This window comes from Panicum hallii, chromosome 5 (genome assembly GCF_002211085.1).
Source record: "Panicum hallii strain FIL2 chromosome 5, PHallii_v3.1, whole genome shotgun sequence".
Lineage (NCBI taxonomy): Eukaryota > Viridiplantae > Streptophyta > Magnoliopsida > Poales > Poaceae > Panicum > Panicum hallii.
This window is the reverse complement of record NC_038046.1, coordinates 8,434,580-8,503,790: the sequence shown is the minus strand read 5'-3', so window position 1 is coordinate 8,503,790 and position 69,211 is coordinate 8,434,580. Positions and strand designations below refer to the sequence as shown.

At 46.3% G+C, this 69,211-nt stretch overlaps 8 protein-coding genes and 1 long non-coding RNA gene across 10 annotated transcripts; 8 read left to right on the top strand and 1 right to left on the bottom strand.

Annotated features, from left to right (window-relative positions):
• The first annotated feature begins 9,843 nt into the window (after positions 1-9,843).
• On the top strand, positions 9,844-13,886 carry LOC112893904 (general transcription factor IIF subunit 2-like). Its single transcript, XM_025961430.1, has 6 exons — positions 9,844-10,278; positions 11,392-11,500; positions 12,472-12,603; positions 12,696-12,775; positions 12,972-13,121; positions 13,248-13,886. The coding sequence occupies exons 1-6, from the start codon at positions 10,066-10,068 to the stop codon at positions 13,365-13,367; spliced, it is 804 nt and encodes a 267-aa protein (XP_025817215.1). The 5' UTR covers positions 9,844-10,065; the 3' UTR covers positions 13,368-13,886.
• Positions 13,887-25,768: 11,882 nt separating this feature from the next.
• Positions 25,769-29,481, top strand: LOC112893903 (transcription initiation factor IIF subunit beta-like). The gene is made up of 6 exons (XM_025961429.1): positions 25,769-26,127; positions 27,241-27,349; positions 28,321-28,451; positions 28,540-28,623; positions 28,820-28,969; positions 29,096-29,481. Exons 1-6 carry the CDS (start codon positions 25,921-25,923, stop codon positions 29,213-29,215), a joined length of 801 nt encoding a protein of 266 aa, XP_025817214.1. The 5' UTR covers positions 25,769-25,920; the 3' UTR covers positions 29,216-29,481.
• A 54-nt stretch (positions 29,482-29,535) lies between these two features.
• LOC112893902 (histone-lysine N-methyltransferase SUVR3) lies at positions 29,536-31,880 on the top strand. The gene is made up of 2 exons (XM_025961428.1): positions 29,536-30,315; positions 31,348-31,880. The coding sequence occupies exons 1-2, from the start codon at positions 29,682-29,684 to the stop codon at positions 31,734-31,736; spliced, it is 1,023 nt and encodes a 340-aa protein (XP_025817213.1). The 5' UTR covers positions 29,536-29,681; the 3' UTR covers positions 31,737-31,880.
• Positions 31,881-32,601: 721 nt separating this feature from the next.
• LOC112892362 (LOB domain-containing protein 20-like) lies at positions 32,602-33,420 on the top strand. Its single transcript, XM_025959544.1, has 2 exons — positions 32,602-33,018; positions 33,139-33,420. The coding sequence occupies exons 1-2, from the start codon at positions 32,602-32,604 to the stop codon at positions 33,418-33,420; spliced, it is 699 nt and encodes a 232-aa protein (XP_025815329.1).
• Positions 33,421-37,803: 4,383 nt separating this feature from the next.
• On the top strand, positions 37,804-43,794 carry LOC112894092 (double-stranded RNA-binding protein 1-like). 2 transcript variants are annotated; one of them, XM_025961691.1, is made up of 6 exons: positions 37,804-38,390; positions 39,191-39,438; positions 40,570-40,789; positions 41,499-41,708; positions 42,836-43,411; positions 43,517-43,794. In XM_025961691.1, the coding sequence occupies exons 1-6, from the start codon at positions 38,123-38,125 to the stop codon at positions 43,534-43,536; spliced, it is 1,542 nt and encodes a 513-aa protein (XP_025817476.1). In that variant the 5' UTR covers positions 37,804-38,122; the 3' UTR covers positions 43,537-43,794. The 2 variants fall into 2 exon arrangements, with proteins under 2 accessions (XP_025817476.1, XP_025817475.1); XM_025961690.1 differs by having other exon boundaries at positions 37,806-38,390; positions 42,716-43,411.
• Positions 43,795-46,930: 3,136 nt separating this feature from the next.
• On the top strand, positions 46,931-48,512 carry LOC112895724. The gene is made up of 3 exons (XR_003229247.1): positions 46,931-47,055; positions 47,140-47,240; positions 47,711-48,512. It is a non-coding gene; the product is annotated as an uncharacterized LOC112895724 (long non-coding RNA).
• Positions 48,513-48,825: 313 nt separating this feature from the next.
• Positions 48,826-54,057, top strand: LOC112894843 (beta-glucosidase BoGH3B-like). Its single transcript, XM_025962671.1, has 11 exons — positions 48,826-49,193; positions 50,050-50,351; positions 50,536-50,740; positions 50,992-51,082; positions 51,202-51,347; positions 51,593-51,836; positions 51,915-52,019; positions 52,169-52,351; positions 52,501-52,702; positions 53,203-53,686; positions 53,835-54,057. The coding sequence occupies exons 2-11, from the start codon at positions 50,135-50,137 to the stop codon at positions 53,965-53,967; spliced, it is 2,010 nt and encodes a 669-aa protein (XP_025818456.1). The 5' UTR covers positions 48,826-49,193; positions 50,050-50,134; the 3' UTR covers positions 53,968-54,057.
• A 6,644-nt stretch (positions 54,058-60,701) lies between these two features.
• LOC112892361 (general transcription factor IIF subunit 2-like) lies at positions 60,702-64,096 on the bottom strand. Its single transcript, XM_025959543.1, is given in 7 exon segments — positions 60,702-60,821; positions 60,943-61,089; positions 61,416-61,487; positions 61,560-61,690; positions 63,124-63,147; positions 63,150-63,231; positions 63,965-64,096. Coding segments are annotated over 7 exon segments (708 nt in total).
• Positions 64,097-64,821: 725 nt separating this feature from the next.
• On the top strand, positions 64,822-66,619 carry LOC112892360 (protein FAR1-RELATED SEQUENCE 5-like). The gene is made up of 2 exons (XM_025959542.1): positions 64,822-64,866; positions 64,943-66,619. The coding sequence occupies exons 1-2, from the start codon at positions 64,822-64,824 to the stop codon at positions 66,617-66,619; spliced, it is 1,722 nt and encodes a 573-aa protein (XP_025815327.1).
• Positions 66,620-69,211: the final 2,592 nt, after the last annotated feature.

Sequence of the window (69,211 nt, the reverse complement as noted above, 5' to 3'; positions counted from 1 at the left end):
CAAGAACCGAACTGTACTTGGTATGGAATTGCTGCGTGCATACGCCACGCACATATATAAAAGGGTCATGGGTCATCTGGCTGCCCGAACACGGCGCAGAGAAACGGCCCCTTTGGTCGCCCGTGCAGTATCGCCGGGCACCACAGCAGCAACGGCGCCCCGCGGTTGCCGGTAATCTCACGCATCCGCACCTGCACGCGTTCGCGCCGCCGGCGCTGGCCCTCCATGCGCTCGTACAGCTCGTCGGGCGGGCCCAGCCCCTCGCCGGTGGCGACGACGGGGACCGAGCCCACGGTCCCCGGCGGCACGCAGACGTCGGGCAGCTCGCCGTGCGCGAGCGGCACGCCCTCGTAGGCCACGTCCACGCGGTCCCCTCTGCCGCAGACGACCTGCCAGACGGCTTTGTTGTTGACGCGGAGGATGATGTTGAAGGTGGGCGACGCCACCGCGTCGGCGCTCCGCTCGAGCCCCTCGACGCCGGGCGCTTTCACCCAGTACTCGCTTGGCGGGAAGTCCGCCTGGCTGCCCCAGATACAGAAGAAGGGCACGAGTGCCAAGCAGAGCAGGATGGCTAATGCTTTCGCAATGCACGGGTGCTTCTCCATGAAATCCCGCTGATCATCGTCTTCCAGGAGGCCGGCGGCGGCCATGGCTCGCTGTCGGCGAAAACGAGATATGCGAGGGCCGACCGAGAAACCAAGTCAACAACCGGATCGGGCCTTGCTTTGATCGATACAACCTCACCTCGTTATCTATTGCGCAAGCTCCACATGTTCTCTTGATGTACGTGTCCTATGGAGGGCCGCGCCGCCCGCATCGTGTCGCCGGCGTTCAACGACACCTGCGTCGACAGCGCGCGCGTGGCCGTGACGTACTCGGGCGTGGCGCTCGGCTGGGCACGCGCGGAGCCGCGGGACTGCGCGGAGGGGCGCTGGGGCGAAGACGTCGAGGTGGTGGCGCGGGGAGGCGGGGTGGGGCTGTCGCAGCGCCTCCGCGACCGCATGGCATCTGACTGGCGCTCGGGCGCGGTGGAGCTCGATGTTAGCGTGACGATGTACCGGGAAGGCAGTTACATTGGCATGGATAATATAATTAAGCAAATAAGCGATGCATTTTCTATACATGTTTGTCATTGTTATGCAAGCTGAAATAATAAAAGTTCACTGCGCACGATTGGAAGCCTCAGACTATGCAAATTGGAAAGGAAATCTGAGTGGTCCATCCCCAGATCAGTGACCAAGTACCGATCAACCTTATTTTCGAATCATACTCTGGTTGCTTAGGCGTTATATCCCCTTGTACTGAATTTGTTTTGGGTTGTTTGGTCGATCTAGGGGAGATAAAATGAATTCAAATAACATGTCAACGTAATTAATTTAATCCCTCCTCCTATTGCTGATACCGGATCAAATTAAGTGGGATTCACCCCCTGATTATCTTTTTTCCTTTGAAGTTGACAACGGCGCCTGCAGTCTGTACAGGCGAGTGCAGTCTGCATTTTCCAGAACGCCGCCAAGCTGAGCGGTGTTTGGATTGCTTCAGATCGAGCGACGAGGCGTGTGCAGCAGGAACACTGCCCTGACTCTGTCTTCTCCAAGGTCTACCTACAGACTCGTGAGAGATGAGCTGTTGATGTATTTGCCAGATTACGAGAGGCTGCCACCCAAACCAGAGAATCGGGCAAACTATATTTACATTTGCGAAGCAGCGACTTACATTACATCAAATTTCATGCCGGGATCCAATTCCAGTAGGAGTTAAAGTTGTGACTCAAGTTCTTCAATTCTAAACAAAACTCCAAGAACCAAACAACGTATTAACAAACAGAGGGAAAAATCTAACAACTTTTACTCACAACCATCTCCAGGTGAGGAACGAGTATTTAGCCTGTCGCATGCATGGAGAGTTGGCCTACTACAGCACAAGTAAGTAGATTTCAGATATCTGTGCAAGTCTATAGGAGCTTCCAGAACATCTCGATGATCTGTGTCACGTCAAAACGCCGTCAGAGTTTTTTTCCTGTTATCTACCGCTCATCTATTCACTTCATAGAAGATATAGAACTCCAGGTTTTGTTTCTCATATATGTACACCCCAGGCTCAAATTGCAAGATTGAAGAGTCCATACCATTTGAACCACACTACTTCAGTTTGAGCAACTGATTATGCATCCAGCTGTTAGAAGTTCAGGGTTCATCAGACGTTCACCTGCTTAAAACAAGGCAGCACAACTAGTTAAAAACTCAGATTTGGAGTTTGGGCAAATATAGTCAGTCAGTCAGTCCAAAATTCATTAATGGCTGTTATTCAGGTTAAAATGGTCAGCCAATGTTCAGAGATGAAAGAGTCAATTCTATAGTAGCACTTGAACATTATGTGCATCCCTATAATATACATACAAAACTACTTTCAAGCAAAATGTATTGCTTCAAGCTGCAGATTGGCCAACCAAAATGTGAAATTTCATCAGTAGCATTCTCAGCTAGCTGGCAGAAAGGTTTGACAGAATAATTCCTAACCCAAGACGGGTCAATGTGATAAAAACTTTTAGAGGGGCATTTGATCGGCACACACCACTTTGTAATATGAGACTCCACTGAGGACCTAAACTTCGTTCATGCCTACTATTACGACAAAAGGAATGGCAAACCACCACACAAAATAAGTTTCAAGATGTTTGAACGGGGCTTTGTTTAATGAAATGGGCTGGGACTTTAAGCACTTTCTTTCGATGAAAAAAATATCTAAGAAGTATAATTATTTAACATTTTCTATGGAATTCATTAAGCACTTCGATGCTATACTAAAAAGGAACTTAATTAGAAAACTGAAGGATGATATATATCTTACTAGAAGCATTCCTGTAGTCTACTCCTCAAGTAGTTTGCTGCTTCTCGAGTTGCATGACAGAGCATGACAATGACGTCTAAACCTCTGAACACTGCAGCAACGAGTGTAGCAATCTAAAAAAGGAAAAAAAAATGCAACAAAGTCATCCAATGTCTAGAGCACGCTTTCCTTTGTCCCAATAACAAATTTGGTGCTTACCTTTAATGCTAGTTGCTTTAGCAAATGTTCCCAAAACGTCTCATCCAGTGGAATGAGACATAAAACAGCAGGAATAGCAGCTAAGAGTGCAAGTATGAGTGTCTTCATCTCGAACTCAACCAATGGTCCCTGTATTAGTATTAGAAACCATGACAAGTATGCAAATAAAATATGTTAGTACCATAAAAATGATATATACATCATAGTTGCAGCTATTAGAACAATCAGCCCTAATGCTTATGTTCTATAATTTATCCAAAATTTCAGCTACAGTTCTATTTTCTTGATTATTAAAAGAAAGACCAACTTTAACTTTGGTTTCAACATGGTCCTATATGTTGAGCATGTTGCACACTGACGACAAATCAAGCATGTGAACAACGTACAGTTATGTAGCAAGTCATAGTGAATATGCGCATTACAATAAAGGAAATATACTCAACATTAACTGAACTTATCAAACCTGAGTAGTGAAGCGCAGTGCATGCATGCATATAGTGACTGGAATGAGAATGAGCTCCAACATAACAGTAGTAACCTTAAAATAGATGAAGTCTGTAAGCAATATTGAGAGATAACCGATGCATATATATCCAACAATGAATCTGGTAATCAGAACATCCTGCAAATTATTTGTGTATTCAAATGGTGCAGTTAGTTCATAATCGTGCTGACCATACCGAACGAAGAGATAGCTTAGCTACACATTAATTCAGGCTATTTATACCTGAGTTATAGGATAGTGTTTCACCAAGCTCAATAGTAGAATTATGCTGAGAATCAGGGTAATGGATGGACCAAGAAGCTTGGCAAGTTGGCTTGGAGAACGATAATCGATGTGGAGAGAATCTGACTCCTTCACTGTAATCATGATTGACGTGACGCTGTGAAAAAGCGAAGCTAAAAGCCACCACTGGCATCGCCTAGCCAGACCAATGTCAGCAATGTGGTGTAGTCTCAACACTCTACAGCTGCAAGGACACATTTTTTTTTTGCAACTACAAATGTAAGTACTAATGTACATGCAATTATTAGTGCAAATTCATGAAAACTAAAATCAGGATGTACAACGTTGGACTTACATAGTCAGTACATGTGTAAACAAGTATTCTAGCTGTTACCTCTTTGTGTTACTTTAGCCATTTTGCTAGTATTTCGGGGAAAACGAAAACTAGCAAGTATGTACTTGAAACCAATGAAATATCTGTAGACCCGTAACAGATTGCACTCTAGACCATCAAGACAACAACATTCTTAATCTTGAGTCCATGACACTTGTATTATAGAATCCACCACATATTCCACGACAACAATAACCAAGCCACAGACCAGATATTGTGGTAGTTCCAATTATTCCTTTCCACAAATAAAAAAGATGGTGAAGCATTAGAAACTAAATCTTGATAAGCAAGAAGGACATTTGAATAGTGACATGGAGAAATTCTAACTGTGTCCCAAGCAAACATCATGATTGCTCATGTCACCATTGATATATATATCATGAAACTGATTGACCATATGGGGTAACATAAGTGAAATTTGAGGGACACATCTAGACATCTCCTAAATGTTATAGATACTTACAACGGTGCCCATGCAACAAGGATCGATGCAAGCGAACCTGAAATTAAGATTCAGGAAATATTTAAGGCCAATGGTTATTCTATTAAGTAATAAGTAGCTCTAATGAAAAATCTGTTTTCATTCCATACCGATGATATCAAATACCAGCCCCAGCATGCGCTTCAGTAAGAAACATAAACATCAAGTCAGGTCGAATGCCATAGAAAAGGTAAATAAAGAAACTCAAACACGCAACAGGTTATATGACATGAAATCGAATTAAAGGTATGTTAAGACTAATTAAGCATCAGTTATTTGATCTCGTATTTGCTACGCAGTATCAAAGCATCACTCATCTTCGTATAATCTACCATGGTACCGAAATACCTACAGGATTCATATTTAACCATTTTTGTGTAGATTTTTCAGGGCAGTTGCTATATGGAAAATTGCACGTTCATAACCAAAAATATCTCTAACTTTACCAACAGTGCAAAAGGCAAGACAGTAGTACTCATCAATACCAACTATACAGTTCAGTTTGACTTTTGGACTAAACTTCAATCAAGCTCACAGAGAAAAAAAATGGTTCGAAGTAATTTGGATTGCGCTTCTCAGTGGGAGACTGATCAACAAGTGGAGGCAATCAGTTTGCAAGAAACATATAAGGTGCCTAGACTGGAGTATAATAATATAAACCAACAGAAGTCAAATCAGGCCAGAAGAACAAACACTACTAAGGTAGCACTACAAAACAGTCTGCTTCCGGTAAGAGATTAACCATTCTATAACGTAATTGTCAGACATAGTGAGACTGTGAGACAGTCCCCTCAAACCACGAAGATTCAAAGAACAAGAGTAATTGACCAGCTATTATTGGGAACCGACTAAGCAATGATCAGCTAGAAAAACAGCTGAGTTCATCTAAATAACTACTATATTGACCCTTTGAACAATTCTCACCTAAGTTTAAAGTTTGCAATTAACTAGAAGCTGTTAAAGTTCTTCACCAAAGGCCAGACAGTAATTCAATGGCCAATTGGGACTTCCATCCACAAATAATTGGTGAAATCTGCGTATGAACGTAAATTTGTTCTATGTACATTAGGAGGGGGAAATCTGTGTACCTAGTAGCCAACTCCTATATCCTATAATTGGTGAACTGAACATAGGGTTTCATCTATTGCTATAGCCAATCCACACGACTACACGAACGAACATACAGCGTGAGAGGGGGGATGGTGGGAGGTGAGGCAAGCGAACAAACTATGGCACTTGAGTTATCAGAAAAACATTTGTAAACATGGTGCATTTTCGAATATGGTTTCGATTTGCAGGAATCCCCCTCGATGCCCCTAAGCACACGAACACGAATCGCGACTCTCACACACGAACGCAAACCGAAACTCTCCCAAGCACCGAAGCACGCAAACAAGCAGACGGGAACCAACTTGTCCAAACACATAAACACGAACGAGAATCAACTAACGCGAATCAATCCGTGGGGAGAAAGGGAGAGAGGTGGGGAGAGGAGGACATACTGGAGAGGCCATTCCGATCCCCCCCGGAGATGCGAGCAGCGGGGGAAGCTTCGGATCGTTCGGCCGCCACTCCCTTCTGGCGCCGAGATAAACCGCTCAACCACGGCTACGCCAGAACGCACTGGGCGTCGGGTATTTGTAGGTAGATTGAACTCCATATCGGCGGCAAGTTTGGCCTTGGGGGATGGGTGAACGGAACACGGGGAGAACCGGAGAAGTGCTTGCGCCTCGAGTATGGGGGGTTGGCGGCGGCGCTCTCGAGTCTCACATCACAGGGGAAGTACTTGCGATAGAAATTTCAAAAAAGTCCTCCTAGAACGTACAGGAAGTTGCAAAACTCCCTCTCCCCGGTCTCGCCCCTCTCTGTACATTTCTATTAGTAAAAATAACTGTACGTTGCCATAGGAACTTCCTTCACAAGGCAAGTCACGCCTGTCCGCATCTTTTTCTTCTTCTCATGTTACTGAGCTTCTATCTTAGCTCATTTTGTATTTACAAGAGAAACATAAAATAACAGGAGACTTCAATCCTAACCTAAGCTCCGTCCACTTTCAATTCTACATCTGATTAATAACAAATATAATGAACCAAAGTTAATAACAGATCAGGAAAATAGTTCGCTCTTTAAAAATAGGTAGAGATGAAACGAGAGGCGCATCCTAAAATTTTACATGACAGTATCCTCATTCATATATAATTCTTCCAAATATAAATTAGCCTTATGTCTGATCATTTATCAGGTCGGATAAAAGAACTGATGTTTTTTTCTTACAATTGGACCTGACCTGACCCCTCACCGAGCCAAAAGGTTTGGCTCGAGACCGAACTGGACACGTGGTCGGGCCGAGCAAAACACCATTTTTTTGTATAATTCTCTCGTTAGGTTGGATTTTTCAGATTTCATATTAAAAAAATCAACTCGTTTTCGTCACAAATTTGTAATGGGTCATAAATTTTGGCCGAGCCCAACCACATATTGGTCAGATTAGATCCGGTCGGATTTTCTTTTTTTCGGATGGGTCGGATCGGAAATCCCATGATGAGGTATGGTTTGGCCTCAAACATATCTTAACACTTTACGTTCATGTTAACTAATGCATTCATCAGCATATAAACACAGTGCACGTACCTTTCCAAAGACAAGTTATCGCAACGTACTATTGCCATAGTAACCGGATTTAAAACAATGCTGCAAACTTCTTGTTAAGAAACATAGAATGTTACGTGCTGAGCCTAAGCTGACAAACCAGCAACGTTATCATCAATCAACAAATGACTAGACAATATAAAAACCGAACAATAATAGAATTCCTTCGACGTCACATATATTATGAATTTTAAGTACTCGGTAGCGGCACAAACTGAGGCGGTTGCCCGAGGATTGGGCAAACGAATGGCCCCGGGGGTCGCCCATGCAGCACCGCCGTGCACCACAGCAGCAACGGCCAATCGCCGCTGCCGGTTAGCCCATGCATCCGCACGCGCACCACCAGCGACACACGCTCGCCGCGCCGCCGGCGCTGCCGCTCCATGCGCTCGTACAGCTCGCCGGGCAGGCCCAGCCCTTCGCTGGTGGCGACGAAGGGGACCGAGCCCACGACACCCGGCGGCACGCAGAAGTCCGGCAGCTCGCCGTGCGCGAGCGGGACGCCCTCGTACGACACGTCCACGCGGTCCCCCTTGCCGCAGATCTTCCGGTACCAGTTGCCCTCGTTGTTGACGCGGAGGGTGATGTTGAAGGTGGGCGCCGCCGCAGCGTCGACGCTCCGGTCCAGGCCCTCGACGCCGGGCACCTTCACCCAGAACTCGGGGTCCACGAAGCCGAAGATGATGTTCCAAATGACCAGGAGCACCAGCGTTGGCAACAAGGCCACGCTCGTTGTGAACACAACGCACTTTGCACACGGACTCCTCTCCAGCAGATCCCGGCGGTCGTCATCGTCTTCTGGTAGGAGGCCGGCGGCCATGGAGATTATACACCGTGCCGCCGGGAACGATGGGAGGGCCGGGAAGGGAAGAAGAAACAAATCGGCAACTAACCGGACCTGGCTTTCGATACACGCCGCCTTGGTTATACAGCAGTCCATGTTGTCTTGGATATATATATACATAGTACAAGATTGAATCCAAATCGTTCTACATACGTAGGATACCGGGACTCCGGCGAAGCTGAGACGCCACGACGCCAACAACACCAACACGGAGTCGTACGAGATCTTGCTGTTTTTTTTTGTGTAACAGAACGTATGTAGGTATATATATATACCTTCCCCTAGCTAACCCTTGTTCGTTAATTCCGTGCTGAACAAACAATGGGTCTGGGCATCGACCTCGAAACGGCGGCGGCGGCGGCGGCGGCTGAGCCCTTCCATGACACGAAAGCCGCCGACCCGCATCGTCACGCGGCATCAGGCGGCCGCCGCGGCTGCTGCTCGCGGGCCTCCTGCTCGTCCCCATCTGCCGACGACGACCCCTCCTTCTTACTCGTATCCGTATGGGCAGGTGGAGGCACGCTGTTCGCGTTGCTCGCGATCGCTGCCATGTTAATGTGGCTGTACCCCACGCCCTCCTACTCCGTCCACCTCACAGGCTACGAGGGCATCGACCCCGGCCGCGCCGCCCGCATTGTCTCACCGGCGTTCAACGTCACGCTCCGGATGAACGGCACGGCCTGCGCCGACACCGCGCTCGTGGCCGTGACGTACTCTGACGTGGCGCTCGGCTGGGCACGCGCGGAGCCGCGGGACTGCGCGGAGGGGCGATGGGCCAAGGACCTAGAGGTGGTGGCGCGGGGAGGCGAGGTGGGGCTGTCGCGCCGCCTCCGCGACCACATGGCGTCTGACTGGCGCTCCGGCGAGGTGGAGCTCGGTGTTACCGTGATGATGTACCGCCTAGCAGGCTGGCGGGGCACTGTCGGAGAAATTATTCCTCGGACGTTCGACGGCAAGGTTAAGATGACGAGGGAGGTCACACGAACGACTTAGCTTAGCTAGAGGTCTGTTAGTGCTAGTTGTGGTCCTTTGCTCAGCATAGAGTCTTTTTGGCAACATCTGGTGTAATCTCTCAATTCTTGTTTAAATTGAGTCTAAAGTACATGATGTCATATGCATATTATAGTTTAGCTTTTGCTATTTTTTCATGAATAATATGTTTTCATATTATTGAAAGAATTCCGAATAACCTAGTACTACTGCTGAAATATATATATATATATTATTTATCCTCACAAAAAAGATGTATTAGTCAAAACCGTTCATTAGGAAGAATATGTCCCCGGAAGAGAAGTAGAAGGGATATATAGAGTATGTTTCCTCAAAGGTCACATATAACTTTCGGACCAAGTGAGTTAATACAAATCTGGAACTAAATTTGTGCGTTGCCGTTCGACGCGGCTTGATATATGTTATGCCATTATCTGTTTTCTTAAAAAAATTTAGTCTGTATGTGTACTAATTATATATAGGCATAAGTCTTATTATGATTCTATCACCTTAATGTATTGTCTATGATTAATAAGTTTTTTCCTTATCAGAAACAGAAAACAATACTAACTAATCTCTTTATACACTGCCGAAACCTTGGGCCTTTTTGGATACGCCAGCCCACTTGCAAGCTTCTGCTTATATGGGCTCGTTTCCCACGTACAAAACATACCACAGGTCGGTCCACGAGAGATGCGTAGCCACGTCCAGCCCAAACCAGTGGCTACCCAGCTCTTATTTATGATCTCGGCGTGTGTTCTTCCGATTTCTCTAGCGCTCGCCGCCTCCTGAACTCCTCTGTCCTCTCCCTCCTCCGTGGACTCACCCCAACCGACCGGCGAGCCGTGGTGCCCGCCCTCGTCGCAGGAACCGCCCCACCCGAGAAAGTTACGCTCTGTGACACTCGCCGGAGCACCACCGACCCGGCAGCGATGGCCGAGGAGGTGAAGCACCTGGAGACGCGCGCGGCCGAGCGCCCCGTGTGGCTCATGAAATGCCCCACCGTCGTCTCCCGCGCCTGGCAGGAGGCCGCCGCCGCCGCCGCCACCACCTCCAACCCAGAGGCCGGAGGCCCTAACCCTAACCCGGTGGTCGCCAAGGTCGTCCTCTCCCTCGACCCCCTCCGCGACGAGCAGCCTACCAAGGCAAGCCTCCTCCCCTCTCTGCTCTTTACATCCTCTAGTCTCGGTGTGAATATCTGTTCCGGCCTGATTTGTATGGTAATGTAGGCCAAACTGTTGTTGGGATGGGGATGGGATTGGTGAATTTAGTCCGCCAAGTTATCTCGATGTCATGGGGAGGTTCAGCGGATTGATTTTGATGGTGCTTTTGAGAACCGTGATGATTTAAGTTATCGGACCTTTATATGATATCTGAATGGCACATGTACTTAAAGAACTTGTATTTCATTATGTGAATATGGTAATCTGACCTTTGAAGCGACGCAAAACATCCCTACGAGGGCATAGTTCATTTTCTGTATATTCGGCATATTTTCACTCCCATAACAAGTGATTTATTGATGCAATCATGCTAAACCAGATCACGATTTGATCGTGCTTTCAAAATACAATCATTTTGAAACCTAGCTATAGTCATAAGGCATAACCTGAAAGGTGTCAATTATAGGTGTCTGTTTACCTTTTCTTTTGGCTACTGTTATGTGTTACATCATAACCCTCTGAACAACCTGATTCCTGAACCCTTGGTATGGAACATGCAGTTGCCGATTCTGAATTTACTTCAGCGAATGATAAGGGCAGCTCTTTTCATAGTTTCGTGAAGGAAACCCTGTGTATTTTACTGCCATTAGAAAGTCACCTGATTTTAACCTTCAGCACCATAAAAATTGTACAGGGGTTTAGCATAACATATCTCTGCAATTAATTTGTGAATAAACAGCAGGGATAGATGGGTTTGCGTGCTCAATATTGCTGTAGAACTTGACTGCCAATTTCTATGCCTGCATTCTTGTTGGAATTCAACAGCGGGGATAGATGAATTTGTGTTCTCAATATTTGTATAGAAGCTGAATTTATAAGCCTACACTCAGTGGCACGGGAGAAGGAAAAGGATGGGCTTTGTGCAGTTCATGTATTTATTTTAAAGAGATGGAATAAATTCCTCTCATGCTCTTCATGAGTATGTCCAGCTATCCAGCTATTCAATCAGATCGTATAAGAGCATTCTTCTTCAATGGTACTGCTACTCTCTTGTTATGTACCTATGTTTCTTACACTGTGTTAATGGCATAACAGTTCAAGATGGAGATGGCTCAAACAAACAATGGCAATACACCAAAGAGTTACTCTCTGAATATGTACAATGACTTTGTGCCAATGTGCATCTTTTCTGAGTCTAACCAAGGTTGGAACCATATCATCTCTCAATTTCTTCATGATGTTTGCATGTATTTTTTTCATCTCAATCTGCATTAACTTTCCTATAAATAAATCTTAAACTCACTTGTTGCTGTGGCTGGCGTGCACTACTCATTTTAAGTACAAGCTTTTTAAATGTAATGTTATATGCTCCCTTCTGTAAAAAAGGTCCCCAATAGAGTACATACCCACTCACATGTTTTACGTTTATGATCATACAGGTTAACATGTGTTAAATGATTTATCAATGTCTAAAGCTGTCCGGCAACATCTAATAAGGTTAAATAATTAGTAACTGCTTGCTAGCCAACTCTATCAAACCTTCTTCAGCGCCTCTTAATGAGGTGGTTTGTCATGCTTGTAAATGTTTTTTTTTACCAATCATGTAGTTCATGAATTATAATATCAAAATTCCATGCATCCTACTCATGTTGAAAAATAAATATCTGCTTGGTTTGGAGTTCATAGGCCTCATCTTCTTTGGCAACTGCTAATCTATACAGTCCGATTTGTACCTTATCATGCTACTTATTGAATCGTGGAGGACATATGCTGTGTGCATATCGCACTAATATACTTGTTCCGTGTTTCCCTGTAGCCCAGTCCAATCCTCTAGTTTTCCTTCATGTGCTGAACTATTTTCTTCTAAAAGCTTATATAGCCTAAACTTATTCTTTAAGCACCAATTTGATAGTTTGATTCCACTGTTAACTCACTTTCTGCTTTTGAACTCTCAATATATTTCACTTAACAAGAAAATTCACATAACCTTTTCAATTTCACTATGTGATGACATATCACGTAGGTGGTAAAGGTAGCATATTAAGCTTTGGTTAGTGCATGACCGTGCAGTAGTCCGTAAAACTTTATGTTACTTGTGTTTTCTGAGGCTTGCACCGAGTCCATGATTTTTACTCTGAATAATATTTCCTATATGAAACAATTGTGACATCACAGGGAAATATGCATGTGAAGGGAAAGTTGAGAACAAGTTTGACATGAAACTACACAGTGAAAATCTTGCGGATTATGGAAAGTTATGCCGTGAGAGAACTACCAAGTGTATGGCTAAACCAAGAAAGAGTGGAGATGACTGGTCAGATGATGATTTCCCCCACAGCCCACACACTTGTGCATGTCTCAATAAAATTGCCCTTTTTGCCTTCACTTCTTGTAGGTACTTGCGGATGACCATGGAAGTCGCATGAGACCCATGCCTGGCATGGTTGGCCTGATGCCTACTTCTGCTACAAATGCAAAGGTTAGGCAACTCCCCAACTATCCAATGCCTATTGCCTAGGTTACTAGTTTTAATACTGGTTGCTGTTTTCTGAAGTCACAATTTCTATCCTGCACCTCACATTTTTCTTAAAATTTTCACTTGATGGTTTCATGGGTCATGATCGTGCAAATACTAATAAAGAATCTCATTACTTGTAATGTCTTTTGTCTATCAGGAGAAGAAGAAGCCAGTACCACCACGATCTTTTGAAACAAAAAGAACACGAAGGGGTCGTACAGAAATGGAGAATATCCTATTCAAGCTTTTCGAGAGGCAGCCAAATTGGTCGCTAAAGCAGCTTATGCAAGAGACAGACCAACCTGAGGTACATTTCTCCCTTATTTCCCTCTAATTCTATTCAGAAAGCATGGGTTCCCTACTACAATTACTTCATTTTTTATGTCATGAGGCATCACTTACAAATTGTCTGCACTTGGTTTGGTCTATGCAGCAATTCCTGAAGGACATACTGAACGACCTCTGTGTCTACAATAAAAGAGGACCGAATCAAGGGACGCACGAGCTCAAGCCTGAATACAAGAAGTCGACAGAGGACAACAATGCTACTTGAAGAAGTTCTTCCTCTGATTCGCCAAACACGAGCTCCCCAGTCCCGACCGATGGGAACTCCAGTTGCTACTCATATGCAGGGTTAACCTTACCGGTAAGTGAAAAAACCAAGGTAGTTGATAAACGTGTTTATCGGATTTCTCGGAGATTTATCAGTTTATCCTTTTCTTTCCGATTAAATTGTGAAAAAAATCCCTCAAACTATACATAAATAATCTAGATTATCTCCAAACAATCTAACATGAAAAACTAAGACATCATAATACGTAGGAATAAGAAGACATATGGGCTAGGAGGAAGGGGTTTGCCGAGCTAGTATTCTTTGGGCATGAATTCAAAATGGCCGAAATTTTGGATGTGTGTAAGTCATAATCATATGTATAGTAGAAGGTCACTCCTATTTTGAAATTTATATTTGTGTATCTAAGAAGTCATGTGCAAGAGAGCACTTAATTGATGATTGAAATAGTCTTGCAATGTATTGTTTTATTTTTTTATTGATAAGTATTTGTGTTGGAAATGGTGCCCAAGTACTCCTACTTTGTTTCTCAACCAACTTAATGAAGTACATTTTACTACTTCACCTTTTTTTTTGCAATTACATAGTATAACTCAGACACTCACAACGCATGCACACTCACTTTGTTTGTTTAGTCTCAATTTGCTCCCTTAAACTTTTGTAGTTAGTGCAATCTACTCCCTGAGTCTTTTTTTTCCTCATGTACAAGACTACAAGTCGAGTTTTAAGTTTAAAATTTTGCAAGAAAATATGGTATCCTGTGTTAGAAAAATGTTTTATGAAAGTAAACCCTTCGAGGTTAGTTTAATTGTTTTTTGCATGGCGCGTGCGCTTTCCTGTCCCGAAGTCCGTGGAGTGAAGATTTCTGTCTGTTTGGATTCTAATGACTTGTACAATCTGCCGCTGTGACTGCTGAATTTGTTGAAGTATAGGACTCTTCACTCTTATCTGGTTTCGTACTCTAGTCCGCATGAAAGACATACATCAACCCGTATCCAGATTCCAACCTAACTCCGTTAACACTTAACATGGAGTGCTATAACGAAGCGCGGTTGTATCCACGTCTAGTTGTTACTCTTTAGCTTGTTTTGTTCGGCCTACGTACGTACGGTCCACAAGTCATCTCCCCGGCCGATATCCATGGGCGCCGGCCTCCTAGACGATGAGCGCGGCTCCGTGGAGAGGCGCAACAGGAATAGTGGCATCGTGTCCGCATTGTTTCTCATCGCGGTACAATGCTTACCGTTCGTACTGACCGTTCACGACTTCGTCTCTACGACCTCTCGCCGCCCGAGTTCTGGGTGAAGCTGCCCGCCGTCGAGGGGCTCGACAGGAGTGCCGACGCGGTGACCGCGCCCACCTTCCGCATCACCCTCCGAGTCAAATCCGACCTTGGCGGCAACCACGGCTTCTGGCCGCTCTGCGGCCGGGGGGGGGGGGAGGTGGACGTGGCCTACGCGGGCGTGCCGGTCGCGCACGGCGACCTCCTGGAGTTCTACGTGACGGCGGGGAACCGTCGGCTCGGTCCCCGTCGTCGCCACGAGCGAAGGGCTGGGCCTGCCCGACGAGCTGTACGAGCGCATGGAGAGCGGCGGCGACGCGAGCGCGTGAAGCTGGAGGTGCGTGTGCGGATCGACGGCTTAACCGGCAGCATCAGCGGGTGGCGGGTGGTGCTGTGGTGCACGGCGATACTGCATGGACAACCGAAAGGGCAGTTCATATGCCCAATGGTCAAGTAGAGCCGCATGTATTTGTTTTTTTTTTTTGAGATGGCGGCTATATATTGTCTTATTCGTAACGACACGGTGAGTCCTGAAGAAATACAAGTATGTGACTTACGCAATGGCCAAATAGGTTAATTACTGTCATGATTTACTTTTCTTGAATCCAATTTTACTTGAGTATATCCTAATCACCACTAAAAAGGGTCAGCCGCCTCTAACAAAACACCTGCCGTGAAATTATTGAATTCCAACCAGAGACCTCTCCCCCCTCGTCTAGTCTTCTTACCATCTCAGTTACAAGTAACCACTTCTTTACTAGAGGATCTGGGATGATATTCTTTTGACTCCACCTCTTTGTACCTTTGCTGTTGCGATTTAACACTGCTAATGACCCCATCAACTATAAAGTCCGATTTCATATGAAAAAGTTTCAAAGACAACCGACATATGAAAAAGTTTGTCTTCATGAGTATTGAGTATGATGCTGTGGCAGTGTAATCAGTACAAAAATGGTAATCAACTTATAAATAAAAATCTTGAAGCATTTCAGTTTTAGCCCCTTTTGAAAGATCGAACAAGTACAACTATATCCACAAAAGAAGGAAACAACGTAATGCGCCTATTGCGTGTAACAAGGCAGGAGAGATTTGCAAACTAAAGAGAGGCAGAGAGCACACGAAGAAACGCATTGTATTGTAGAAGATACATTATTATCACTGTCAAGATTCAAGAACCGAACTGTACTTGGTATGGAATTGCTGCGTGCATACGCCACGCACATATATAAAAGGGTCATGGGTCATCTGGCTGCCCGAACACGGCGCAGAGAAACGGCCCCTTTGGTCGCCCGTGCAGTATCGCCGGGCACCACAGCAGCAACGGCGCCCCGCGGTTGCCGGTAATCTCACGCATCCGCACCTGCACGCGTTCGCGCCGCCGGCGCTGGCCCTCCATGCGCTCGTACAGCTCGTCGGGCGGGCCCAGCCCCTCGCCGGTGGCGACGACGGGGACCGAGCCCACGGTCCCCGGCGGCACGCAGACGTCGGGCAGCTCGCCGTGCGCGAGCGGCACGCCCTCGTAGGCCACGTCCACGCGGTCCCCTCTGCCGCAGACGACCTGCCAGACGGCTTTGTTGTTGACGCGGAGGATGATGTTGAAGGTGGGCGACGCCACCGCGTCGGCGCTCCGCTCGAGCCCCTCGACGCCGGGCGCTTTCACCCAGTACTCGCTTGGCGGGAAGTCCGCCTGGCTGCCCCAGATACAGAAGAAGGGCACGAGTGCCAAGCAGAGCAGGATGGCTAATGCTTTCGCAATGCACGGGTGCTTCTCCATGAAATCCCGCTGATCATCGTCTTCCAGGAGGCCGGCGGCGGCCATGGCTCGCTGTCGGCGAAAACGAGATATGCGAGGGCCGACCGAGAAACCAAGTCAACAACCGGATCGGGCCTTGCTTTGATCGATACAACCTCACCTCGTTATCTATTGCGCAAGCTCCACATGTTCTCTTGATGTACGTGTCCTATGGAGGGCCGCGCCGCCCGCATCGTGTCGCCGGCGTTCAACGACACCTGCGTCGACAGCGCGCGCGTGGCCGTGACGTACTCGGGCGTGGCGCTCGGCTGGGCACGCGCGGAGCCGCGGGACTGCGCGGAGGGGCGCTGGGGCGAAGACGTCGAGGTGGTGGCGCGGGGAGGCGGGGTGGGGCTGTCGCAGCGCCTCCGCGACCGCATGGCATCTGACTGGCGCTCGGGCGCGGTGGAGCTCGATGTTAGCGTGACGATGTACCGGGAAGGCAGTTACATTGGCATGGATAATATAATTAAGCAAATAAGCGATGCATTTTCTATACATGTTTGTCATTGTTATGCAAGCTGAAATAATAAAAGTTCACTGCGCACGATTGGAAGCCTCAGACTATGCAAATTGGAAAGGAAATCTGAGTGGTCCATCCCCAGATCAGTGACCAAGTACCGATCAACCTTATTTTCGAATCATACTCTGGTTGCTTAGGCGTTATATCCCCTTGTACTGAATTTGTTTTGGGTTGTTTGGTCGATCTAGGGGAGATAAAATGAATTCAAATAACATGTCAACGTAATTAATTTAATCCCTCCTCCTATTGCTGATACCGGATCAAATTAAGTGGGATTCACCCCCTGATTATCTTTTTTCCTTTGAAGTTGACAACGGCGCCTGCAGTCTGTACAGGCGAGTGCAGTCTGCATTTTCCAGAACGCCGCCAAGCTGAGCGGTGTTTGGATTGCTTCAGATCGAGCGACGAGGCGTGTGCAGCAGGAACACTGCCCTGACTCTGTCTTCTCCAAGGTCTACCTACAGACTCGTGAGAGATGAGCTGTTGATGTATTTGCCAGATTACGAGAGGCTGCCACCCAAACCAGAGAATCGGGCAAACTATATTTACATTTGCGAAGCAGCGACTTACATTACATCAAATTTCATGCCGGGATCCAATTCCAGTAGGAGTTAAAGTTGTGACTCAAGTTCTTCAATTCTAAACAAAACTCCAAGAACCAAACAACGTATTAACAAACAGAGGGAAAAATCTAACAACTTTTACTCACAACCATCTCCAGGTGAGGAACGAGTATTTAGCCTGTCGCATGCATGGAGAGTTGGCCTACTACAGCACAAGTAAGTAGATTTCAGATATCTGTGCAAGTCTATAGGAGCTTCCAGAACATCTCGATGATCTGTGTCACGTCAAAACGCCGTCAGAGTTTTTTTCCTGTTATCTACCGCTCATCTATTCACTTCATAGAAGATATAGAACTCCAGGTTTTGTTTCTCATATATGTACACCCCAGGCTCAAATTGCAAGATTGAAGAGTCCATACCATTTGAACCACACTACTTCAGTTTGAGCAACTGATTATGCATCCAGCTGTTAGAAGTTCAGGGTTCATCAGACGTTCACCTGCTTAAAACAAGGCAGCACAACTAGTTAAAAACTCAGATTTGGAGTTTGGGCAAATATAGTCAGTCAGTCAGTCCAAAATTCATTAATGGCTGTTATTCAGGTTAAAATGGTCAGCCAATGTTCAGAGATGAAAGAGTCAATTCTATAGTAGCACTTGAACATTATGTGCATCCCTATAATATACATACAAAACTACTTTCAAGCAAAATGTATTGCTTCAAGCTGCAGATTGGCCCACCAAAATGTGAAATTTCATCAGTAGCATTCTCAGCTAGCTGGCAGAAAGGTTTGACAGAATAATTCCTAACCCAAGACGGGTCAATGTGATAAAAACTTTTAGAGGGGCATTTGATCGGCACACACCACTTTGTAATATGAGACTCCACTGAGGACCTAAACTTCGTTCATGCCTACTATTACGACAAAAGGAATGGCAACCCACCACACAAAATAAGTTTCAAGATGTTTGAACGGGGCTTTGTTTAATGAAATGGGCTGGGACTTTAAGCACTTTCTTTCGATGAAAAAAAATATCTAAGAAGTATAATTATTTAACATTTTCTATGGAATTCATTAAGCACTTCGATGCTATACTAAAAAGGAACTTAATTAGAAAACTGAAGGATGATATATATCTTACTAGAAGCATTCATGTAGTCTACTCCTCAAGTAGTTTGCTGCTTCTCGAGTTGCATGACAGAGCATGACAATGACGTCTAAACCTCTGAACACTGCAGCAACGAGTGTAGCAATCTAAAAAAGGAAAAAAAATGCAACAAAGTCATCCAATGTCTAGAGCACGCTTTCCTTTGTCCCAATAACAAATTTGGTGCTTACCGTTAATGCTAGATGCTTTAGCAAATGTTCCCAAAACGTCTCATCCAGTGGAATGAGACATAAAACAGCAGAAATAGCAGCTAAGAGTGCAAGTACGAGTGTCTTCATCTCGAACTCAACCAATGGTCCCTGTATTAGTATTAGAAACCATGACAGGTATGCAAATAAAATATGTTAGTACCATAAAAATGATATATACATCATAGTTGCAGCTATTAGAACAATCAGCCCTAATGCTTATGTTCTATAATTTATCCAAAATTTCAGCTACAGTTCTATTTTCTTGATTATTAAAAGAAAGACCAACTTTAATTTTGGTTTCAACATGGTCCTATATGTTGAGCATGTTGCACACTGACGACAAATCAAGCATGTGAACAACGTACAGTTATGTAGCAAGTCATAGTGAATATGCGCATTACAATAAAGGAAATATACTCAACATTAACTGAACTTATCAAACCTGAGTAGTGAAGCGCAGTGCATGCGTGCATATAGTGACTGGAATGAGAATGAGCTCCAACATAACAGTAGTAACCTTCAAATAGATGAAGTCTGTAAGCAATATTGAGAGATAACCGATGCATATATATCCAACAATGAATCTGGTAATCAGAACATCCTGCAAATTATTTGTGTATTCAAATGGTGCAATTAGTTCATAATCGTGCTGACCATACCGAACGAAGAGATAGCTTAGCTACACATTAATTCAGGCTATTTATACCTGAGTTATAGGATAGTGTTTCACCAAGCTCAATAGTAGAATTATGCTGAGAATCAGGGTAATGGATGGACCAAGAATCTTGGCAAGTTGGCTTGGAGAACGATAATCGATGTGGAGAGAATCTGACTCCTTCACTGTAATCATGATTGACGTGACGCTGTGAAAAAGCGAAGCTAAAAGCCACCACTGGCATCGCCTAGCCAGACCAATGTCAGCAATGTGGTGTAGTCTCAACACTCTACAGCTGCAAGGACACATTTTTTTTTTTGCAACTACAAATGTAAGTACTAATGTACATGCAATTATTAGTGCAAATTCATGAAAACTAAAATCAGGATGTACAACGTTGGACTTACATAGTCAGTACATGTGTAAACAAGTATTCTAGCTGTTACCTCTTTGTGTTACTTTAGCCATTTTGCTAGTATTTCGGGGAAAACGAAAACTAGCAAGTATGTACTTGAAACCAATGAAATATCTGTAGACCCGTAACAGATTGCACTCTAGACCATCAAGACAACAACATTCTTAATCTTGAGTCCATGACACTTGTATTATAGAATCCACCACATATTCCACGACAACAATAACCAAGCCACAGACCAGATATTGTGGTAGTTCCAATTATTCCTTTCCACAAATAAAAAAGATGGTGAAGCATTAGAAACTAAATCTTGATAAGCAAGAAGGACATTTGAATAGTGACATGGAGAAATTCCAACTGTGTCCCAAGCAAACATCATGATTGCTCATGTCACCATTGATATATATATCATGAAACTGATTGACCATATGGGGTAACATAAGTGAAATTTGAGGGACACATCTAGACATCTCCTAAATGTTATAGATACTTACAACGGTGCCCATGCAACAAGGATCGATGCAAGCGAACCTGAAATTAAGATTCAGGAAATATTTAAGGCCAATGATTATTCTATTAAGTAATAAGTAGCTCTAATGAAAAATCTGTTTTCATTCCATACCGATGATATCAAATACCAGCCTCAGCATGCGCTTCAGTAAGAAACATAAACATCAAGTCAGGTCGAATGCCATAGAAAAGGTAAATAAAGAAACTCAAACACGCAACAGGTTATATGACATGAAATCGAATTAAAGGTATGTTAAGACTAATTAAGCATCAGTTATTTGATCTCGTATTTGCTACGCAGTATCAAAGCATCACTCATCTTCGTATAATCTACCATGGTACCGAAATACCTACAGGATTCATATTTAACCATTTTTGTGTAGATTTTTCAGGGCAGTTGCTATATGGAAAATTGCACGTTCATAACCAAAAATATCTCTAACTTTACCAACAGTGCAAAAGGCAAGACAGTAGTACTCATCAATACCAACTATACAGTTCAGTTTGACTTTTGGACTAAACTTCAATCAAGCTCACAGAGAAAAAAAATGGTTCGAAGTAATTTGGATTGCGCTTCTCAGTGGGAGACTGATCAACAAGTGGAGGCAATCAGTTTGCAAGAAACATATAAGGTGCCTAGACTGGAGTATAATAGTATAAACCAACAGAAGTCAAATTAGGCCAGAAGAACAAACACTACTAAGGTAGCACTACAAAACAGTCTGCTTCCGGTAAGAGATTAACCATTCTATAACGTAATTGTCAGACATAGTGAGACTGTGAGACAGTCCCCTCAAACCACGAAGATTCAAAGAACAAGAGTAATTGACCAGCTATTATTGGCAACCGACTAAGCAATGATCAGCTAGAAAAACAGCTGAGTTCATCTAAATAACTACTATATTGACCCTTTGAACAATTCTCACCTAAGTTTAAAGTTTGCAATTAACTAGAAGCTGTTAAAGTTCTTCACCAAAGGCCAGAGAGTAATTCAATGGCTAATTGGGACTTCCATCCATAAATAATTGGTGAAATCTGCGTATGAACGTAAATTTGTTCTGTGTACATTAGGAGGGGGAAATCTGTGTACCTAGTAGCCAACTCCTATATCCTATAATTGGTGAACTGAACATAGGGTTTCATCTATTGCTATAGCCAATCCACACGACTACACGAACGAACATACAGCGTGAGAGGGGGGATGGTGGGAGGTGAGGCAAGCGAACAAACTATGGCACTTGAGTTATCAGAAAAACATTTGTAAACATGGTGCATTTTCGAATATGGTTTCGATTTGCAGGAATCCCCCTCGGTGCCCCTAAGCACACGAACACGAATCGCGACTCTCACACACGAACGCAAACCGAAACTCTCCCAAGCACCGAAGCACGCAAACAAGCAGACGGGAACCAACTTGTCCAAACACATAAACACGAACGAGAATCAACTAACGCGAATCAATCCGTGGGGAGAAAGGGAGAGAGGTGGGGAGAGGAGGACATACTGGAGAGGCCATTCCGATCCCCCCCGGAGATGCGAGCAGCGGGGGAAGCTTCGGATCGTTCGGCCGCCACTCCCTTCTGGCGCCGAGATAAACCGCTCAACCACGGCTACGCCAGAACGCACTGGGCGTCGGGTATTTGTAGGTAGATTGAACTCCATATCGGCGGCAAGTTTGGCCTTGGGGGATGGGTGAACGGAACACGGGGAGAACCGGAGAAGTGCTTGCGCCTCGAGTATGGGGGGTTGGCGGCGGCGCTCTCGAGTCTCACATCACAGGGGAAGTACTTGCGATAGAAATTTCAAAAAAGTCCTCTAGAACGTACAGGAAGTTGCAAAACTCCCTCTCCCCGGTCTCGCCCCTCTCTGTACATTTCTATTAGTAAAAATAACTGTACGTTGCCATAGGAACTTCCTTCACAAGGCAAGTCACGCCTGTCCGCATCTTTTTCTTCTTCTCATGTTACTGAGCTTCTATCTTAGCTCATTTTGTATTTACAAGAGAAACATAAAATAACAGGAGACTTCAATCCTAACCTAAGCTCCGTCCACTTTCAATTCTACATCTGATTAATAACAAATATAATGAACCAAAGTTAATAACAGATCAGGAAAATAGTTCGCTCTTTAAAAATAGGTAGAGATGAAACGAGAGGCGCATCCTAAAATTTTACATGACAGTATCCTCATTCATATATAATTCTTCCAAATATAAATTAGCCTTATGTCTGATTATTTATCAGGTCGGATAAAAGAACTGATGTTTTTTTCTTACAATTGGACCTGACCTGACCCCTCACCGAGCCAAAAGGTTTGGCTCGAGACCGAACTGGACACGTGGTCGGGCCGAGCAAAACACCATTTTTTTGTATAATTCTCTCGTTAGGTTGGATTTTTCAGATTTCATATTAAAAAAATCAACTCGTTTTCGTCACAAATTTGTAATGGGTCATAAATTTTGGCCGAGCCCAACCACATATTGGTCAGATTAGATCCGGTCGGATTTTCTTTTTTTCGGATGGGTCGGATCGGAAATCCCATGATGAGGTATGGTTTGGCCTCAAACATATCTTAACACTTTACGTTCATGTTAACTAATGCATTCATCAGCATATAAACACAGTGCACGTACCTTTCCAAAGACAAGTTATCGCAACGTACTATTGCCATAGTAACCGGATTTAAAACAATGCTGCAAACTTCTTGTTAAGAAACATAGAATGTTACGTGCTGAGCCTAAGCTGACAAACCAGCAACGTTATCATCAATCAACAAATGACTAGACAATATAAAAACCGAACAATAATAGAATTCCTTCGACGTCACATATATTATGAATTTTAAATACTCGGTAGCGGCACAAACTGAGGCGGTTGCCCGAGGATTGGGCAAACGAATGGCCCCGGGGGTCGCCCATGCAGCACCGCCGTGCACCACAGCAGCAACGGCCAATCGCCGCTGCCGGTTAGCCCATGCATCCGCACGCGCACCACCAGCGACACACGCTCGCCGCGCCGCCGGCGCTGCCGCTCCATGCGCTCGTACAGCTCGCCGGGCAGGCCCAGCCCTTCGCTGGTGGCGACGAAGGGGACCGAGCCCACGACACCCGGCGGCACGCAGAAGTCCGGCAGCTCGCCGTGCGCGAGCGGGACGCCCTCGTACGACACGTCCACGCGGTCCCCCTTGCCGCAGATCTTCCGGTACCAGTTGCCCTCGTTGTTGACGCGGAGGGTGATGTTGAAGGTGGGCGCCGCCGCCGCGTCGACGCTCCGGTCCAGGCCCTCGACGCCGGGCACCTTCACCCAGAACTCGGGGTCCACGAAGCCGAAGAGGATGTTCCAAATGAACAGGAGCACCAGCGTTGACAACAAGGCCACGCCCGTTGTGAACCCGACGCACTCTGCACACGTGCACGGACTCCTCTCCAGCAGATCCCGGCGGTCGTCATCGTCTTCTGGTAGGAGGCCGGCGGCCATGGGGATTATACACCGTACCGCCGGGAACGATGGGAGGGCCGGGAAGGGAAGAAGAAACAAATCGGCAACTAACTGGACCTGGCTTTCGATACACGCCGCCTTGGTTATACAGCAGTCCATGTTGTCTTGGATATATATATATACATAGTACAAGATTGAATCCAAATCGTTCTACATACGTAGGATACCGGGACTCCGGCGAAGCTGAGACGCCACGACGCCAACAACACCAACACGGAGTCGTACGAGATCTTGCTGTTTTTTTTTTGTGTAACAGAACGTATGTAGGTATATATACCTTCCCCTAGCTAACCCTTGTTCGTTAATTCCGTGCTGAACAAACAATGGGTCTGGGCATCGACCTCGAAACGGCGGCGGCGGCGGCGGCGGCTGAGCCCTTCCATGACACGAAAGCCGCCGACCCGCATCGTCACGCGGCATCAGGCGGCCGCCGCGGCTGCTGCTCGCGGGCCTCCTGCTCGTCCCCATCTGCCGACGACGACCCCTCCTCCTTACTCGTATTCGTATGGGCAGTTGGAGGCACGCTGTTCGCGTTGCTCGCGATCGCTGCCATGTTAATGTGGCTGTACCCCACGCCCTCCTACTCCGTCCACCTCACAGGCTACGAGGGCATCGACCCCGGCCGCGCCGCCCGCATTGTCTCACCGGCGTTCAACGTCACGCTCCGGATGAACGGCACGGCCTGCGCCGACACCGCGCTCGTGGCCGTGACGTACTCTGACGTGGCGCTCGGCTGGGCACGCGCGGAGCCGCGGGACTGCGCGGAGGGGCGATGGGCCAAGGACCTAGAGGTGGTGGCGCGGGGAGGCGAGGTGGGGCTGTCGCGCCGCCTCCGCGACCACATGGCGTCTGACTGGCGCTCCGGCGAGGTGGAGCTCGGTGTTACCGTGATGATGTACCGCCTAGCAGGCTGGCGGGACACTGTCGGAGAAAATATTCCTCGGACGTTCGACGGCAAGGTTAAGATGACGAGGGAGGTCACACGAACGACTTAGCTTAGCTAGAGGTCTGTTAGTGCTAGTTGTGGTCCTTTGCTCAGCATAGTGTCTTTTTGGCAACATCTGGTGTAATCTCTCAATTCTTGTTTCAATTGAGTCTAAAGTACATGATGTCATATGCATATTATAGTTTAGCTTTTGCTATTTTTTCATGAATAATATGTTTTCATGTTATTGAAAGTATTCCGAATAACTTAGTACTACTGCTGAAATATATATATATATATATATATATATATATATATTATCCTCACAAAAAAGATGTATTAGTCAAAACCGTTCATTAGGAAGCATATGTCCCCGGAAGAGAAGTAGAAGGAATATATAGAGTATGTTTCCTCAAAGGTCACATATAACTTTCGGACCAAGTGAGTTAATACAAATCTGGAACTAAATTTGTGCGTTGCCGTTCGACGCGGCTTGATATATGTTATGCCATTATCTGTTTTCTTAAAAAAATTTAGTCTGTATGTGTACTAATTATATATAGGCATAAGTCTTATTATGATTCTATCACCTTAATGTATTGTCTATGATTAATAAGTTTTTTCCTTATCAGAAACAGAAAACAATACTAACTAATCTCTTTATACACTGCCGAAACCTTGGGCCTTTTTGGATACGCCAGCCCACTTGCAAGCTTCTGCTTATATGGGCTCGTTTCCCAGGTACAAAACATACCACAGGTCGGTCCACGAGAGATGCGTAGCCACGTCCAGCCCAAACCAGTGGCTACCCAGATCTTATTTATGATCCCGGCGTGTGTTCTTCCGATTTCTCTAGCGCTCGCCGCCTCCTGAACTCCTCTGTCCTCTCCCTCCTCCGTGGACTCACCCCAACCGACCGGCGAGCCGTGGTGCCCGCCCTCGTCGCAGGAACCGCCCCACCCGAGAAAGTTACGCTCTGTGACACTCGCCGGAGCACCACCGACCCGGCAGCGATGGCCGAGGAGGTGAAGCACCTGGAGACGCGCGCGGCCGAGCGCCCCGTGTGGCTCATGAAATGCCCCACCGTCGTCTCCCGCGCCTGGCAGGAGGCCGCCGCCGCCGCCGCCTCCAACCCAGAGGCCGGAGGCCCTAACCCTAACCCGGTGGTCGCCAAGGTCGTCCTCTCCCTCGACCCCCTCCGCGACGAGCAGCCTACCAAGGCAAGCCTCCTCCCCTCTCTGCTCTTTACATCCTCTAGTCTCGGTGTGAATATCTGTTCCGGCCTGATTTGTATGGTAATGTAGGCCAAACTGTTGTTGGGATGGGGATGGGATTGGTGAATTTAGTCCGCCAAGTTATCTCGATGTCATGGGGAGGTTCAGCGGATTGATTTTGATGGTGCTTTTGAGAACCGTGATGATTTAAGTTATCGGACCTTTATATGATATCTGAATGGCACATGTACTTAAAGAACTTGTATTTCATTATGTGAATATGGTAATCTGACCTTTGAAGCGACGCAAAACATCCCTACGAGGGCATAGTTCATTTTCTGTATATTCGGCATATTTTCACTCCCATAATAAGTGATTTATTGATGCAATCATGCTAAACCAGATCACGATTTGATCGTGCTTTCAAAATACAATCATTTTGAAACCTAGCTATAGTCATAAGGCATAACCTGAAAGGTGTCAATTATAGGTGTCTGTTTACCTTTTCTTTTGGCTACTGTTATGTGTTACATCATAACCCTCTGAACAACCTGATTCCTGAACCCTTGGTATGGAACATGCAGTTGCCAATTCTGAATTTACTTCAGCGAATGATAAGGGCAGCTCTTTTCATAGTTTCGTGAAGGAAACCCTGTGTATTTTACTGCCATTAGAAAGTCACCTGATTTTAACCTTCAGCACCATAAAAATTGCACAGGGGTTTAGCATAACATATCTCTGCAATTAATTTGTGAATAAACAGCAGGGATAGATGGGTTTGCGTGCTCAATATTGCTGTAGAACTTGACTGCCAATTTCTATGCCTGCATTCTTGTTGGAATTCAACAGCGGGGATAGATGAATTTGTGTTCTCAATATTTGTATAGAAGCTGAATTTATAAGCCTACACTCAGTGGCACGGGAGAAGGAAAAGGATGGGCTTTGTGCAGTTAATTTATTTATTTTAAAGAGATGGAATAAATTCCTCTCATGCTCTTCATGAGTATGTCCAGCTATCCAGCTATTCAATCAGATCGTATAAGAGCATTCCTTTTCAATGGTACTGCTACTCTCTTGTTATGTACCTATGTTTCTTACACTGTGTTAATGGCATAACAGTTCAAGATGGAGATGTCTCAAACCAACAATGGCAATACACCAAAGAGTTACTCTCTGAATATGTACAATGACTTTGTGCCAATGTGCATCTTTTCTGAGTCTAACCAAGGTTGGAACCATATCATCTCTCACTTTCTTCATGATGTTTGCATGTATTTTTTTCATCTCTATCTGCATTAACTTTCCTATAAATAAATCTTAAACTCACTTGTTGCTGTGGCTGGCGTACACTACTCATTTTAAGTACAAGCTTTTTAAATGTAATGTTATATGCTCCCTTCTGTAAAAAAGGTCCCAATAGAGTACATACCCACTCACATGTTTTATGTTTATGATCATACAGGTTAACATGTGTTAAATGATATATCAATGTCTAAAGCTGTCCGGCATCATCTAATAAGGTTAAATAATTAGTAACTGCTTGCTAGCCAACTCTATCAAACCTTCTTCAGCGCCTCTTAATGAGGTGGTTTGTCATGCTTGTAAATGTTTTTTTTTTGCCAATCATGTAGTTCATGAATTATAATATCAAAATTCCATGCATCCTACTCGTGTTGAAAAATAAATATCTGCTTGGTTTGGAGTTCATAGGCCTCATCTTCTTTGGCAACTGCTAATCTATACAGTCCGATTTGTACCTTATCATGCTACTTATTGAATCGTGGAGGACATATGCTGTGTGCATATCGCACTAATATACTTGTTCCGTGTTTCCCTGTAGCCCAGTCCAATCCTCTAGTTTTCCTTCATGTGCTGAACTATTTTCTTCTAAAAGCTTATATAGCCTAAACTTATTCTTCAAGCACCAATTTGATAGTTTGATTCCACTGTTAACTCACTTTCTGCTTTTGAACTCTCAATATATTTCACTTAACAAGAAAATTCACATAACCTTTTCAATTTCACTATGTGATGACATACCACGTAGGTGGTAAAGGTAGCATATTAAGCTTTGGTTAGTGCATGACCGTGCAGTAGTCCGTAAAACTTTATGTTACTTGTGTTTTCTGAGGCTTGCACCGAGTCTATGATTTTTACTCTGAATAATATTTCCTATATGAAACAATTGTGACATCACAGGGAAATATGCATGTGAAGGGAAAGTTGAGAACAAGTTTGACATGAAACCACACAGTGAAAATCTTGCGGATTATGGAAAGTTATGCCGTGAGAGAACTACCAAGTGTATGGCTAAACCAAGAAGAGTGGAGGTGACTGGTCAGATGATGATTTCCCCCACAGCCCACACACTTGTGCATGTCTCAATAAAATTGCCCTTTTTGCCTTCACTTCTTGTAGGTACTTGCGGATGACCATGGAAGTCGCATGAGACCCATGCCTGGCATGGTTGGTTTGATGCCTTCTTCTGCTACAAATGCAAAGGTTAGGCAACTCCCCAACTATCCAATGCCTATTGCCTAGGTTACTAGTTTTAATACTGGTTGCTGTTTTCTGAAGTCATAATTTCTATCCTGCACCTCACATTTTTCTTAAAATTTTCACTTGATGGTTTCATGGGTCATGATCGTGCAAATACTAATAAAGAATCTCATTACTTGTAATGTCTTTTGTCTATCAGGAGAAGAAGAAGCCAGTACCACCACGATCTTTTGAAACAAAAAGAACACGAAGGGGTCGTACCGAAATGGAGAATATCCTATTCAAGCTTTTCGAGAGGCAGCCAAATTGGTCGCTAAAGCAGCTTATGCAAGAGACGGACCAACCTGAGGTACATTTCTCCCTTATTTCCCTCTAATTCTATTCAGAAAGCATGGGTTCCCTACTACAATTACTTCATTTTTTATGTCATGAGGCATCACTTACAAATTGTCTGCACTTGGTTTGGTCTATGCAGCAATTCCTGAAGGAGATACTGAACGACCTCTGTGTCTACAATAAAAGAGGACCGAATCAAGGGACGCACGAGCTCAAGCCTGAATACAAGAAGTCGACAGAGGACAACAATGCTACTTGAAGAAGTTCTTCCTCTGATTCGCCAAACACGAGTTCCCGAGTCTCGACCGATGGGGACTCCAGTTGCAACGTACAAGCAGTAGCTGGTGCTTGGTTGGGCTGCCCCTTGCAAGTTGCAACGTACTTTCTGGTCTCCCTAGAAATAAGGATCCAAATTTTGTAAATAGACCTAGCCTTTCTTTTTCGAGAGAATAGACCTAGCCTCTCTGTGGCGAATTGGCGGAGCCAGATAATCTGGGGATCAATGGAACAATGTTGACTGGTCAACTGGACGAGATCCTGTATGCCTGCGAGACGTTGTGTCTCTGACACGTGGGGCTCAAACCTACCCGTGTCCCCGTCTGTGGGTCTCGCATTCGTTCGAGATGCACGGCGAGAGGGTGGTTCATGAATGACACGGGTACAGCCGTACAGGCTAGTCGTTCCTTTCTGACCCGTCCGAGTCTCCGTCTCTCCGAGAGTCCGAGATGAGGAACCAGGCAACACCGGCCGCCGTCACCGAGTCGGCGGAGCTGGTCCTGCCGTTGCTGCCGCCGCGTGACCTCGCCGCCGCGGCATCCGCTTGCCGCGCCCTCCGCGCGGCGGCGTCCGCCGTCACCACGCGCCGCGCCGCCGACGCGGCGCGCGGCCTGGAGCCGCTCCCCATCCCGTTCCACAACCGCGTCGATTCGAAGCCCTACGCCTACTTCCTCTACACGCCCTTCTCCCTCGCCCGGCTGTCTCCCAGCGCCTCCTCCTCCCCCGGCGCCCAGCCGTGGGGTGGCGCCTGGGCCCGGCCGCCAGTCCCGACTTGGCCCCGCCCCGGCCTTGACGGCCTCCCATCGGCCGTGTGCGGGTGCGCGTGCGAGGCGGGGGAGTGCGGCGGCCCCGGGTGCGCGTGCGCCGATGCGGAGGCCGACGGGGCCGGCTTGGGCTCGGAGGGCGGGATGGGGAGCCTCGGGGAGTGTGGTGATGGGTGCGCGTGCGGGCCTTCGTGCGGGAACCGGCGGACGCAGCGCGGCGTCGCGGTGCAGCTGCGCGTCGTGCGCCACCTGCAGAAGGGGTGGGGGCTGCACGCAGCGGAGGCCCTCGGTCGCGGGCAGTTCGTCTGCGAGTACGCCGGTAAGCAGAACCCCGCTCCCCTTCTCTGCTCTCCTTTTTGCATCCTAGACTCCTAGTCTGAAATTGACGATACCTCACACCATAATAAGGAGAAACGTCTTACTGCTAGGACATGCAGATAGGGCTTAGTAATTGACATGCAGATAGGACTGATGCACAAAATCTGAGAAGGATGAAGAAGAGTATTACTGTTACTTGTCCGTCGGGTGATCGTGTCTTATCTCAACATGTCATAGACACATTCCTATTACCTGCCCACATTTGCTTTCAGTTGGTTGTGTATTTGTTGCCTTGCATTGGTTGTGTTTGTGTCAATGCTGGAAAGAAACAGATTTATTTGAGTACATTCTTAAGAGGCCAAGCCCACCGTACCTGTGTATCCATGTCGAAAACATTTGCAGTTAGGTAGATTGGTAGCCTTTGATAAAGGACTAAATGAATCATGCCTTTTGGGTGTAAGATGCTTTTGAAATAAGTTGACTAGGTAATATCTTAAGGAGTTCATATATGAATAAAATTTGGCACTAGAGCAGGTGCACCAACTCTACAAAAACTATACTTCAGGGATGCCTTTTTTTTGTACTACATTAAAACTTTCCTTATTGGAGAAGATTTAGTTAAGAGATTTAGCTCAGCAGGATCACCGGACTTTTTGTGTCTTTTCATCATCTTTAAGCTTATCGAGTTTCAGGTAAGTCCTGCACAGCTGCTGGCTTGTAGGATCGACGAGTTGGTTTTGTTTTGGTCAGGGCTTAGATGTGTTTATGTTTGGCTCGTATAATAGTAGCATGGTTAGTTGGTGACTAGATTGGCTTATTTTCAGAATAGCATGCTTCAGATGCTTGTGTGCTAATTAGTTGGAAATATAGTATAGACTTTATTGTGGGAATTACTTGAGTGCTGATAAAACACAATACACTTGGTTTCCTTTATTTTCCTCGATTTCAGTTCGCATTGATATATAACTGTTGATATTGACAACTAAAGTCTCTGGAGCTTACTTTCATGGTCATCTTTGTATTTGAGCTGTAGGTGAGTTCTTGACAACTGAAGAAGTATGGAGGCGGCAGAGGATATATGATGAACTTGCCTCTGCCGGTAAGCTTGCTCCTGCACTCATTGTCATTCGGGAGCACCTGCCTTCTGGAAAAGCATGCTTAAGAGTCAACATTGATGCAACCAAAGTGGGAAATGTGGCTCGCTTTATCAACCATTCATGTGATGGAGGCAACCTGCATCCTGTCCTGGTGAGGAGCTCCGGTTCATTGCTCCCAAGGCTCTGCTTCTTTGCTGCCAGAGATATTGTGGAAGGAGAGGAGCTCACCTTCAGTTACGGGGATGCTAGGGTTAGGCCGAAGGGTTTGCCCTGCTTTTGCGGAAGCTTGGGTTGTTGTGGTGTACTTCCTTCAGAAGAAACTTGAGAGCTGATGCCATCATCTGTAGTGCCATTCAAACGAGTTCGATTGTGTTACTGACTTTGAAAGAACATTAGCTTCAGGAGAAGTTTCATTGCACATTCTTTTGCTAATACCTTAAAATGTGCAACAAAGGATTAACGAGTCAAATTTTGGTGAAGAATATGTTCGCAATGTGATTCGTTTTTGGCAGTTGGACACGCGTTTCCTGCTTACAGTTGCTTTGCAGACCCTTTGACGGTTAACGTTCTTCTGCAGGAGGCTAGGCACGAGAGCCAACCTTACTTCTCTCCGTCTGATGCCTTCAGCCAAAACAGACTCCGATTTCCCTTTCCGTTTCTGCTTTTCCAAGAACTTTTTGTTTCTTCTCTGGAACCTCTGGGGGTTTCTGCTAACATGGACAAGAAAGATCTCTTGATTTCTGCATGGCCTGAAACATGAGGTGTGAGTGTGTGACTTGTGAGTTGTGACTGGGTAGGCCTGCAATGCCGTCGTTTCGGGAGGAGCAAGAATTTGGACTTCAGAGAGGCGCCTGAGTAATTCATATGCAGGTTTCGATATTTTGATGAAGAATCCGAGAAGACACGAGTTGCGCTCGCGCCACGTCGGAGGGAGCTCAAAGTTCCAGACGTCTTTGAACTCTGAACGGGCGGGCGGCTCAAAGCTCCCGCCCCGTGAAATCCGCAGGCGCCGACCCGCGCGAGCAGCGTGCACACCCCCGGGCGACTCGGAGCTCATAAATCTTGCGTGCCCGCCCAACGAGCAGCATCTAGCGCTCCGTCATTGCGCGCCCCAGCTGCCGCGATCCGCCAGTGCTCGGCGGCCCGCGCCTTCCTCCCGAGCTCCTTGCCCCGCGCGCGGGTGCACATGCATGTCGCGAGCGATGCAGCCGCCCGGCAAGCGCGCGGGCGCTGCTGCCGCGCCCGCCGCGGCGGCAGGGCCGGCCCACGCGCAGGCTCAGGCCGCGGAGGAGGCGCCGCCCGGGAGCCCCGGGGCGCCGTGCGGCGCGTGCAAGTTCCTGCGGCGGCGGTGCGTGCCGGGGTGCGTTTTCGCGCCGCACTTCGGGGGCGGCGGCGTGAGGGAGCACAGGGCCGGCGCCGGCGCCGGCGCGGCGCAGTTCGCGGCCGTGCACAAGGTGTTCGGCGCCAGCAACGTGGCGAAGATGCTATCGCGGGTGCCCGTGGCGCTGCGCCGGGACGCGGCCAGCACCGTCTGCTACGAGGCGCAGGCGCGCATCGCCGACCCCGTCTACGGCTGCGTCGGCACCATCCTCGCCCTCCAGCACCAGGTTAATACTAGCACCACGCCATCCCGATGCATCCACGCACAGCGCCGGCCACCAAGATTATCTGTATACTAGAGTGAAAAAAGATGTTTCTTCTTCTAACCAATCTCTGCACAACAACAGGTAGCTCTCGTCCAAGCCGAGCTTTCCATCGCGCAAACCGAGCTCCTCAACCGGAGGCTGGCCCTGGCAACGGTGAATCCTGCCTACTCCGCCGCGTCGCCGACGAGCCAAATGGTGAACTGCGGCTCCCTTTCGCAGGCCGTGGATTTCATAGACGTTGAGCCCGCGGTGAGGGGCTTGCCGCCTCCTCTCCTGCCATCGCAGCAGCCGCAGCGGGGAGAACAGGACGGCGGCGGGAGTCCAACCATGGACGTTTTCTCGCATAACGTCTTGGGGAAATAGAATTTCTTGTATAACCGCAATTTATTATTTTTCATGTGTATTTAGATTTTTGTTTTGTATGCATCCAAGTCATAAGAATATTGTTGTTGAAATGCAACTGACTATAGTCGAATTCTCTTTGCAAATTGACCACTATGTCCCTACCAGCAAGCTACAAGGCCTCTCTCAGCGTGTGTTTTAAGTGATGCCTGGAACCGAGATAGAATATTTAAGGATCACTCCCACCACTGTAACACACGATGCCTGCGCCTGGAAAATTAGGAGCGGTGCATGAACGTTCACCGATGTCTTGTTGAACAAAAAACGAAGACGGAGGAGAGAGAGGACGCAAGTGTGAGATGTTGAGATGGGCAGACTCCCGACCTTAGTGACGGCTTCCAGTTCTCTTGTTTTATCTGGCACCGGTGCTCACACCGCAATGTATCAAAAGTGATGCCGATTTTTAGATGTGTGTTCCAATTTTTTTTTGGCACCACTCCACAATCCATATTGTGCACACTGTACTGTCTATCTACAACCTTCAACATTTTCTTCTTTATTGATCTGCACCTAGAAATAGCAACCTTCCAGAAATACCACTTCTGTCAATCACTACAGGAAAAACCGTAACTTCCGACGGTTTAACCGTCGGAAGTTACGGCTAAACCGTCGGAAGTTACTTAACTTCCGACGGTTTAGCCCCAGGCCGTCGGAAGTTAGTTGGACGGAAAAAAGACGTCGGAAGTTTTAAACTTCCGACGGTATAGAGCCAGAACCGTCGGAAGTTTATAAACTTCCGACGGCCTCGAAAACCGTCGGAAGTTAGCTCGGTAAACGGCAGCTGACGTCCGTCTGTTAATTTCCGACGGTTTAACGTGGCCGTCGGAAGTTAGTTGGATTTAACTTCCGACGGGCATAGAGAAACCGTCGGAAGTTAAGCTTATTCCCAGATCAATATCAAACCCTGAAACCAATCTAAAACCAACCACAATCAATATATATCATCAAATTTCATCCACAAACCAACCATAAGCATTATGTATAATCAGATTTAATCCACAATTATAATTCACAATCAGAAATTGCACGCAAGTACACAATTCATATATCCACATACATATGTTCATAATCAAAGTTCACAAACTTCATACAAGTATCATATGGAACAAATTCATAGAACAATAATGTTTCACTTAAGTTTGGCCGCCTCCATCACCTGGTTGAATTGATCCGCCACTTCCAATAAATTGATCCGCCCAATTCGATGTTGGATCAACGTGTGAGTCTCTCGGTGCCGCTAGGTTAGGTGGTGGGGTGTGAAAAGGCTATAAAAGATAAATGGACAAGATTAGTTTGAAAGATAACTAATTGGATAATATTTATTAAGAGTGACCATATTTTGCAATGACTATTAACTAACATTTGAATCGTTGACTATCATACCTGAGGTGAAGCTGATGGCCAACCGGCCTGTGCAAAAGGTGGAGGTACCAGTGGTGGCACTTGTATATTCTGTTGCGTCGCTAATTGCTGAAAGATCAAATTTGTCAGCAACAATGTAACTTAACCTAAGTTGTAACAATTAAAATTTACCTGCAGTATTGCATTCTGTTGTGCAAGTTGAGCTTGGAACCACTGCTGCTGTAGCTCCTGTTGTCTTACTCTTTCACGCAGCCTTACAACCTCCGCGCTGTCGTCGCCACTACTTGTGCTACGACTTGCTGACCGCGACGGTCCCGCTCTTTGACGCGACGGCACCTGACTCGAGTCAATGACTTTGTCGAATAATGGATACCTACAAATATTGACCAAATATAGCAAATTCGAAATATGTATTTTCGCTTAAATTATAAAATTAGATTGAAATTTAAAGAAATCTAACCGGCCATGAGGTTTTCCACCACCACTACTGTAAACGGCCTCAGGATCAATAGGCGCGTTTCTCCAATCATAACCCTCTCCATGGCGAGCGCGGAGGATCAATAGGCGCGTTTCTCCAATCATAACCCTCAAATTCAAGATCATATTGTAACAATTGTGAGATAATGTGAATTTGGACTTAATAGCCATGAGTCGAGACACGAAAGCAAGGACAGTAACTTTTGTGTGCTCGTGCAACGGCTCTTCTGAAGCTTTAAGGAGCTCGAAAAATTTTTTAGCCTCCGACGTGGGTGGATCCTCAGTCTCGGATGGGAGCTCCATATCTTCCCCTAAATCACGAAGCATCTCATCCATTCTATCATACTCTCCATTATCATTACTTAGAACTTGTGGTGATGTTGGCACTTCAAATGGTATTGGGACTTCTGGTGCATTCTGAGGAGCTAAAGCTTCACCGTGATACACCCACACCTCATAATTAGGCATGAAACCATACTTTATCAGATGTGAAGACAAAACTTTCCTAGTTTGACAATGGCAAATACGACAACGGCTACATGGGCATCTCACATCATTTCCATTCCTTGACATAGCAAAAGCACGCTTAACAAATTCCTCCGTATTAGCTATCCATTTTTCTGACAAATTAGGCCAATCTTCGTACATCCATCGTCGATCCTCACCCATACTTTAAGTTAAATAATTACAAAGTTAGAATATAGTTATCTTAAGCGATTAATTTTAAATTAGATATATCAAAATTATAAAGCTTTAGTTACTAAACTAGTGTTTAATCACTATAATATGCATATCAAATATAATATTTTATTTAACTTCCGACGGTGCTGCACTAACCTGGACGGCGGGGAGTCGGGCGGCGACAAGCCGGGCGGAGCGGCCGGGCAGCGGGGGGCCGGGCGGCAGGGGGGCCGGGTCGCGCGGCCGGGTGGCGCGGCCGGGCGGCGGCGGCGGGAACGGGCGGCGGCGCGGCCCGGGGGGCGGCGCGGACGGGCGGCAGCGCGGCACGGACGGCGGCGGGACCGGCAGCGCAGCACGGACGGCGGCGCGGCGGCGGGAACGGGCGGCGGCGCGGCGGGGCGGTGGCGGGAACGAGCGGCGGGCGGCACGGACAGCGGCGCGGCAGCGGGAACGGGTGGCACGGACGGCGGCGCGGCGGCGGGAACGGGCGGCGGCGCGGCGGGGCGGTGGCGGGAACGAGCGGCGGGCGGCACGGACAGCGGCGCGGCAGCGGGAACGGGCGGCGGGCGGCACGGACGGCGGCGCGGCGGTGGGAACGGGCGGCGGCGCGGGAGGCCGGGCGGCCGCGCGGCCCGGGGGGCGGCGCGGGAGGCGGGCGGCCCGGCCGGGGGGCGGCGCGGCGGCCCGGGGCGGAGGCGGGCGCGGGAGGCGGGCGGGCGCGCGGCCCGGGGCGGAGGCGGCGGCGCGGGGCGGAGGCGGTGGCGGGGACGGGCGGCGGGCGGCGGCGCGGGAGGTGAGGAGAAGTGGGGAAAAAAGAGAAGGGCACGAGAGATAACGCGAGCCCTAACGGCGTGCCCCTAACTTCCGACGGCCGCGTAGTAAACCGTCGGAAGTTTTTTAACTTCCGACGGCTGTTACTGCAGCCGTCGGAAGTTAACTAACTTCCGACGGTGCTTTTACTCGGCCGTCGGAAGTTATGAAACTTCCGACGGCTGCCTGGTGGCCGTCGGAAGTTAGTGAACTTCCGACGGGGCCGTCGAAAGTTAACTGCGGCCATCGGAAGTGAGTCGTTTTCCTGTAGTGAATCTTCAAGTTTATTGATATAAACCTAGAATCAGACCCTTAATTTTGATTGTAGAGTCATAAAAATCATGCTAAATCATCTTCTTTCTGTTCATTCCTTTTCTTTGCTATTGCTATTGTTTCACACTTTGCTAGATTAGTAACTGCCAAGATTTTGTGGAGGTTAATATGTATCTAGACTTTATAAAAAGGTGGCTCGCGATGGTTCACCTTAGCACGAAACAAATTGCCATCCCTAAGAGCATGGTACCTTAATGATTATAACTACTTCAAACTATAAAAGTACATGTGCCATATGTCTATCTCTTATTATTATTATTATTATTATTATTATTGTTATTATTATTATTATTATTATTATCAATAATTGTATATCCACAGGGAAATCATTATATTGTCTCATTCTTTTATAAATAACTAGCTGTGTTCTCTCTTCACGTACTCCTCTCTCTCTCTCTCTCTCTCTCTCTCTCTCTCTTCAGAGGTACAATCCCATAACATATACGACCTCCATCTACATAAATATAAAACCTTATAGCATTTGAAAATTCTCTACGAGTATAAGATTTTTTTCTACCCACCAAACCTAACCCCGTACATCGATTTATTTCTTTTCATGCGCCAATCAAAAGCTGTTAGCCTTGAATGTGCCCATCAAAATTCCCGAGGTCTGATTTGAAAGGACACAATGATCTTTCTCTCCTAAAAAATCCCGATGGTAACTCACATGGTCTCATTCAAGAATCAAGATGCTCTTGGAAACCCGGCCTTGCGGTTCTCGTAATCGTTCGGCCGAGATACGGACGCACTCTTCAGGAGGTACCCCGCATAAACACCACCCACGACATCTCCCTCCATTGAATGAAAAGGCGAGGAGGCAAGAAAGGGTGAAGAGGAAGGAGCCGACCCGCCACACGGGGCTAGAGCGGAGAGGACAGAGGCGAGGCACCCAACACTCGTGAGGCCAATCGAATCGAGCCCCGAGCAATTCTCAGCAGCAGCGAGGAACCCTAGTCACTTCAATCGGAGCAGAGACCAGCAAGCAGATCGCGCCGCGAAAATGTTCAGGTCGCGGCTGCAGGAGCTGTGCCAGCAGCGGCGGTGGGCGCCGCCGGTGTACGAGCACACCCGCGAGGGCCCCGACCACGTGCCCCTCTTCCGCGCCACCGTCCTTGTCCATGACGAGAAGTTCAGCTCCCCCGACGAAGGAGCGCGGTCGACCAAGGAGGCGTACAACCTCGCCGCCATGGCCGCCTTCGAGCACCTCGCCGCGCTCCCGGCCGCGGCCCTTGTCCCGGTTCCGGCCGCTCCAGCGCCTCCGCAGCCTGGTGAGTTGCCTGTTTGCCCAGTACGGTTTTGGGGTAAAAATAGAGGTTTTTGTTCCTCGTCTTCTCGGTAAGATTCCTCTCCATCAGTCCATCTAGGAACCCCATGCTATAGTTTTCCTCTTTTTCTAGAAATACTTTGTTCATTCCCTTTTAAAATTGAAAAAAACTCCTTAGATGGTCGGGTGGTAACATTGGATTTCTGTACCCCGTTTTATTTTATTTGAGTTCTAAATGAGGCACTTGCAATCGTCTCATGCTAGTGCCTGAGCAATGTGTTAAGAATCACTTCAAGGTTTGAGCCATTTGGTTGCCTAACTTCTGAAAGTACTTTGTCAGATGAACTGATGAAAGTTGAAATTATTAGCAGATCAAAACTGTTTACAGGCAAGCTTTACATATATTATTGTTGCAATAGAGGAAAATGATCCTTTTTTTCGTTTACTACTAGTACAATTGGAGTACTGGTAGCAGGCATTCATGTAGGTAGATGACTCACCAGCACACTATTCTTTGATTTCGTATTGATAGCACTTGATTTTGCAAGGATGGCATGAGATTCTTGTAGCTAGTTGACCATGATGATAAAAATCTGGTAGTTGTATAATGGATATAGCAGAAGTACCACGTGAATCATTGAATACACAATGAACTTGACATAAAGTCGTGTTCAACTAATTTAAGAAATGCAGGACAAGTTGTCAATAGGTTACTATAAAGTTTTTTTTTTGCTCATTTCAGAGGGGAAAATGTTTTTTTTTTGCTTTATCTATCACACTCACTACTTTTTTGTTGTATTGTAGCGACGCAGCTTCCTTACAAGACTCAGTTACAAATTTATGCTCAGAAGCGAGGCAAGAATCTGCCTTCATACCGTCCCATTTATGGAGGCTCTCTTCATGCACCTCTATTCAAGTCAGAAGTAACCATAGATGGGCAAACATTTGAGAGCCCAGAATACTTTCGCACAATGAAGGAAGCTGAAACTGCTGCTGCAAAAGTTGCTCTGATGTCCTTACCTCAAGAAGCAAGCCCACCACAGCAATCTCTGGTTGGTACATTTCTTTTCTTTTTCACTTATGGAGCATTATGTTAGCACCATCTCACCTATTTATGATTACTTATACACTTCAGCGTTTGTGTGTAATCTCAATAAACATTCACCAAACAAACTTATATTGTTCCATACATTTGGGTCCAATGAAATTTTGGTCTATATTGACAAAGTGACTTTGTGACCTTTAAATTGGGAATGACATATATGGTAGGACATATTTTAATATCTAATGTTCTATTAATAATTTTTTGAGTTCATTTAGGAGTGCAAATGTATTTAAATGCATGCCATTTCGTACATGTTGGCAAATAAATCATATAGTTATTAAGTTAAGGCCACTGCTAATTCTTGGGTTTGCATTCCCGGTAAATGTATTACTGTATTAGTTGTGTTAAAGCCTGAAGAAGTTGCTTCCACTCCATTTCTGCTTGCTAAGGAAGTGTCCATCTTGTTACTACTTTTACATTATTTCTATTGTTTCTGGTTTGTCGTTCTTGTTGGGCTTCATCTCTAGCCTATCCAACTTTCTTAGGACTAAACACTTCGTTATAGTTCTATTATATTGAAACCATGATCCAACTGTGCAGATACTAGGGTTTAGTTGTTTAGATGAATAGTGTTAGAGATTCCATTAACAATTGTAGAACTGTGATCCATTTACCATATCAACCACCGAGCATATCTCATCATGCATAAACTTTTCCTGCTTCAAAAACTTTTACTTACATCTGTGACTGCTTATTCCAGAGGATATTATCATTCCTGAACCAATGTTCAACTTTGACAAAATGTGAAAGCAGTAAACTCTGAAAATTATTTCAAAACTGCTTGGCGGTCAAATTGCAGTAATGTAACCATTGCAGGTGCCTGACAGCTAGCCTGAAGCAAGGTTCATAAGAACCGGATAACAGTTAGTAAATCGTAATGTAACTTCAGATATGGCCTAAACTTCTTTAATGTTTTTGTAACAATGCAAGGGACATATCACTATGCATCTGCTTCTATGGATCAAATGGTCTTAGTTCTAGTATCACAAACACTCATTGAGCCAAAAAAAATTATTATTACCAGTATATGCTAAAATTTAGCTATATCAACTTAAATGAATCATTCTACCTTTTACAGGTTCCCTCAGTATCTTATAAGAATCTTCTACAAGAACTGGCTCAGAAGGAAGGCTTTCCCTTGCCTGTCTATGCTACAACTTCAGATGTCTTAAATCATTCTGCTGCCTTCATATCAACTGTTGAAATTCAAGGAACAGCTTTTCAGGGAGAGCCAGGGAACACCAAGAAGCAAGCAGAGATGAATGCTGCTAAGGTTGCTTTTCAACATTTCAAAGACAGTAAGTCACTAAGCTACTGAAATAGTTGCCTTCACATCAAGAACAAACTTGCAAGTATCTCCTCTATTCATTACATTGGATCACATGATGGCATTTATGTTATGAAAACTTCATTTTTGTTAAATTTGACTAGTTCTGTCAATTATGATTATAGTCCCGCAATATGCCTGCATGCTGTATGTATAAAGAACTGGAATTGTTATGATAATCTGATAGGTTCGAATTAATTTTTGATAATTTCCTTTTAGAAAAAGGTGAGAAGGTCTCAACATGACTAACTTCTCTGACTGCACATGTGCGGACGGAAACAGGACTAGCTACTTGACTCTTAGAGTCTTAGTATTATCTAAGACTGCTTTTTATAATTTATTGTGCAACATATATCCATGTGCCCTTGATTACCAAATTCATAGCCTCAGTAGCAGTTACTGATATATGTCTCGATTGTTAAGACTTGTCTAGTTCATAGTAGATAGCTGTATCTGTTTCCACATCCATGCTGCTTTATAATTTGGATTAAAGTAGACCTCCGAAATTTATATGCTGATCCTTAATTATAATCTTTCAAAATCATGCTAAGGTTTAGCTCTTGTGGATTCTCTGTTTATTTTGGCAATATCAATTGCCCCTGTCTAACCTTCTCCATTTTTTTCTATCTATGCACAACTTCTCTCGCATACTTTTAGCGACATTGTTTTTTACCTTTCAGGGGACAGAGGTTCTGCTGTACATGGAGGATCATCCATGCAACAAGGAAACGAGAACCTGTTTTCTGGACAAAATATCAAGATTCTATCCTCCATGCAAGAAGGAACCGATAACCTGTTTTCTGGACAAAAGATCAAGATTCTAGAGCCTAAATCTTTGGTTCCCATTGTATCAACAGCAAAACATGGCAAGGATAATGACTTTGATGCTGGTGAGTTTTCTGGTTACATTCCTTTTGTTCTGTTTCTTTGTAAACTACCATGCAAAGTTATGAACATTTCATATTCCTTAATCTCTAGTATTAGGTTTCTTCTAACCAGTTTCTCCACATTCCTGTTTATAAATGTGATATTTCAAATTTAAATTATGGCATCAGTTCCTTAGCCTCTCAGATTCTTTGGTGCCCATATCCTGGGTTTAATTTTTTCCTCTTTAAACATTGGTGAGTTTGGAGTTTTGAAACTACATTGATCCTGCATTTGTGATGGTCCATGCTATTAGTTAGTTAGTATGGCTGCCTAGGGCACATTTGTAAACGCATTTTGGACCTCATGTAACAGCGCAGTGAAATTTTATCGGCCTTACCTGTGGGTCCTGATAGAATTACACAAGCCATAATGGCCAAACAAAACCTTCTGGACCAGCGGGAGGGTATGATCTGTGAATGTAAGGCATCTTGGGTTCCAACCCCAGACATGTCTTCATTTTCCTCCCAGTCACTTCTCTCACGTGCTGGTGTCAGAAACAGCAATGATTTAAAACAGAAAGTAGAAGGTTCATGCAAACACTTGGATTAGCTTCAGTTCTCAGGGTCAGGGACGTATGGCCTCCAGCTGAGATTGATGCAGTATTGAGGCATCGTAGTAGCTATGCTGCTATATTACCCTGAAATTTTGATATTCTAAACCACAAATAAAATTTTAGATAATATTTTCCTTAAAGAGTCAACCAATGTTACGGTCACTGAGAGGTAGAAATATGAACCAGTAGAATATTCCCTGCTACATAGGTTAAGTTCAACGTTGCGGTGTTGCCTTAATTAACTTTTGGCTGGTATATCTTTTTCTGCATCCATCGTCCATGATATTGTGTTGCATGTTTACATACTGTGCAACCCCTGTAAATTTATTTTTGTGTGTAATTGCCTCTGGGTGATAGTGTGTTTTCTCCATGCAATCTTGATTTTCATTCATTAGCTCATGTTATGTCCATGCGCAGTAAATCATGATGCTAGATCAGCTGGCTCTGCTAACCCACTCCCTGTTGCTGCTACAACACAATTTCTTGATGAAAATGCTCAATCTGCAAAGGTGGAAGTTGACAAATTATTCCTTCCAGAGCCAAGCACAGAAGTTGACAAACTACCCCTTCTAGAGTCGAGCAGGGGCATGAAAGTCATGGACTCATCTTCGAAAGTTGACAAACTGTCCCTTCCAGAGCAAAGCATGGATGTTAAAGTTACAAACTCGTCTCTGAAAGTTGACAAACTGCCCCTTCCAGAACCAAGCACAGAGGTTGAAGTGATGAACTCATCTCTCCAAGATGCTGAACCACCCATTGCAGAGCCAAGCACAGAAGTTGAAGTCATTGACTCATCTCTGAAAGTCAGCGAACCGCCCATTCCCAAGGCATGCTCAGAAGTTGAAGCAATGGATACATCTCTGGAACACACATCGACTGTGAATGGTCACTCACCCCTCATAGCCCCAACAAGTACCTCTACTCTCACCGTGCCAACTACAACCATGCCTGTCAGCTCCGACAGATGTGGCTGCTACATGTTAACCAACAGAATCCAAGTCTACCCTCGCAACACCAACATGGCTATCCCTGAAGGCGCAACCATGCTTCCCTTCAGCAACGACGCATGGATGGCCGTCAGCCTGCCTTACTGCAACAACAATGAACATGAAGGTAATCTGAACTCTGCAGTGTGATTTTACTGGAGCATGCAGCATGCTCTTGCTCCACACTGAAGCTATTGAGATCTTGAAGCTATTCTCTGTTGTCGAAATGCAGGTAGCAGGACTGCCACTTAGGAATGTTGGAGCATACTATAGAGGAGAATCGACGGGTGATCTTGTGATGCTGATGTAGTCTGTGCCAAAGCTTAATTCATCTTCGCTACCGTGCTAGTATGTCGGCTAAGAACTAGCATTTCTGATGTGGACAATTTTGAACTTCTATTGTATCTGGCTGAAGCAGCTTGCTCAACTATGTGAGCGAAACCCAAGTTATACTCATGCCGGATTATAACCGAGAAGTAGAGACCCTGAACTTTAATTGGACCATCCGCAGCATCCGGTCCTGATCACAGCTTTTTTTTCGTGCTTCTTGGTTGGTTGAATAAGTTTTCCTTTTTGATGTTGAATTCGTTTTCTAGATTAGCTCTGCTCTGCGTTGTCAACTACATATAGCTGCAGTGGGCCCCTTAAACTGTACAGATGGGTCCTATGGTACTGTTCGGTGAACTCCTGGAACATTTCAGGCAGCCACATGGCACCGCCGGGCCGGGGATTTCTAGTTCACGAGCGCGCGCCAGGAGGCTTCCCAGCAATCAATTTCTGACAGCACCGAACTTTCCTTTTCTCAAAACATTTATTTTCTGCAATTTTTCATTTCTGGGAAGTTATAAAGTTATATATATAATTTTTGTGTATAACTTTTAGTCTCTCCTTTCTAAATTATAGGTCGTTTTAGTGAATCTAGATATATAGATTTTGCTATGCATTTAAATATAACGTATATCTAAATACATAGTAAAATTTATGTATTTAAATTTGCTAAAATGATCTACAATTTGGAACGAAGGGAGTATATCCTAACTTTTTTAAGAATATTTTTCAGTGAATTAGAAAAGTTTTGAACAAAACTTTAGGCATAACTTGTGCTTATTTTAGAATAACTTCTCAGTGATAACCTTTCATCACAGGTTCATATGGAAATGGTGCCAACGAAGATTACGAGTAAAATTATAATAAAAACTTCTCCGCATAATTTTTCTGACACAACTTTTATAAATAATTTGTACAAGTCATCATAAATTTATACACACAACTTATTCTGCACAACTTTGTGGGTAACTCTTTCTAGACATGCTTTTCAAACATATGAATTTGATTAGCCATATAGCTAATGATTGTAGCTACCTACATGTTAAATAAGGAAGATACGGGAAAATGAAAGGAAAGAAAAAGAAATGGAAGCAAATATTTCATGTACTGTGATTTTCATATGCTAATGATCGTAGCTACCCACATGTTGAAAAGTAAAAAAATAAAAATAGAAAGCCAAAGGGGAGAAAAGGAAATGAATGCTAGGCATGCACGCTAAGGTGGGCTTGGAGGCATCCGAAGGTGGACCCCGTGGTGTGGAGTGTGTCAGGTGTATCGTCCGCCAGCAGCAACTCTAGCAAACGATGGCTGAATTGGATTTGTGCACCAGGGTCCTGTTCATTTTCTAAAGAAAATTATACGGGTCTCCTTTTGCAACTGTTAGTGCCATTGTCTATGGATGGTAGCAAATGTATTTGATTTTTTACAAGGTATAAAAACAATAGTTAAACTTTATATGTTGCGTTGACCAATGGTAGTCTTCAACTAATCATAAACTCACAAAATGTAGTCGAATTATTTATTGCTAATTTTGTATTTTATTTTTCTGAAACAATGAACCAGTGTAGCATAGCGCTGCAAGTACATACACTAGACGTGTAAATATCAGTGAACTCCTAGGCAGAAAAGAGTTGTAAAGCGCTCAGAGGACTAGTCGGGTGTAGAAAATTTTGTTTGAATTTAAGATTGGATGCATGTGATCAATTTGATCTTTTTGTTACATTCTATTTTATTTTTATCTAATTTGATTTTTCTTTTTTATTTAATTCAGTTCATCAATGTGGTTCTACTTTGATAGTGCCATTTTTTTCTTCCATAAAAAATATGTAGTTCACCTTATACTTCCCAAGAATGCAACAGTCAGGAATATGTACCATCAACCAAAACCATCGTAGCAGAGATGGCCATAATCAGGACATACATGTTTTGATATTGCCATTTTTCACTTGCTACTCCTGCAGATTACGTACCATCAACTCTCCTTTCTCGGTTTCTCCAGACATCAAACCTTCCCCATTGCTCGATGTATACCCTGCCAGCACCGTAGATCTGTCGACTGCATTCAGAATCTTGCGATTTCCCAGGGTCTTTGCCCATCTCTTTGCTCTTGTAAATTAGAAACTGAACGGAGCTCGCAGGCTTTTAACACATTCAGAGTTGGACATGGCAAATCGGCCGGTTCATCTTGAGTACTCACCGCACATTCACGCCTGATCGGATGTATCTGGAGCTTGTGTTTCGGGTGCGTGGGCCAAATCCAATTAGGTTCGGATCAGCCATCGCTCTGAGCTCCGGCTGTTGGAGTTAATTCCAACACCAGCCACCCTGCAGGTGCTCGCTCAGCCTTGCTAATGCTCCGGCTGCAGCGTTTCTGCGGGCATCTTCTGCGGCATGCTTGGAGCTCCGATCCCACCGGAGACGTAGCAGGCCTGGCGTCCACAGTGGAATCACCTCCGATGGAGCTCGCCATCACCGGCCGGCTCGAGCAAAGACCATGGTGCGGCTGGTCTCTCAGCGTCCGGTCAGATGGAGCTGCGGGAGACCATGGGTGGGGATCTTCTGGGGGCTAGGTTTTGAGCTGGGGATCGGTGGGTTCGGTGAGTGGGGTTCTGGCGCCATGCGCGGCCGGAGGACGGCGGGGGCGGGCGGGAGGGAGGACCCGATCTGAAGCAGGGGCATATATGCAAATATTAGGGGTCATATTGTAAATATCCGGATCGTGATTAGCAGTCGCGATCCAAAATAGGGGGAAAACTGAAAATTTAGGGTGCCTTCTGAAAATAGTTTACAACATTTAGGGATACTGTGTAAATAATCGGATAGCGATCAGTAGTCGTGATCCAAACCAGGAGGTTATTCGAAAATATTTAGGGTTTTTTTAGAAACTTTCGGATCGGGTACCCATGCTCGCGCCACCGCGCCGCCGGACACCGGCGTCCTTTAGGTGCCTTCTCCTTCCTCTTGTCGGCCGCCCTAGCTCACGGGGAAGATGGAGGTTGGAACCCCGAAGGCCCGTTCGGTGCTCGGGCTGTTAAGAAACGCCTGCTCCGCTCCACGCCCGCGGCGATCGTGGGGCTCGCCGGGGCGGCAGCGGCACCGGCTGACCGGCGCATGCTCTGGCCGCTCCTTTCTTCCCAGCCCGTTTCTTCTGAATACCACCTTGCGGAAAGCGCCAAACTGCAGTGGATCCAATGCATCGCAAAAGTAAGGTAACAGTACCAATCCGCTCCTCGTTTTCTGAATACCTGCACAATCCTTGTTGTTTGACTGAATGCTTGGTTTTCAGTTATTAATTCGATTACAACTGGTTTTTCAGTCATGCTCTCTCATGGATCACCCGTACACGAAGATTGTATGGGTGATCAACCAACATTCCACGGAGACTACCCGCACCTTGCAGAGTTGTACCATAATCTTCAGAACATTCAGTAAAACGTTTGCAAGGTTACTCTACCACTTCAGGCTAGAAATTGGAATCGCTTTGTACCTAGGCATTTTCTCCTGTACTAATGCCAGCCATTTCCACAGCTGCCCTTTGATTGAGGAGCTGCAGCTTTGTATCATTGAAATATTGGATCAGTATTTGCAGACCTATGGGATGGCATCAATTTGAAATCTACTTTCAGAAGGTGAGTAGATGCTTGGTTCTGTGATCTGGCAGTACCATACTTCAGGGGTTCACTTCCGCAATCTTTATGTAAGATTATCAACTTTAGAGGGGTAATTCCAATCCGTACTCCAGCATTGTGGAAGATTCAAATTCCACCTAGGGTCCATATTTTCCTTTGCCTACTTTCTGAAAACAAGTTCCTAACTAGAGGAGACAACTTAGCCAAAAGGAAAGAAATTAAGAATAAATGCCGCTTGTTTTGTTCTGAACATGAATGCACCCCGCATCTGTTTTTTTTTGGTTTGCATAGTAGCTACTAGCTAGACAGGTTTGGGTGTATATTTCAGAATGTGCAGGCAAGCATGAGATTACTCATTTTGAATCTTTAGCTAAGTTATAGCTATGGGAAAAGAAACACCGAGTCTTTAACATAATTAATTCTGCTGCTCTTTGGGGCGATTGGAAGGTAAGGAATCACTTGTTTTTCAGAATGGACATATGGCAATCCATTGTTGGGATGCTCAGGAACTGGGCCATGTTGTGCGCGGCGAAGTACTTGGAGAAGTTCAACTTGTAGGTGTCGCGCTCGGAAGCCTCGGTGTCCCGTTCGGAGAGGATTCAACTAGTGGGTGCTATGTGACGGTGCCTAGATTCAATTTCCAAGAATAGAAGCTACTGAAACTGAAGCCTTTCAACCTGGAAGTGCAGATGGAAGTCTGAAACCAAGGGACTAAAGTCACAACACAGAGTAGCAGTCTGTTTTCTCTTTTTGTTTGCAGAGATGTCTTTATCATGGTAAAACTGTATGGCTGGATCTTGTTCTGCGTAGATGGCGCACATCGGTGCTAGAAGAAGACTTTTACTGTAATCGATACTGTAGAACTGATTTGGTCCTGAATCAAAAACAATACATTCAGAGTTGAACGTGGCATATCAGCCGTTTCATCTTTCAGTGTTCACTGCACAATCGCGCCTGACCGAATTTATCTTGAGGCTGGTACTCCCCAAGCATGAGCTTCACAATTAAGATACAATCAGTTAACAATCTGGCCACCACCCTGCAGGTGGCCAGGAGCTTAATCCCTGCAAATGCTCCGGCAGCCTGGCTGCAGCATTTCAGCAAGCAGCTTGGGCCATCGGAGGCTTCGCAGGGCTAGCATCTCCACACACTTGTCTCGAACTCGTCACCACTGGAGCTCGCCATGAACGCCGATGTGAGCCTAGTTGCGCGGGTCCGGTCAGATGGAGCAGCGGGAGCGCATGATTGGTGCCTTGGCGGGTTGGATGGATGGGGCTGTGGCACATGCGCTCCGGGCACGGCCGGAGGATGGCGACGGCGGCAGCGGCGGGCGGCGGCGGACCGGCGGAGGAGGAATCTGAACCAGGGGGCTATACGCAAATATCAGGGGTCCTTTTGCAAATATTCGGATCGCGATTAATAATCGCGATCCGAATCAGGGGGGTAAGTGAAAATACTAACCCCAATGAATTGCAAATAACCCCTGATTTGGATCGAGGGTTATTTGAAACTTCGCAGGGGTGTTTTTACAAAACGTTTGGGTGGCGGTCCAATCTTCACGCCGCGGCTCGCCGGAGCGCTGCCGGACGCCACTCCGTTGGCCGTTGGGTGCCTCTCCTTCCTCCTGCCGGCCGTCAGATGGAAATGACTGGGATGACGTGTGTGCCCGGTTGGGAGGTCAGTCTTCACACTTCTTTCGTGGCCCTCTTGCCGCCGACACGGGGTGGCCCACTGGCGACTCGAAGACGACACCTCACCTACAAAGCGCGGTGCGGCGAGCAAGCCGAGCGCCGGTGCCCTCCCCACCGCCTCGCACCGCCGCCTTTCTCGTCGGGCCTCGGCGCCTCGCCGGTGCGCGCATGCGTGTGCGAGGGGCGGCGACTGAGCTCAGCTCGGGTTCGCTATCCGGAGCTGACGCGGACCGCACCGCCCTCCGTCCACCGCTGCTCCGCGGTAAGGAGAATCCCCAACTTTGCTCTTCCACCTCGCTACCCGCCGCCAGCCCACCACCGGCTGTTGCCTCCTCCTGCCGCTGCTCTCCTTCTAGATCAGCCACAGTACTCCGCGGATGGGATTTCCACGGGAGGCGGCACCGCTCGTTTCGCGAGAACAAGCGTGGAAATGGGGGTGACGCCCCCTGTAGAGTCGCGCTGTCGGCTGATTTGTGTCGATTCAGTTCATGCTGGGCGGCCAGTATTTTATAAGACCGACGGGGATGTGCTTGAGTTGACTTAGCACATGGTTGGTTTCTCAGTCCCTTCTGGGTCCTGAGAAATATTTGATCTGATGTGTTCGTTTTCATATTCTTTTGTTTGACCATACGACTAAGTACTTGCCCTACGAATTCCAATCCTTCTATTTTCACCCGCTGGAAACGGTTCTCTTTCAGTCATGTCCAATGAGCTGGACACCGTAGTTAGATCTGAAACTGACACTTGTGTTGTATGGACACTGATAGAGATACTTAACTTGATATGTGAGTAAATCCTTGGTGAATTCTTGCTTTTTGTGGATGAGTAAGCATGCAAGGGGGAAAGTTTAAGGAGGTATCAATAGTTTTTCCTCAAGAAGATAGGTTCAGTCCTTCTTTTGAATTGTATAAGGAAAACTACCATAGCAGACGCAATGTGCTTTTCTTTTTCTTGTAGAAAACCTGTTGGAGGTACCTTACTTCTTGTAGGCCATCTCTCAAAGCCTATTTGTTGTATCCAACAAAAGAAATTCGTTTGCTCTCTTCACACACTTTCAATTTCTTCATTGTGATCTGCCATCTCATTTTAACTTCTCCTATCTCCAAATCTTGATTTAGGGTCTCTTTCAAATTCCCCGGAGGATCGGAGATAAAGATCATCAGATCAACTATCCGAAGAAATTTCTTTTATAGAAATTTCAGGATGACAAGCTCATATATCTCTTGGGCATGCCTTCTATTGCTATGTTTTGCTTCGGTGGCAGATGCAGAACAAATGAAGTACAAGGATCCAAAGCAGCCTATCAACACTAGGATCAAGGATCTTCTTGGTAGGATGACCCTTGCTGAAAAAATTGGCCAAATGACACAGATAGAACGGCAGGTTGCATCGGCAGATGTAATGAAAAAGTACTTCATAGGTAAGGTACATGAGCATTATAAGGGTGATTGGAAATGTTTTCTGTCTTGCATATGGATTTTGTTTGGGAGATATAGACAAATGAAGCCGATAACACTCCACAGCTTTGGCTGCTTTGTGACATTATGATATCTAAGTCTGTGGTTATGCAACTTATAATGCCAAACTTCTGTGCTGTTCACTAGGTAGCATCTTAAGTGGTGGTGGAAGTGTTCCTGCTCCCCAGGCCAGTCCATCGATTTGGGTTAACATGGTAAATGAATTCCAGAAAGGTGCCTTATCAACACGTCTAGGAATTCCTGTGATTTATGGGATTGATGCTATTCACGGTAATAACAATGTCTACAACGCCACCTTATTCCCTCACAACATCGGGCTTGGAGCTACAAGGCATGTCTCTGATAATCTACATACTACATGTTTGCAATATGGCAAGCATCCTACATGTCTCCTAGAAGGCTGTATCAAGATTTTTGTTGACCAGTTTAAATAAAATTTTACTGTTTGCTTTGCTGGAGACTTTTAAAAAGCAATATGTATCCATTAGGCAACATAAACTTTTCTTGTTGACAAGCAGATCATGTATACATTATCAACAGATATGTGTAGATATAATCATCTGTCTTCTTTTGTGTTGTTAGGGATCCTGACCTCGTAAGAAGGATTGGTGTAGCAACTGCTCTTGAAGTGCGGGCAACAGGCATTCAATATACTTTTGCTCCATGTATTGCAGTAAGAACATATTCACTACTTTGTTGCTTCTGCTATGCATCAGATCTGCAGAATATTAGTATATTCTTGTTGCACTATAAGTTATTTTGATCAGAAATTATTCTTATAGCTTGGTTTAGGTTTGCAGAGATCCAAGATGGGGACGATGTTATGAGAGCTACAGTGAAGATCACACGATTGTCCAGCAGATGACAGATATTATCCCTGGTTTGCAGGGAGAGATCCCAGTGAATCATACCAAGGGAGTTCCGTATGTAGCTGGGAAGTAAGATATTCTTTTCTCAGTGGTGATAAGGATGGTATAGTAGATGTAAGCCAGCACTTAAGGCACCTGCATCTTTATCTAAGTAATAGTTTGAAATTATCATCTATTATGCGTTGACGGCACTCTATCAGTATATTATGTACTATACGATTGAAATTAGTTTTGGGAAGCAAGCAGTGCTAATATGTTGCAGTGTGAAAGAATTTTGTGTATTATCCTTATACCTCAGCTTATGGTTTTTGCAGGGATAAAGTTGCTGCTTGTGCTAAGCACTTTGTTGGTGATGGTGGAACTCATAATGGAATCAATGAGAATAACACAGTCATTGATGAACATGGGCTGCTAAGCATTCACATGCCACCATATTATCACTCTATAATAAAGGGTGTTGCAACTATTATGGTGTCATACTCAAGCTTGAATGGTGTAAAAATGCATGCCAACCATGATTTAGTCACTGGCTACCTGAAATCCAAACTACATTTTAGAGTTAGTAACAATCTACAACTTCGTTTACATTACTTTGCTGTGATCTATAACTTAATTTTGCATATTGGCGGATCGCAGGGTTTTGTGATATCAGACTGGCTAGGAATAGACCGTATCACCTCACCTCCTGGTGCAAACTATACTTACTCTGTGCAAGCTGGAATAAATGCGGGGATTGACATGGTATGTGGATTTCTTTTGAGAAAATTTGCTTTGTTTTCTACCTGCCTCATACATGGTTGATTAACTTCTACTGGAAACAGGGTTTTATGATAAATGAACTTTTCTTTTCCACCATTTTCTTTAAAAACTTTGGTTCACCTCTATTCCAGGTCATGGTGCCATACAATTACACCAAGTATATTGACGATCTGACATCTCTTGTCCACAAGGGTATCGTCGATATGAGCAGAATTGATGATGCCGTGAGGCGTATCCTTCGGGTCAAATTTATGATGGGCCTGTTTGAGAACTCATTAGCTGATCTTAGCTTTGCAGATCAGCTTGGAAAGAAGGTCGGTAATAGATGGCATGTTGTATATTACTTCCACATTTTACACACTTCCTTCTCAAGTTACATAGTGAACAAACCCCAGTTATCGTGGATGACTAGGTTGGGATTCATGCTAGAGCAACTTAGCAACTGTGTTTTTAATTTATACAGGAGCACAGGGAATTGGCCAGAGAAGCTGTCAGGAAATCACTTGTTCTCTTGAAAAATGGGAATTCTCCCAATCAGCAATTCTTACCTCTCCCAAAGAAAGCTAGAAGGATCCTCGTAGCTGGAAGTCATGCTAGCAATTTGGGATACCAGTGTGGAGGATGGTCAATTGAATGGATGGGGGCCAGCGGAAATATCACGACTGGTATGTGCCTTTGGTTATATTGTCAGCATGCTTTCTAGTTAGTTTCAGTACAGCTAGGAATCTTGGTATCCCTAGATAATATGGGTTGAAGCATCATTTACATGTTAGAAGATAGTATCCTAACTGCAAATGAAACAAGAAAAGACGAGCATATTCACTCTTCAGACTTCAGATGCATCACATCAGAACAAACCCTACATTTCCGGTTTCTTGATTAAAAACAAACAGATACATATGCTTTAAATTTGCTGACTGGTTGACAAATATTCACACACCACAATTTACCTAGATAGCATGCCCATGATCCACTACATAGTGATGACAGTGCCGCTATTGCTCTAATGAACTGACATGATTCCTGACTGAAAATTTAGAATATATTAAATTCCTGGCACACTTTTGTGTTCTTGTTCAGTAGCTCGTAACAATTGAAGTACCTAACGGCTAAAGCAGCAACATCTTCTATATTTTTCATAGCAGTGATCAAATTTCCCCTGCAGGGACAACAATTCTTGATGCCATAAAGTCCACCGTTGCAGACTCTACGCCTGTAGTCTACTCCGAGAATCCTGATGGCAGTTTCATGAAGCATAATGACTTCTCATTCGCTATCGTTGTTGTTGGCGAGCTGCCTTATTCTGAAACAGTAGGTGACAGCACTGACCTCACTATAATAGACCCTGGTCCAGACACGATCAGAACTGTGTGCTCTGCAGTTAAATGTGTGGTGGTTATCGTCTCTGGTCGTCCTGTTGTGATTGAACCCTATGTTCCACTGATGGAAGCGCTTGTTGCTGCTTGGCTTCCTGGCACCGAAGGTCAGGGTGTCGCTGATGTACTTTTTGGGGACTATGGTTTCACTGGAAAACTCCCCCGTACCTGGTTCAAGTCTGTTGACCAGCTGCCCATGAATGTGGGAGATCCGCACTATGATCCGCTTTATCCTTTTGGCTTTGGTTTGACAATAAATTCATCATTGCCAGGGTAAGCATCTTCAATGTAGTTTGAAAATAACAGTAAAACCAGTTTGAACTATTGCTTTTGTTTTGAAAACAATTTAAATAGAATAGCACCATACGGGTTGTCTTTTCTGCTACTTACTTGGCGTTTCATCTTGTTTGCTGTTTTTCAGGTTTTCTGGTGTTGACAATCTGGGAGATACAAAGCAAAGATTGATATATGTTGTGATGTGTTCTTTACTGTCATTGATACTGATCAATGATCTGGGCATAGGCTTATTTCAACACCCAGCTGCCCGTATGTAGTCTTTGTATGATTAACCATGTCTAATGTTCTTGATGATACCTCTGCAAAATGCGGTTGCTGACCATCAATCAATCAATTATTTCCTCAAATTATCATTTGTAGTTTTGTTTTCTTCCCTCGCCTAGCGAGGTAAAAGTGTAGCAGGTACATACAAGTTCACATAGTATCTGGTGAAAATCAGTACAATTGCTGTTTGAAAAAATTGCCCATGCAGCAAGTTAAAGCACTGGTTGAAACATGGCCGCTAGCCCCTATTGTCAAAAGACATCAGGGTCTAGAGCATACCACGCGCAAGGCAATGGCTCCGAATTCTGTGCGTCCAGCCTCACCTTGCAGGTCATCAGCTTCTGGGGAAAGTCACCGGCGGCGCGGCTGCTGCCGCTGCTGTCAAAGATCTCAACTTCGACGTCGAGCTCCAGCGCCCCCGACCGCCACTCCGATGCCATGCGGTCCCGGAGGTGCTCCGGCAGCCCCACCCCGGCGCCCCTGGCCACCACCACCACGCCCTTTTCCCATCGCTTCTCCTCGCAGTCCCACGGCTCCGCGCGCGCCCAGCCGAGCGCCACGCCCGCGTACGCGACGACCACGCCCGCGTGGTCGACGCACGCCTTGTTCACCCGGAGCGCGACGTCGAACGCCGGCGAGACCACGCGGCCGGGGCGGCCGGGGTCGATGCCGCCGTAGCCCGCGACGCCGACGGCGAAGGACGGGACGTCGTTGAAGAACAGCACGTAGATGGAGGCACCGACCAGCAGCGCCATCAGGAGACACGTCGCTATGAGCACCGGGGGGCCGATGAGGCGGTCCTCGTCGCTCAAGCGCGACCAGCAGCTGGGTGCTCTGTAGCCCATGACCGGCGGCGCCTCGTCGTCTCGCGGGTCGGCGAAGATGTCGTAGTCGACCGGCCGCGCCGCCTCCTCCAGGTCGACGCCTAGACACATGCTGCTCGATCCGTGCCCAGACGCCCAGTCGTCAACACGATCGGCACACGACGGGATTATTCTCAGTTAATTTGTTCAGGGATAGCTAAGCTAGGACGTGGAATCCAATCACGTAGCAGCAGCAGCTTATATATATCTCACGACTCGCGAGTCACAACCGGGCCCGGAGCTATCGTGAAACGTGATCGATCCTGCACGAGCACAACCGGGTGTCCGATCCGTATTATACTCCATGAACCGGAGAGCTCAGGATATATCTTTGCAAAAACTAACTCTACAGTATAAACGGCCGTGTTCATCAAAGCCGGGAGGGTGTCGTCGACTTGCCGGGGTTTCCTCCCTCGATCGGCCATCGCCGTGCAGTCGTGCACTGCCCTGCAACATGCATCGATCTCCTAACGCATCCATGGACGGCATCGTCGTCTCCGGCCAGAACTGGTGGACACGCTTCCAGCGGAGGTATCCTCACCTCCACCTGGCGCTGCTCCTGACGGGCGCCGGACTCTGCGTGCTCCTCGTCTTCTGGCTGATCTACGGCCCGCTCGAGGTCTCCGCGGCCGTGTCGAGCTTTCAGGGCCTCGACCCCGGCCACCGCGCGGCGGGGGCGCCCACCTTCGCCGTCACGCTCCGCGCCAGGAACCGCAACGTGTGGCGGCACTGCTTCAGACCCGGCAACGGCACCGCGGTGGTGGCGTACGCGGGCGTGCCCCTCGCGCGCGCCGACCTGCCGGGGTTCTGCCTGCCGGGGCGGAGCGTGGCGACGGTGCGGCTCGTCGCCGCGGGCGGCGGGCTGGGGATCCCCGGCGCGCTGTACGAGAGCCTGGAGGGGCAGCGCGGGAGGCGGGAGCGCGTGGCGCTGACGGTGCGCGTGAGGCTGGACGAGGACCTGGTGGTGCCGCACAACGTGGTGACCTGGTCGCCCATGCTCTACTGGTGCGACGCGATGCTGGACGGGCACCCGCCGGGCGGGTCGTCACGTTGCACGGATTTCCTCATGCGTTTGAAGTAGATGTGAGAGACAGCCCCTGATTCAATCGTCATGGGCATCGACTCCACATGGAATGGATGCGTTTTGTAGGAATAGGAAAGATGTTATAGTTCGGGCTTGTTTTTCTTTTTCTTCAGTCAGTATCCCAAACATTCAAGATGTTTTATGTGCTTGCGATTGTTGACGGTCGGCTGGGGCTACAATAAAATTGAGTGATGGTTACTATAATAATCGCTTCTCAATCTCGCACAAGTGTCAGCTCTCTCTCTCTCTTCCATAGTCTCCTCTCTCATTTGTTCTAACCAAGGATATATATATAATTTGTCAGCCATGTAGGCCTTTCATTCTAATTCAATGGTACCCATCACACTTCATGAAAGGCGGTTCGACGGCTTTGATGCCATCGTTGCTTGCCGCTGAGGCAGAAAACAAGCGAAGTTTGGAAAAAGGGAACACCGGAACAGAAAGAACAGAAAGAACAAGCCATGTAGACTTTGTGCAACTGGAGTCGGCTTTGGTTACAAGATTCATGAAATTTACTTCTTACTTATACTACAACTTACAGCGTATAGTCGTTGAGCGAGAGATAGGTGACAGCCCGGCCACGCATGCGCTGGGCCAGCATTTGTGAGCCCCCGAGCCACCTCGTGCGCAAGCCCAAGTAGCCCCGAGTCGTTGTGGTCCCAGGACCGGCACGTGCATGGACTCGGGCGGCGCTGGCCATAGATGTAGCCCCCGTGACGTCCAGCCATGCGCGCGATGTAGCCATCTCCGGCGCACACCGATACTCAAAGCATGTAGAAATTAGCCTCACCAGCAGGCAGCTGTGGTAAGTACTAGCTGCTATACTAGTACAACCCGCGTTAACTAAATGGTTGATAAAGGTTAAAGCCTAGTTACCAACTTCTACCTAGATGGTTGCTAACTGCATGCACATGAATCATGATCCGAGTTAGACAGCCAAATTAAAAAGAAAATCACCACGCTGGGGGTAAGATCCAGCACAAGGGCAGATACGACGAGCAAGAAATGGGATAAAGAACAACATAGGATTAGGGAGGGAGGCGGAAGCGGAACTAGAGTTGGGCCTTTGGGGTGGGCGGTGGAACGAAGGGCGGGCGACTCACCTTCGTGGAGCTCGGACACCTCTAGCGAGGGCGGGAAGCCGCCGGGAGCCCGGGAGGTAGGAGGAGCCCGGGTGCCGGCAGGGAAGGAGGACGAATCTGCGGGCCGATGAGGAGAGCACAAGCGTGGAGAACCTCGGGGCTGGCGACGATCGAGCTAGGGGACTGCGGGCCGCGGGGAGAGGGAGGATCCCTGCTCGACGAAATCAGGGTCACGGGGGAGACGTGGAGGAGCAGGGGGGGAGCGGATCCGGCGGGTACTCACCGCCGGTGAGGTCGGACGCAGCCGGAGGAGCGCGACGGAGGTGTGCGCCAGACCCCGGGCCGCCGCCTGCTCGGGAATGAACTAGGTCGGTGAGTTCGAGTTCGTCAGCGAGAAGGAAGCAGATCGCTTCTGGGCGCTGCTCGGATTTCAGATGTTTATAATAAATTCTGTCCGATTTTAATTATAAAAGTTAAATATAAACTAATTATAAAACTTAAGCGTAAGTCTAGAGTTTATTCACGACACGAATATATTAAGCTTATTTAATTCATAATTAGTACATATTTACTGTAGCATCATATAAGTTAATTATAGACTAATTAGATTTAATAGATTCATCTCGTAAAGATCTAGGTTATCAAATTTATTTTATAATTAATTTATATTTAATACTTCTAATTAGTATCAAATATTTAATATAACGGATCTTATAATAAATAGTATAGTAACCAAACGCAGCCTTCTACGCCAGCCTGCGAAGCAAGCCGATTTCGTCCGGCCATCCGCGGACGTCCTCGCACTGCTAGCCTGCTCCAACTGCCTTATTTATTTTATCTTCCAAATCTTTCTAATGAAGACGTCCCCGCACGCAGGAAAATGGAGGTTATAGTTTTTCTAATCAAATCTGGAGTACACGGTAGAGTTGTATATTTTTATATTAAGAAGAAAATGGAAATAAAGCTTATTATAGTAATTACTCCCTCATCCATGTCTGAAGATCCATTTAGTATGGAGAGAATATGTATTAAATTACTACGAATACGTTTATGTGATATCTAGAAAATCCATGTCTGTTTTAATGGGTGTTGTTTTCTCTCGTTTTGCATCAAGGACAACAACCGGATCCGACATGCAACCTAAAAGAAGTATATATAGGGGAAGGCTGAAGAGATACGACCCCCGTGTCGCCGCCCCGCAGGTGACACGGGCGGCTCCTCGCAGCGCGCCGCCGGCGGACCGGCTTCCTCTCCATCCATCCCCCTGCCGCTGCCAGAGAGGCTCGCTGGAAGTCTGGCAGCCTCGAGGAAGGTGGCAGCAGGGACATCTTCGCCGAGGAGTCAAGCTTCGGTGGCATGGCTGGCACAGCTCGACGACAACGGCGCGGCCCGGCTCCAACGCTGCTACGGTCGGATCCAGTGACCCCTTAGCCGGATCCATCGCCCCCTTGGCTAGATCTGGAGGAGCGCAACGTGGGTGCTCGGCTCGACGGCGCGGCCCCTCCCGATGCACAGGGGCTATGCGGAGGTGCGACCGGCGGCCGAGCGCGGGCGCGAGGGCAGCCGCAAGAGGGCGTGGAGGGGTGGCGCTGTGGCAAGGAGCTGCGTGGCCGGCAGCCGAGGAAACGGGGCCAACAGCTGCAGTGGCCGCGGGCGAAGGCCGCTGGGGCGAAGAGGGCGGCGGCGAGGCTCCACGTCGCCCTTCCCCAGAGGCCCCGTGGCGGCCGCGTGCCGGCGTGGGCGTCACCCGGACGCGAGGAGTGCGGACTGCGGAGGCCTGTTGCGGGTCGAGAAGGCCGTGCGCGGCGGCGGCCGGCGGCCGGCGACAAGACCGCGCGGTGGGGCCAGCGCGGGCCTACGAGGTGGCGCGGCGACGGGCATGTGCTTCGCGGAGTTGCTGCGCGGCGCGAGGAGGCGGCGGTGGCCGTGGTCGGTCAGAAGGCTCCTGGACTGTGAGCGCAGCAGAGGCGGAGGTACGGCAGCGGCATGGTGCGTGGAGGCGCGGCGGTGGCGTCGCCCCGGATGGGCTGCTGTGGTGCCTTTGGCGTCTTGCTCTCCTTGGCTGCGTCGACTCTGGAGACCCATAGGCTCGAGGTATTTCTGGTCCATTGGTCATGGGCAACAGCAGATGGGCTCGGCAACTCCGCCGCGTGGCAAACTGAACAGGTGTTACCGAGCCCTCGCGATGGCGTTCGCAGCTATGATGGCGACCGGAGGTTGTCACGTGTTTATTGATTGTGGTTGCTTGGCAACTGTTAGTGCAGCGTGGGACGACGTCGAAGGACGATGTTAGCGGCATCGACAGCATGGGACCACTTGGCTTGCAGCAGACCGCGGCGGGTTGCTCAGCTTGGCTTGGCTATCCGGTGCGGTATATCGTCGGAAGACGGCGCAAGCGACTTGTTTGGCTTGTTGGCACGGCGGCGGAGGTTACGTTGGTGAGTGAAGCAAGGAGGTAAGGTTGGATTGCCGTGGCGGCTAGGCATTGATGGAGATCGGGGGACGTGGGGCAACATTGCTCACCACCCCGACGGCGATAAAAGAAATAGAACCGTGGCGTGGAGTACCGTGACGAGCATGGTGAGGCCCCTGCGCATGGTGATTCCACGAGGCGACGAGAGCGAGGTCCAACGGCGGATGTGGCGAGGCTCCCGCGCGTTGTGTTATCGTGGTGGCGACTGCGAGGTAGCCTACGAGAGGTCCGGTTTTGATGATATCACTCCATCAGGTGGAGGGTGGTGTTGCATCGGCACGATGGCGGAGGGTTCCGCATGGCGGTGATCTTCCCGGTGCGTGCCGTCTGCATCTTTTGGTTCCCTTTCGACGCAGGATCATGCCTGGAGGTTCTCGGCGCACTGGATGTTTGGTGGGTGTCGTGAAAAGGCTTCAATTTTGTTGCATTTGTCGTGCGGAGTTTTTCTGACCGGCTAGAGTTGTCTCGTGGAGAAGAGTTGCGTGCCTTGAGTCGATGCTCTAATCTGATCGGCCTGAGTTGTTGAGTAGTGGTTTTTGTGATTTTCTTTTTTTTGTTTGGTTATTGCCTCTCTATTTCGTTGCTATATCAATAGAAACGCACTCGTCAAGTTTTTTTTTATTAAAAAAGATATATTTAAACTGAAACTTTGTCCGAAACTATGTTATTATGACATAACCATATTGCCTAAATAATGCAATAGTCCCGATTATCAAAGCCTCCTCTTACCTTTCTTCCTTTTTTGTTATTTCTTAACTTGTAATCGTTTCAAATCAAAAGTATGCTGTTTCGAAAAGGTGAATAAGTTCTTCATGCTAATGTAGTGCTATTTGGATATGTTTATAGTTATAGACATGAATTCAATCAAACACTTACAGATGTCAAAACTAAGTTTGGAACAATGAGTTTATTCCTCTAATCACGAAGACGTCATCTTGTGAGACTCGCCAGAAAGTGTAGGGCTATATTCTCGATCCTCGTTACTATACATTGAAAATGCGAAAACTAAGTTTGCCGCACTCCGCTTCTTTGTACGTAAGGCTGCCGGCTCCATAAAAGATTTATCGACACATGCGTACAAACTAATGTAAGTGACGAAAAATGAGACATTGGAGATTTACTTGCACGCAGCAACTAACAGCTGAGAGCTCCCATGACAGAATCGATAAGTCATATCCAACACATTAGGGAAAGACCTTCTAAGTGCAAACGAGATATACAAGCTTCAATTAGTGGGGTTGCCCCCTGTATACTTCTTGTATTCAGGCTTGAGCTCATGGGTCCCTTGATTTGACCCTCGCTTGTTGTAGACACAGAGCGTGTTCAGTATCTCCTTTAGGAATTGCTGCAGAGAAATCAAGCATAGTCAATTGGTTACCATGATTTCGGTATAAGAAATGCAGTAACTGTGATGGGAAGACCTATTTCATCTCTTGAGCAGAATCTGGAGAGGATGAGAAAAATACCTCAGGCTGGTTAGTTTCTTGCATTAACTGCTTTAGTGACCAATTCGGCTGCCTCTCAAAAAGCTTGAATAGGTTTTTTTCCAGTTCCCCACGATCCATCCTAGTTCTTTTCGTGTCAATTTTTGTTACTGGTGGCTTCTTCTTCTCCTAACAAACAAAAATATTACATTAGTCCCTTTATCATCTGCATGGTCATAGGACAACCTCATGGAATATTTGAAAATAAAATTATACACATAATTTTGAATTTTGCAGGAAAAAAAGAAAAGAAAACACGTTCCACTCTGGAAATGCTATCCATAGAAAGTTCATACGCAAGGTATGAGACAGGAACCCTGATTTCAGAAAACAACATCCAGTATTTAAACAACCAATGCAACCCAGGTCCTAGGTGCAAGTACTCTCGCAGGTTACCAGCAACTGGAGCACGATCTCTTGGGAGTAACGTTAGATACGTTAGAAAGAACAACTACCTTTTGGCCAGGATGTACCAGCTGCCTGCCAGGCATAGGTCTCATGCCTTGTCCATTGTCATCTAGAAATAACTACAAGGTGTGACAGAAAAAAGGGTCAATCCAATAGGAACACTTCATAAACAGAACACTAACAGGTGTCACCTCTGTTTTTCTTGGTTTAACCATGGACATATTCGTCCTCTCACGGCATAACTTTCCATAGTCCATAAGATTTTCCCTGTGCGGCTTAATGTCAAATTTGTTTTCAACTTTCCCTTCACAAGCAAGTTTCCCTGTAAAAAAAAATAGGGGGTCATATTGTGTGGTAAAGGAAACAAACTAAGTAAATAGCTTGTAATTAAAATACTGATAAATATGGACATTAAAACATAGTTCTAGGAATATCAGTCGAGAACAGTGCATACGATGCAACTTGTTGTACACCACGGATTCCTAAAAGCAGAAGATAATATGTGGTCCAAGTAAGATGTAGTTTTCGAGGAAAAATGTAAGTGTAAAACAGTATCTCGAAATATTGGTAACTTTCTTTAACATTAGTTGTCATTTACATACATGATCAAGCTAAATCCTATAATATACTTAAGAGACCTCACGAAGACATATGAGCTACCTTACCTATAGCATGGTCATGCAAACAACCGAAGCTTAGTATGTTAGCTTTACGCAAATACCTATCTGATAGGGTGCGTGGAACATAATTTCCTGCATGTGTCAGTGAATTGGCTTTTAGGTAATAAGAAGTTTGATGTATACACTATAAAACGTCAGGAGTACACAATAAACACAAATTGAGTTACTCATACTGGAATCGTCCGTCAATTGGGTGTTTACTAGAATTAAATTTAGAACATACACTAAACGTACAGAAGGATACACCGAGGAATGTGGAAAACTATATGACCCGATTAGTCACTAGGGCAACATAGCCCAAAGATGTTAGTAGATGCATCCTCTCCAAAGTTGCAGTCCAGTTTGTACAATCAGAACCTGGAGTATAGCAATTAACCAGAAAAGACAGGCCCGAGGGGTGCAACCATGTCTTTGTTTCTTCATAGGTAAATTGTGCCAAGTCTCAGAATGCGATCTAGATATCACAAAACCCAGGCAACATATTTGGCATTCAAATGGACTGCAAAACACTCTGTAATTTGTCACAGAAGTGACAAGCTCTCCTAATACTGGAGACCATTTGGTGAAATTGGCTAGCGTGCTACTAACTAAGAACTATTGGACCCAATTAGTTAATGCTGTACCCCCTCCACTCCAATAACAAGTACGTACTCCCTCTGTCCTTAAATATTTGACATTTAGGATTACCTTGCCCTAAACATCATATATTTAAGGATGGAGGTAGTATTATTTTTCATAATAAAAGGTTTATAAAACATATATTGAAGCGTTACTTTGTAATATGGAATGTTTTAAACCAATAAGACATGTACTTGTGTCATTTAGCATATGACACAGCAATAAGGTTGTAAAGATGTTGTCCAAGTTCAATGTTAAAATAGTTTGAAAGAATGTATGCTAAAGTGGGTCTTATTAAAAAGGATTCAAATAACCAAGCAGTGGTTTGCTAGAGCCTAGAACTACTAGCAACAATTAGTGTTCACAACATTGTCTATATGAAAATTTGCACAAACGGAGATAGATAAATACATGGAAACATCATGAAGAAAGTTAATTAAATACAGCTGGCTCGAACCTTGGTTAGACTCGGAAAAAATGCCATTGGCACAAAATCGCTGTACATATTCAGAGAGTAACTCTTTGGTGTATTGCCGCTGCACTCTTGTGTCATCTCCATCTTGATCTGTTGTGTCATTAACACCACGTAAGAAACATAGGTACCATAAGTGCTAGATATAGCATAAAAATTATCTAAAACACTTTTATCGAGCAAAGTTGTCTTATAATGACTGGAATAACTGGGGCACACTCCTGAACGACAGCGTAGAGATTTCTTCTGTCTCTTTACACTAAGACACGAGCTGCATGAATCTCAATTTTTGTTCTGACCCGCCGCCTCCGTAGGCATATAAATTGGTAATCAACTTCTACGTGAATATGGAGAACAAAATTCCAACTATCCAAAGACGTAGATTACAGATTGTTCCGAGAAAGAAAATCAATCTCCGATCGATTGAAAAAATCAAACAAATTAACATGTTCAGTTAAACTATCATCTCTGGGGACTGATAACTCTGATCATCATAGCCCGTAGAACATACTTCCAACTTCAATCCGCTGAACCTCCACGCAGATCGACTTCAACGTAGATCGAATAATATCGGATAATAACTTGGCGGCGTGTTAGATTCACCAATCCCATCCTTCCCCACAGTTCGGTCTACGTTGAAGTACAGATCGAGCACGAATCGATCGAAACGCAATGCACGGAAAACAACAGCACAAAGCGAGGCGAGGTGTGGTAAGGGGGAGCAGAAGAAGGAGGCGGCTTGCCTGGCTAGGCGCGTCGTCATCGCGGAGGGGATCGAGGGAGAGGATGACCTTGGCGACAACCGGGTTAGGGTTAGGGTTGGCACCTCCGGCGTCTGGGCCTTGCGCCGCCGCCGCGGCCTCCTGCCAGGCGCGGGAGACGACGGTGGGGCACTCTTCATGAGCCACAAGTAGCGGTCGGCCCGCGCCGTCTCCACGTACTTCGCCTCCTCCGACATCGCCGGCGGGTCGGTGGTGCCCCGATGATCGGTTCCTCACTAGGGTTGGTTTGCCCGGTTTGGGTGAGCGGTTCGTGTGATGGGGGCGGCGGGAGCGCGGCATGCAGTTGCAGGGGCTCCGACTGCGGTGCAATCCGCTCTCCCGTGCAATCGTGCAAGCAGCAGATCGGCGCCGCCCGTTTTGCATCGAACGATAGCAGCGTTTTAGCAGTTAAGCTCCTCCGCCAGGCGAAGCAACGTTTCAAAGAAGTCCCTGCCCCCTCATCTTCTCCAGTGTATTAGCGGCAAACCAAAACATCGGAAGCAGATTGCCGCCACCACCATCGGACTTCGCCGGCGTCGGCCGCCGTCCCTAACTCCCTGGCCCTCCCTTGCGCCCTAAACGAAGTCCTCTCTGCCGCTCCTCTTCCCCCACGCGAACGGAAGCGCGCCACTCCTCCCCTCACTCTGGCACTCGCACGGCCCCGGACGCGGGCAGGGAACCGGCGGCGCGACCACGGAATCCGCTGCAGCTGTTCCTCCCGGGCCCTCCCTCGCGCCCTATGCAGAACCCCAATGACGTCTCTCCCCCCAATGGCCCTCCTGCGGCTGCAGCTGCCGCAGCCTTGCAGCCTCCCCACGATGGCCCTCCAGCGGCAGCCTTCCTGCCTCCCCCTGATGGCCCTCCTGCAGCCCTCCTGCCTCCATCCGATGGGCCTTCTGCTGTCTCCCTCCTGCCTCCCCCCATGGATGAAGTTAGGACACCAAGGAAGAAAAGCAGTGTAGTTAAGGTGGGTCTTTTTTATTTAAATTTTCAGTTAAGGATTTTCAGTTATGATTAAATACTAACATTATGTATATTTTCAGTTAGGGATGTCATTTGATGGTATCGAATCTGCGGAGAAAGCTTACAAGGATTATGCACATGACATGGGCTTTTCGGTTCGTATCGGACAACAACAAATAGATGACAATGGGGTGGTTAAATGGAAGCGGTACTTATGTGCAAGGGCAGGATACAAATCAAAAAAATCCAATGATATGGACGTCAAGAATAAGCGTCAAACTAGAGAGACTAGATGTGGATGTGAAGCCTATATTTATGTTAAGCGCACTAGTGAAGGCAAGTACAAAATAACCGCATTGTATGAGGGACACAACCATGAGCTTGTGACACCTAGCAAACGTCATTTGCTTCGATCCAATCGCTATGTAAATCAGAAGGCAAAAACAACTCTCTTCAATTGCCACAAAGCAAGCATAGGAACATCACAGGCATACAGACTACTTCATGTGGGTGCAGGGGGTTTTGAGTATGTGGGATGCATGAAAAAGGATCTACAGAACTACTATAGTGATTTCAGGAACAAAATCAAAGATGCGGATGCTCAGATGTTTATTGACAACTTGGGTCGGTTGAAGGAATTGGACCCTGGTTTTTTCTTTGAGTATGAAGTGAAAGATGATCGGCTGGTTCGAGTGTTTTGGGTTGATACAACAAGTAGGAAGAACTATGTCCACTTTGGTGATGTGTTATCGTTTGATTCTACTTACAGCACAAACCAATATGACATGAAATTTGCACCTTTCACTGGAGTCAATCATCATATGCATTCTATTTTCTTTGGTGCTGCTTTTTTAGCTGATGAGAAAATTGAAAGCTATGTTTGGTTATTTGAGACCTTTCTAAGAGCTATGGGAGGGAAGTATCCTAGACTTATTGTAACTGATGAAGATGCTAGTATGAGAGCTGCTATTGCTCGTGTTCTTCCAAACACCATCCATAGGTTGTGCATGTGGCACATAATGAAAAAATTTCCTGAGAAAATTGGTCCTCATCTATTAGAGGACGATGATTTTTGGAAAAGGGTGAACTCATGTGTATGGGGTTCAGAAACAATACAAGAGTTTGAGAGTAGATGGCAAGCTATAATAACAGATTTTCATTTGGAGAACAACGAATGGTTGGCGAGAAGATATCACATCCGAGAGTCATGGATACCGGCATATTTTAGAGAAGTTTGGCTTGGAGGTATTCTTCGAACAACATCAAGGTCAGAGAGTGCAAATTCATTTTTCAACCGTTTCATAGGCCATAAACTTGCACTTATTGAGTTTTGGCTACGGTTTGACACGGCCTTGAAATGCCAACGGCAGGAAGAATTGACAGATGATACCACAACCCTGCATACGACCCCTACTCTATTTACTACATGGGAAATCGAGAAACATGGTGGTCTAGTTTTCACACATGAGGTTTTTAAAATATTTCAAAAAGAGGTGCTAGCTGCAAGGGAGCATTGTGATATCCAAAGCACAAGTGAAATGGTGGATAGAAAAATTGTTACAATGACTGACGACTCTAATAAAGTTAGAGAGTTGATTTGCTTCACTCCAGATCTCATATACAAGTGCTCATGCATGCTTTTTGAGTCGAGAGGAATACCTTGCCGTCATATCATACGTATGTTAAGAGCTGCAAGAATTAATGAACTGCCTATGCACTACGTCATGAAAAGGTGGACGCGAAATTGTAAAAGGTAATCTCATGTACATATAATGTTATTGCCGTCATATCATACTTTTGTAGAACTGACATATTATTGTCTAATTTCAGAGATAATGCATATGACCATGAAGGAAATTTATTAGTGGAGAAGACAACACTCTCCGGGGATGACTCTTTGAGAAGGAAGATGTCAAGCGCCTATAATAAATTTGAAGATATTTTTCAAATGGCCAAGACTTCAGAAGAAGGCATGGACCTTTTGATACAAAATCTGGAATCTCTGTCCTGGTTGTTTCAGCCTACATCTCACACTAGACAAGAGGAACAAGAAAATTTTATTGGGATGCGCATTCCAGATGAAGTGCAAGTCCACCCACCTAGTGATATTCTCTCGAAGGGAAAGTGCAAGAGAATATTAGGACATGCAGACAAAAGGAAGAGAGTTGGGCAAGCTCGACGCAAATGTACAACATGCAAAGAAGTCGGGCACGATAGACGTAAATGTCCTAACAAAGGAGCAGACTGAATGTTCAACTAACAAAGGAGCAGACTGAATGTTCAACTGACATGAGGGATGTCTCCATATTACATATTTTAGCAAGAAGCTTTTGTTTAGAATTTTGGCACGAAGCTTTTGCTTATATTATGCAACGAGTCTCAGATCCTCTGCCTGTAGATGTTTAGAATTTTAGCAAGAAGCTTTTGTTTATATCAGTTGCAATGTTTAGCCTGTTTATATCAGCTGCAATGATCCTCTCCCTGTACAAACAATTATATCATCTTTACGTGTGCTTCTTTCTGGTTCACCATAAATAGCATCAATGTTTCCGGTTCCACCATACAAAATTTCCTTGTTACTCAAAAAATAGACATGTTACTTAAATTGCCTTGTTACTAAAAAAATCAATACATTGTCTATAATACATTGAACATTTGTTCTTCCATATTGACATATTTGTGTCACAATCTATTTACAAACACAGAGACACACCACAATTTATTTGCTCAGCAACATCTTCCCTAGGCATGCCTCTTCCCTAAGCAATGCATACACCTCTGATTCCACCATACAGATTGGCACACTTTGCATACACAGAGATGAGAGAATTGGAGACGACAACAGCTTGAATCTGTCCACGAATCACACGAAGTGAATGCAGTTGCCTCCCAAGGCTAAAATCCATCCTGCTGAAGCAGCCAGAGCAAACAGATCAAGTGTCATCTCTCATCTGATTCAACAGCTCAACAGATTCAGTGAAGCACCCATACTGCAAGAATCCTGCAATGAGAACATTCCAAGACACATAAAGAAAGGAATAACGGATGTCAAATATGAGCTTCTGAAAGTGAAGGAAGGCTGGAGCTAGTTTCAGTGGAATAACCTGATTAAAGTAGAGCCATGTTTCCATGTTTTGCGCTCTTAAAGTGTCGGCATTGATTGCTTGATAAATCTTCCCAAATGGCCTTAGGAACTTGGGCCTCTGCATTAGCAGGTGAGCAGAATGTGACATCCGAGTATGAAAAAATAGTTCAGCAACAATTTGTCAGGAGGCTGCAAAGGAAGATAGCTACTGATCGGAACGAACTTTATCATGGTAAAGGAAATTGAACTGCGTACTGCGAACAAATTGAACTTTATCGGACTTGAGCGGCTCCTTCACCTGGTTCACCGCCTCCTTGAGCTTCTCCGCTTTCTTGGCGTCGTTCTCCCGTTTCCCCATGAGGAACGGCGGCAGGAAGGAGAAGGACGATATGCCCACCCTCCACCTGCTGTTTGGGCGCATGCCGGAGCTCCACTCGCCCGCCTCGCACACCCAGAGCTCCGCTCCCCATGTGCGCCGCTCGCCCAGCACAGACCAGCCGGCCCGCCTCGCCGCTCGCCCAGCACGTACGCCCCGCCAGGCTGCCTGCCGCACCACGACACCGCGCCGTCGGAGGGGGTCGGCCTCCCGTCGGAGGCGGAGGACGCTCGGGCTCACGCGGAGGACGCGCGGGAGCGCCTCCCGTCGGCGGCGATGGCGGAAGCCCGCTGCCCTAGCCGCATCGAACTTCCCCTGTTTCTCCCCTATTTCAAGGAAGACGCGAAGTTTTTTAGAACGAAGACGAGGACACTGGGCTTCTTTGAAACGTTGCTTCGCCTGGCGGAGGGGCTTAACTGCTAAAACGCTGCTATCGTTCGATGCAAAACGGACGGCGCCGATCTGCTGCTTGCACGATTGCACGGGAGAGCGGATTGCACCGCAGTCGGAGCCGGTTGCAGGTCGGTGGGATTGTTTGTCGAGGAGAGGAAGGGAGAAGACAGACAGGAGACTAGAGGAGAGGCAAAAACTGGGGGCTCCACCACGCAAAACATGATGCAGCTCGTAAGTGGGCTGGTCCGTGCAAACTACATTAGGCCCACAATTCACTCTGCCCTAGTTTCATTTCTTTTCAATTTTGCCGCTTACACGGAGTCAGTCCTTTTGGTGCTTATATTCAAAGTGGTTTCCTAAAAACCCTCCCCTATAACTTCATATTGTTGACTTATTCAAACAGCCCTCAAATCTTACGTCTAGCACATTATAATGCTCTCATGTGTGTTTGAGGGGGGGGGGGGGGAAACGAGAGTAACGGTGAGAGTGAGTAGT

Bases quoted from the DNA above. Each gene is read 5' to 3' on its own strand.
- LOC112893904 (XM_025961430.1), top strand. From the start codon at position 10,066: ATGGCCGAGGAGGTGAAGCACCTGGAGACGCGCGCGGCCGAGCGCCCC. The intron at 11,501-12,471 runs GTTGGAACCATA...GTGACATCACAG, and splicing joins CTTTTCTGAGTCTAACCAAG to GGAAATATGCATGTGAAGGG. The intron at 13,122-13,247 runs GTACATTTCTCC...TGGTCTATGCAG, and splicing joins AAGAGACAGACCAACCTGAG to CAATTCCTGAAGGACATACT.
- LOC112892362 (XM_025959544.1), top strand. From the start codon at position 32,602: ATGTCGCGAGCGATGCAGCCGCCCGGCAAGCGCGCGGGCGCTGCTGCC. The intron at 33,019-33,138 runs GTTAATACTAGC...GCACAACAACAG, and splicing joins TCCTCGCCCTCCAGCACCAG to GTAGCTCTCGTCCAAGCCGA.
- LOC112893903 (XM_025961429.1), top strand. From the start codon at position 25,921: ATGGCCGAGGAGGTGAAGCACCTGGAGACGCGCGCGGCCGAGCGCCCC. The intron at 28,452-28,539 runs GTGACTGGTCAG...CACTTCTTGTAG, and splicing joins CTAAACCAAGAAGAGTGGAG to GTACTTGCGGATGACCATGG. The intron at 28,970-29,095 runs GTACATTTCTCC...TGGTCTATGCAG, and splicing joins AAGAGACGGACCAACCTGAG to CAATTCCTGAAGGAGATACT.
- LOC112893902 (XM_025961428.1), top strand. From the start codon at position 29,682: ATGAGGAACCAGGCAACACCGGCCGCCGTCACCGAGTCGGCGGAGCTG. The intron at 30,316-31,347 runs GTAAGCAGAACC...TTTGAGCTGTAG, and splicing joins GTTCGTCTGCGAGTACGCCG to GTGAGTTCTTGACAACTGAA.
- LOC112894843 (XM_025962671.1), top strand. From the start codon at position 50,135: ATGACAAGCTCATATATCTCTTGGGCATGCCTTCTATTGCTATGTTTT. The intron at 50,352-50,535 runs GTAAGGTACATG...GCTGTTCACTAG, and splicing joins AATGAAAAAGTACTTCATAG to GTAGCATCTTAAGTGGTGGT. The intron at 51,083-51,201 runs GTAAGAACATAT...AGCTTGGTTTAG, and splicing joins CTTTTGCTCCATGTATTGCA to GTTTGCAGAGATCCAAGATG.
- LOC112894092 (XM_025961690.1), top strand. From the start codon at position 38,123: ATGTTCAGGTCGCGGCTGCAGGAGCTGTGCCAGCAGCGGCGGTGGGCG. The intron at 38,391-39,190 runs GTGAGTTGCCTG...GTTGTATTGTAG, and splicing joins TCCAGCGCCTCCGCAGCCTG to CGACGCAGCTTCCTTACAAG. The intron at 43,412-43,516 runs GTAATCTGAACT...GTCGAAATGCAG, and splicing joins CAACAACAATGAACATGAAG to GTAGCAGGACTGCCACTTAG.
- LOC112892360 (XM_025959542.1), top strand. From the start codon at position 64,822: ATGGATGAAGTTAGGACACCAAGGAAGAAAAGCAGTGTAGTTAAG. The intron at 64,867-64,942 runs GTGGGTCTTTTT...GTATATTTTCAG, and splicing joins AGAAAAGCAGTGTAGTTAAG to TTAGGGATGTCATTTGATGG.